Source organism: Spermophilus citellus (genome assembly GCF_964194105.1).
Source record: "Spermophilus citellus genome assembly, contig: SCAFFOLD_36, whole genome shotgun sequence".
In the NCBI taxonomy this organism is placed as follows: domain Eukaryota; kingdom Metazoa; phylum Chordata; class Mammalia; order Rodentia; family Sciuridae; genus Spermophilus; species Spermophilus citellus.
Window position 1 is genome coordinate 2,439,328 of NW_027673039.1, and position 72,089 is coordinate 2,511,416.

A 72,089-nucleotide genomic window follows, 5' to 3' on the forward strand; every position below is an offset into this window, starting at 1 on the left:
GAAGCTACCCAGCACTACCAGAGAAACCTTCCCTGGGCCATACACCATGGGCCTCCACGCACAGGACTGGGGCTATGAGTTCATAAGACTTGCTCAGGTTAACCTCAGTGCACAGGGGTCAGACAGCAATGATGGAGCAACAGAAGTCAGCACCTATTCTCCTCTGACTACTTCACTGGTCTTGGAAATGTTTCCTGAGAAGAGATAGGATTTTCTATTTTCTCTTCCTGGCATGAGGCCAGGATAAATAGGGACTCAGAAAGCAAGACCAGAACAATTTAAAGATTAGAATCCTGGGGCTGGGGATGTGGCTCAAGAGGTAGCACGCTCGCCTGGCATGCGTGCGACCCAGGTTCCATCCTCAGCACCACATACCAACAAAGATGTTGTGTCCGCCGAGAATGAAAACATAAATATTAAAAAAATTCTCTCTCTCTCTCTCTCTCTCTCTCTCTCTCTCCCCTCTCTCACTCTCTCTTTAAAAAAAAAAAAGATTAGAATCCTGGGGCTAGGGTTGTATCTCAGTGGTAGAGTGCTTGCCTAGCATAGGTGAGGAACTAGGTTTGATCCTCAGAACCACATAAAAATAATTAATTAAATTAAGGTATTATGTCCCTCTACAACTAAAAATATTTTCTAAATATTAGAATCCTAAAACTTTGTATCAACATCAAAATAGACTCATAAGCATACATGTGGATTGTGAATTACATAGCTATAAATTTTGCTAATTGTGCTGACGTGTTTCATTCACTAGGGAGGCCATGGGCATCTGCCTCCTGGCACATAGTGTTACTCTAGGGGCTGTTCAGAGGATTTCTCCACAATACCTGCATCCTTTGATACATCAGGGAAGATAAAGGTGTGAGGGGCTCCACCTGGCATCAGGGAGAATCTTTCAGGCCATGGAGGCCTTGCACCAGAGCATGGCTTAGCCCACTGCATCACAAAGTGCCTTGTACTTGTCCCCATGCACCAAGTATCAGTCCATCTGGCCTGTGTGGTCCTTCTTCAGCCCAGGAGAAGAGGGTTAGTCATGGTTGGGTGAGGTGGGGTGTTCTGCAAAGACCCTTCCGCATAGGTGAAGAAAGATGGCAGGCACCATTGAAGGCTAGAGGCAAATGACCTGGAACTCCCTGTGGGGCCCAGGCATGACAATCCTGGGGGTCTTCAGGAATATGGCCTCAAAAGGGATGGAGAGCCCGAGGAGGAGGGAGGCCGACCCTAGATTTGCTTGCTTTCTCTACACATGGTACCATACCATGCAAGGAGACAAAAACATGTCATCTCTGAGTCCCAGTTGGTCATCTTAAAAATGCCAGGATTTTCAGTGCCATTTCTTAAACTTCAGGACAGTTAGAATTTACCAGTTTCAGACTACTGGGAATGTAGAAGCCTGAAAGCCAAACTCATTGCACTTGTCTCAATTCTTACCCACCTCTGCCTGGCAGAGACACCAAGACACAGCCTGCAGGCTGTTACCATTTAATTTGCTGGAAGCAGATATTGAAAGAAATAATACTCATTCACTTTTCCTATATCCAAGTCAATTAGAAGTGAAGCCTAAATAAAATTCAGGTAAACAACAAACCAGAAACACATGTGAGTGTGCACACACATGTGTCCATGCCTACCTTTGCCCTACAGCAGATAGCCAAAACCTACCCTGAAGCAGAGACCAAGGACCAGATGCCTGCCTTTGTCCTGCCTGCTGTGAGGGCTGGGAGGGTGAGGAGTGGTGCCTTCCACTTGCCTGCTCTTGCAGGGACTTGCATCTCACCTGTGCAGTGATCCCCTTGGGAAACACCCACAGACACCGATGGCCCTGCCTGGAGAGGCTCTGCACAAATTCTATCCTGTGCAGTTTTGCGAGCCTCCGGACCAGGTATGCACAGTGCCAGTCCTTCCCTGTCTGGGTTCAGAACTGCTCTATGCATCACATTTGGTACTGCTCTCCCTCAGTCAGCTCTGAGAGTGCAAGGAGAAAACTGGTCAGTGACTGGGGACTGAGGGCCTTCTTCTGGGGCACTCAGTATAAAAACACCCAGAAGAGGGGAACATGGTAAGGGCCAGCAAGATCCTTGACAGTTTCTGTCCTTCTGAACCTGTAGCTAACTTCTTCAAGGTAGAGAAGACCTGCCTGAGCCCTCTTGAAGCTCCTAGAGGAGGTCAGAAGCTCTGTCAGGACACTGGTGGGTTCGTGCAACCTCCTGCAGGTACTCGACCAACTCCAAAATGGCAGGTCTGTAGGAAATGACCTTCCTCCCTCTGGCAGTCCAGTTTATTCCTTGTGCAATAAGCACCGGTCTCCTCATGAATTGAATCCTAAGGAACAAAGAAAAAGAAAGAAAAGAATATTATTATTTGTAACAGGCAAGTCCCCAACTTTCTAAAATTGCCAGTGAGAGTTAAAGGGAAAATAAAGGCCATCATTGTAGATCTGATTATAAATTTTTTGAATCATAGTAAACAACTGGAAAAAAAAACAAATCTATAAGGAAAAAAATGTGTATAACCTTAACATTTTTGAAGAAAAATATGAAGACATTAAAAATAAAAAGGATTCATCATCTTGCCAGCTGGGAATGACCATTGCTAAGCGTGTGGTGTACTCATCCAGGCTGTGGTTTCTTCTGCTCTGCACTTACATGCACATGTCAACATAGTCAAACACTGTTTAACAATAGGGACTCCTGCAAGAATGAATCCTTAGGGAATTTCACTGTCATGCAAATATCAGACATGCAGTGATGGAAACATCACCAAGTGACTTGTGACTGTGTGTGTGACATATAAGGGCAAAGCAATGTCTTTGAAACTTCTTTCTTTTCCACATGGAAAAGAAGCATCTGTTAATTATACTGAATAAAGCTGCATTCTGTCAGTTTTCAGAAACTCTGCTACTGCCTAAACCATATGGTTCAGATGTTTTGCAAAATAAATCAATAAAGAGGCAGCCAGCTTACTTCTAGGCAATTGATGAAGAGCATGTAGAGTTTGGTCTTACCTCTAATGATGAACACCTTCTTCTCTAACAGGGACAAGTAGGCCTGGATGTATTCTTTCACAGCATGGAAGCTGTGAAAAGAGAAATATTATTCCTGGTGATGTCAGGATGGCAGAATCACCCTACCAAAAAAAAAAAAAAAGAACATCTATTAACCAATCATCTGCCCATATATTTCTCTGTGTGTATAAAGGTAAAATACAATATAAAGGTGTAATACAATATGTAGGTAATAGATTTAACACTTTTCATTAAAAGTATGTTTGCACAGTCTTGGATGAATATGAAATTCCATATTACAGAGAAGCTTTTCTCAAACATTTTGGTTTCAGGCCCAATTACAGGCTTAAAACTTACTGAGAGCTGCAGAGACTTTTTGTTTATTTGGTCAAACCTACACAAGCCAGAAAACAAAGACAAATGCTGAACAATTTCACTTAGGTGAGGTACCTGTGGCAGTCAGAGTGACAGACAGAATGTAGAGTGGGGGGTCTGCCAGGGCTGGGGAAGGGCTAGGGAGTCTGTGTTAGGTGACAAAGGTGAGGACACTCTGGAGCAGGATCTGGTGGTGGTGCAATACCTAGTGTTTGATGTCGACAACTGCACATTTAAAAGTGGTTACACAGTGCATTTTGTGTTATGTATATTTTAGCACATTTTAGAAAAAGAGCAGCAGTGGCCCAGTAGTGGGGTGCTGGTTAAGGACATTAGGGATAGCACAGAAGGGAAAACCAGTTCCCTGTGACCTGTGGAAAAATTGCATGACAGATAAGCCACAAGAATTGGCCTTCCTAGCATCTTTCTCTGTAGCTTCCCTACCTGCTTAACACCTCTGGTTGCCATCTCTAACCCTTCTGTCAGACCTGACAAGAAGACTTGAATATCCATCATGTACTGACTACTTTCATCTTTCCAATATCCAGGGAGTGTAGTCTAACTGGAGAAGGCAGCTCTGAAGTGGCAGCCTGCAGGAGGTAAGACTTGAGGCCCCTGGCAATCCCTGAAGTTGCACTTAAGCTCCCAACCACAGGAGGAGAGCAGCAAAGATCAATGTAGGGCAGCAACCTTTCAGGCATCGCATAGCCAATGAATGGCCCTGGGGATTCCCTGGAGCTGGAAGGGGCACACAGAACAGAGACCAGTGTACACCACAGGCTTCAAGCCTGAGAACTAACTGGCTAGCATCTGTGGCTGTGGTTACTTGCACAGGGATCGTATTAAAAGGAAATGAACCAGAAACTTGTGAAGTTTTTGAGGTCATTAGATTGAGGAAAAAGTCTCCCACTACCTACAAATATGCCCATGCCAGCTTGCAGAGCCAGAAAACCCATCTCTCAGCTAGCAAGCTTCTTGACCATTGGAGACCACACTGGACCTGGCTGAGTGGCCAGTGTATCCCCAGAGATCTGAGGGTCCTGGATGGGACAGGAAAGACTTAGAGAGAGCTTTGTCCAGGCCATATGGGAAGATGGTCCAGGATGCCTGTGGCCACAGGGACACACACACACTCCTTTCCACCATTTTTCTTTACTTTTCCTTAAAGAACCTCTGTAACAGCAGTTCACATCATGCTTTAAAGATAGCTTTACTGCTCTAAAGCAGGCCTGTTTTTTTCTCCTCCCTGATCTCCCTAATCTCTCCTTCCTAATTTTTGGGAAAATAGGATTCCCCTGAATTGCCTCTTTAAAAAACCCTGTGTTCCCCCTTAATAGGGAAATCACAGCCTCTGGGACAGAGACCCTTGTGTTTCTCCTTTGCTAGCAAAGCAAAAAAAAAAAAAAAAAAAAAAAAAAAAAAAAAAAAAAAAAAAAAAAAAAAAAAAAACCACTTCTTTTTCCTTTTTCTAAAATAACAACAACAAAATGCCTCTTAAGTTCCATGGCACATAAGCACATTCTGTGCAAGTTTTCCCACTGCCTTTCAACTAGATGCGGCCAAGGGACTTAGTTTAGGGCAATGAAATATGAGCAGGTGTGTGTGTGTGTGTGTGTGTGTGTGTGTGTGTGTGTGTGTGTGTGTTTTGGGGCTATATTCTTTTTTTTTTTTGTACTTGGAACTGAGCTCAGGGGCACTCAACCACTAAACCTAACCCCCAGCCCTACTTTGTATTTTATTTAGTGACAGGGTCTCACTGAGTTGCTCAGGGCTTTGCTGTTGTTGAGGCAGATTTTACATTTGCAATCCTTGTGCCTCAGCATCTCAAGCTCCTGGGATTACAGGCATGTGCCACCAGCCTGGGATGTGTTCTTAAAGGTATTGTGTGCAGGGGCTGAGGGGAGGCTCAATGGCAGAGTGCCAGCCTAGCATGTGTGAAGCCCTGGGGTCCATCCCTGGCACTGCCACCCCTTCTTTTGCTCCCTAGGCTGTGACAGCAGGGATAGACTTTGAAGACAAGTAGCTGGAAGGTGTGTGTTGAAGAGGACAGAAGGTCATTTGAGAAGAAATGTGGGTACCAGGCACCTGGGAGCTGTGATCAAGCCCTGGCCTGTATAGACCATCCTGCACAAGGCCTCTGATATTCTAGTCAAGTTTGGATACACTGGCATCTGGTGTCTCTGCTAATCTCTGTCTGGTGTGCCTGCCTGCATTTCAAAAGCTGCACACCTGTCTACAGCGGCCTTTCTCAGATACCCAGACAGTGGGCACTTTGAAGGATAATGATTTTCTACCCATGGGATGTGCTTATGTGATAGTCACCCTAGCCCAAGATCACAGGGTAAAATAGGTGGAAATGGTGTTGTGCTGAGTGGCTATTTTTGCTGGACAGCCTGGCCACAGAGATAGTGGCTTTCTCTGAGGGGACTAGTAGCACTGTCATCAGATTTATCTGGCGTTGAGGACAGAGGCTCAGTGTTTTTCTGTTCCTGTGGTCCCTTTATACTATGTATTTTGAAGTCCCCAGCTTCAATGGCACTCTCCTGCATCACTGCCATCCTGCCTAGGGTGAAGGTGATTTTACCTCTGAGGGCTAGGCTGCTGGCTTGTTCTAGATCATCCTGGGTGTAAGTGAAGCCCACTCCTCCAGCCCTTGAAAAGCATCCATAAGCAAGTTCCCTGCAGAAGTTCTGTTGTGTAGAGTCATTGCTATCCCTAAGTGGCATGCCCTGACTTAGCAATCAGGGAGGGCCAACTCTTAAACAACTGAGCTTATCCATGCTATGGCTGGCCAATTTGTCACATCCCCCTGTGTGACTCTGTGAAAGCCCAGCACTGACCTGCAGGTGAGGGTGGAGTGGGCTCCTGGTCTCTGTGTCCCAGTGCTTACCTTGTCTAGTGAGAAGATGTACTTGGTCATCAGCTGGCACAGCTCCAGAATCTGGCTCTTGGTCCCCAGGAACACGTGCTCCAGAAAGAATGCAATTGATAAAACCGAATTCCACTGGATTCTGTCAAAAGAGTGTGTCAGGGACTTAGCCTTGACAGAGGAGTCTGAGACAGGAGGAGGGCATGAAGAGTGCATGTGCAAGGCAGCATGGGAAGGTGAGGTGACAGAAGAAATTAACCACCAGCTCTGCCCTCAACACTCCTCCAGCTCTCCATGAAGGTAGGACTCAGGGTCTCACTTTGCTACCTCAGCATGCACTGCCACTGTGCCCACTCTGCCACTGTGCCCCACTCTCACAATCCTGCACAGAGCGAGTCCCTCTTGACTCTTATAGCCCAGCATGGGTTGGGACCCTCCTCAATCCTGAAGGCCTGCTTGCTCTGATCACCCCCATCCTTTCTAGTGGCTCCCTGCCAACTCAGTGATTCTCATGCTGCTGCCTGCCTTTCTGTGGCCCTGGGGCACCATGGTTTCGCTGCATTGGTTTTCCTCTTTCTCCCACATCTAATGAGATGGCTGGCACTTGACATGGTTCATCAAGTGCAGAGTGAGTGCACAAAGAGCCCCTGCCATGGCAGGAGAACCTGCTTGTCCTGCTGCCAGGGGTGCCACAACCCATAGTCCGTTGATGAGCACAAGCCGAGCATGCCAGGAAGAGCTAGGCTCTGGGTCTCACCTGACCTCTTCAATGACAACTCTGACTGTGATCCTGCTATCTTGCAAGTACCCATCTGAGCACACGAGCTCCAGCGGTATAGACATCTTCTTAACCAGCTTCAGCCAGGCCTGGGGACTTGGCTTCAGATTATCTCTTGTCAGCATTTCAGCACAGGCCATTGCAGCCAACACATCTAGTATCTGGGAAGGGGAGAGTGAACTCCAAATGTTCTCTGCCCTTCCACCCATCCTCTTCATTGGCTATGGCTCCCTTAGGCCAGAGGTCCTGGCAGAGGCATTGTGTCCTTGCATTCCAGGCTTGGAATACAAGTACACAATGTATAACCTGCTCCTTTGGGTCTTGGGATACAGGAAACACTAGCCAGCTGTTTCCAATATCTCTGGGCTATGCTGGCTCCCTTCCCCCTGAAGGGTCTCTCCTCTGGTGGCAGACCAGGGCCTGGGCCTCCCGAGGGGTTGTACCATCTCACAGCCAGCCATGTCATGCTTCTGTAAAGCTTCAGTGAGGCTCTGCAGAAACTGCGGTTGGATGGTCAAGATTCTGGAGAAGTTGTGCAGCTGGTCCTGAAATGCTGATAGGCCAGGTGCACCCATGGCAAGCAGAGCCCATCCTCAGGCCTCCCTGAGGCTGCTTCCAGCTCAGACACAGAACCACAGGGCCCTCTGCAAAAACTGGTGTTTCCAAGCGTTTTCAGTATGTATTTTTGAATCATAAAGAGATTTTTTCCTGTGGGAATTCAGAACTATTCAAAAACCACACACACAAAAATTACGAATTAAGGGCAGGGTGTGGGGCGCTCGGCCGCTGCCAGGCTCTGGATCCACGCGCCACAGCTGGCGCCTCCAGTCTGGGTTTTGGCACGACCCCTCCTCCCTCTGGCTCCCCGTGCTCTAGCCTTTTAATCATGCCCCTCTGTCTGTGTGTGAGTGCATGCAGGCTGGGCTGACAATGATTTCCTCAGTGATTACATATAAAGCGAGTCCCTGTGGGTTAGGGCCCCCTCTGGAGCCATCCTGATGGCTTTGGGGGCCTTTCTTCCATTTTCTATTATTATGTGGACTACCTGAGTGCCAGTGCAGTCCAAGACCTTGCAGGATGTCTTGCCGCCGCAAGCAAGTGAAACCAAGATCCCTCAAATACCCAAACTGTAAACTTGAAGACAAGGCTGAAGATAGAGACATAATAGATTGTAAGAAGAGGACAGAAGACCGGGAGGACAACTGTGACAGTTGCCTCCAGGTGTTTGAATCACTGAGCTATATCACAGAACACAAGATTAATCAATATCAGCTGACAGATGGAGTGGATGTTGAAGATGATCCCACATGCTCTTGGCTAGCTTCCTCACCTTCTAACAAGGACCAGACTTCCCCTAGTCATGGAAGAGGTTGCAATTTTAGAGAGGAAGAAGGTGCCCCTGGACTGCCATACCAATGTCAGTTCTGTGACAAGTCGTTTAGCCACCTCAGCTACTAAAGCACCATGAGCAGAGTCACTGCCTTTCAAATGCACCTACTGCAGTCTGCTGTTCAAACACAAGTGGAACCAAGATCTCCATATAAAGCTCCACACCGGGTACAAGAAGTACCACTGAAGTGAATGTGATGCTGCGTTCTCCAGGAGTGATCACTTGTAGATCCACTTAAAGACTCACACGTCCAACAAGCCATATAAATGTGCCATTTGCCACCATGGGTTCCTGTCCTCTAGCTCCTTACACGGACACATGCAGGTTCATGAGAGGAACAAGAACAGTTCCCAGTCTAGTTCCAGGATGCAGGACTGGAAGATGAAGGACACTCAGAAATGCAGTCAGTGTGAAGAAGACTTTGACTTCCCGGAAGACCTCCAGAACAACATTGCAGAGTGCCACCCCGAATGCTCCCCCAATGAGGATCAAGCTGCCCTGCAGTGCATCTACTGCCACAAGCTCTTTGTGAAGGAGACCTGTCTCATGAACCACATGGAGCAGGGGCACAGAGGGGACAAGAAAAACTCTTGCAGCATTTGTTCTGAGAGTTTCCACACAGTCGAGGAACTGTACAGCCACATGAACAGTCACCAGCAACTGGAGTCCTGCAATCACAGCAACAGCCTTTCCCTGGTCAAGGTGGGCTACATCTCCGTGTCCATCCCAACTCCAGATTCCAACCTCTCAGTGGACAGTTCAACCATGGTGGAGGCTGCCCCACCAATCCCAAAGAGTCGAGGGAGGAAGGGGGCTCCTCAGCAAACCCCTGACATGACCGGCCCCTCGAGTAAACAAGCAAAAGTTATCTACAGCTGTATTTACTGCCACAAGCAGTCATTCTTGAGTCTTGCAATTCTGCAGATTCACCTAAAGACTATTCATTTAGATAAGCCAGAACAGGCCCATATTTGTCAGTATTGCTTGGAGGTATTACCCTCACTTTATAACCTAAATTAACATGTTAAGCAAGTGCACAAAGCTCAGGACCCAGGCCTGATTGTTTCTGCAATGCCTGCCATAGTTTACCAGTGCAACTTCTGTTCTGAAGTTGTCAACGACCTCAAAACCCTTAAGAAACACATCCGATGTTCTCACAGATTTGCAAACCCTGCAGCTAAGGACAGTAATGCATTATTTTGTCCTCATTGATATATGGGATTTGTCACTGACTCTTCCCTTGAAGAGCATATAAGACAGGTGCATTGTGACCTCAGTGGCTCTCAGTTTGGATCCCCAGTGCTTGGGACCCAAAAGAACCATTAGTGGAAGTCTATTCCTGTATCTATTGTACAAATTCGCCAATATTCAACAGTGTTCTTAAGCTGTACAAGCATATCAAAGAGAATCATAAAAACATTCCCTTGGCCCTGAATTATATTCACAATGGGAAAGAATCCCGGGCCTTGAGCCCCCTATCTCCTGTGGCCATAAAGCAGACATCTCTTAAGATCATGCAGGCAGTAGGGGGAGCACCTGTGCATCCCGCCGGAGAATATATCTGTATTCAGTGTGGTGCTAAGTACACATCCCTAGACAGCTTTCAGACTCACTTAAAAACTCATCTCGACACTGTGCTGCTGAAACTGACCTGTCCTCAGTGCAACAAGGAATTCCCCAACCAAGAATCCTTGCTGAAGCCTGTGACCATTCACTTTATGATCACCTCAACCTACTACATCTGTGAGAGTTGCGACAAGCAGTTCACATCAGTGGATGACCTTCAGAAACACCTGTTGGACATGCACACTTTTGTCTTCTTCCGCTGCACCCTCTGCCAAGAAGTTTTTGACTCAAAAATCTCCATTCAGCTGCACTTGGCTGTGAAGCACAGTAATGAAAAGAAGGTCTACCAGTGCACGTCTTGCACCTGGAACTTCTGCAACGAGACTGACCTGCAGCTCCACATGAAACAAAACCACCTGGAATACCAAGGCAAATTGTACAAGTGCATCTTCTTTGGTGAGCCCTTTGGCACTGAGGTGGAGCTTCAGTGCCACATCACAACTCACAGTAAGAAGTACAACTGCAAGTTCTGCAGCAAAGCCTTCCATGCCATCATTCTGCTAGAGAAACATTTGCAAGAGAAGCACTGTGTGTCTGAAAGCAAGACACCCAACTACAGCAAAAATGGAGCCTCTGAGCAGGTGCAGAAAGAAGAAGTGGAGCTGCAGACCCTACTGACCAACAGCCAGGAGTCCCACAACAGTCACGATCTGAGTGAGAAAGATGTGGACAGCTCTGAGCCTATGTATGGGTGTGACATCTGTGGGGCGGTGTACACTATGGAAACTCTGCTGCAGAATCACCAGCTCCAGGACCACTATATCAGACCTGGAGAAAGTGCCATTGTGAAGAAGAAAGCCAAGCTCATTAAAGGGAATTACAAGTGCAACATGTGTTCTCGAACCTTCTTCTCTGAAAATGGCCTGCGTGAACATATGTAGACCCACCAAGGCATGGTCAAACACTACATGTGCCCTATTTGCAGAGAACGTTTTCCCTCCCTTTTAATTCTTACAGAACACAAAGTCACGCACAGTAAGAGCCTTGATACTGGAAACTGCAGGATATGCAAGATGCCTCTACAGAGTGAAGAGGAGTTCTTGGAGCATTGCCAAATGCACCCTGACCTGAAGAATTCTCTGATGGGATTTTGCTGCATAGTATGCATGAAGACTGTGACCTCCACCTTGGAACTCAAAATCCATGGGACATTCCACATGCAAAAGACAGGGAATGGGTCCACAGTCCATACCACCGTGCATGGCCAGCATGTCCAAAAACTGTACAAGTGTGCATCTTGCCTAAAAGAATTCTGTTCCAAGCAAGATCTGGTGAAACTTGACATCAACGTCCTGCCATATGGTCTGTGTGCTGGCTGCGTAAATCTCAGTAAGAGCAGTAGCCCAGGCATCAGCCTCCAGCCCAGCACAAATAGACCAGGTTTTGGCCAGAATGAGAATTTGAGTGCCATCGAGGGCAAAGGCAAGGCAGGAGAACTGAAGACACGCTGCTCCAGCTGCAATGTGAAGTTCGAGTCTGAAAGTGAACTCCAGAACCACATCCAAACCATGCACTGAGAGCTCATGCCAGATAGCAACAGCTCACAGTTGAAATCACCATAAGTGTCGCCCATGCCCAGAATCAGTCCCTCCCAGTCCGATGAGAAGAAGACCTATCAGTGCATCAAGTGTCAGATGGTTTTCTACAATGAATGGGAAATACAGGTTCATGTTGCAAATCACATGATTGATGAAGGACTGAACCACGAGTGCAAACTCTGCAGCCAGACCTTCAACTCTCCTGCCAAACTCCAGTGCCACCTGATAGAGCACAGCTTTGAAGGGATGGGAGGCACCTTCAAGTGTCCTGTCTGCTTTACACTATTTGTTCAAGCAAACAAGCTGCAGCAGCATATTTTCTCTGCCCATGGACAAGAAGACAAGGTCTATGACTGTACACAGTGTCCACAGAAGTTTTTCATCCAAACAGAGCTGCAGCTTAGTGTCATCCAGAAAATGCTTTGAGATGTCAGCCCAAGCCCATGCAAACTGTTAAATGTCAAATGAAAATGCATCAGTGTCTCTAATCACACGATGACCCAACACAGCAGTTAGTGAAAGTATAGTCTCTCAAGGAGAATTACTTTTGTGGCACAAAAAGGGAACTTGTTTTACTCTTTGCAAGAAACTTTCATTGTTAATGTAAATTATTCAGAACATTGTATTTTACCATAACACTTGTATTATCAAAACTGTTGGATGTTCATGTGTTTGAACTTTTGAGCACCTGATAGACTCCTTGTATATAAAGTGTTGCACATGTATTATGTCATCTGATACTAAAATGGTCTTATAAAGACAAGTGGACCTGGGCCCTATTCAGGAAAGATTAAAAAAAAGTGAACAAGATGGCTTAAGAGAAAGTATTTTTAAGAAAGACAGATTAAAAACAACTGTTACACATGGGACTATGGTTAGACTTCCTTTTATATACTCTTAAGCCTAGAATTTCTCTTTTGGTATATCAACAGTTAAAATCCAAGACTATTCTTTATTGCTGAAGATTCTTGCAAACCATGAAGAGATGTTCTCACAGAACAGAACCCCAAGCCGGATACGGCCCATATATATATTTGTAAGCCTTGCGATGTGACAGGTAGCATCACTATATATGCAATAGTTGTTATGTAGACTGTCAAAATAATTTTTTCCTGGATACATTTGAAGCTTTGAGTGTTCAAGATTTTCCTTAATGATTCACACAGCCAAATTCTTAAATCAGTTGAACTAACCTGTATGTTACTCTTATTAATGCTTACTCTGTGGTCTGAACATGGAGATTACTGGAATTGTTTTCCAAGAGGAAATAAATTCAGTTTACCATTAAAAAATTACAAATTAGACTTCATATCTCCCAACTGCTTTTCAGTAGAGCCTCTAGACATTTTCCTAGCCATTCCTTTCCTCAGAATCATTCTCAAATCAGGATCACTGTGTTCCTGATTTTTTCAATCAAGATTAGATTATGAATATTCCTTTATCACTCATTATCTGTGAAAATAGTTTTCAATGGTTGCAAACAACCATTTTAAAATAGTCATACTTTGTCCCTTCTTCATTTATTTGGACACTTAAATTGTTTCTATTTCTTTGTGATCAGAAACAAAGCTGGAAAGATTTTCTGTGAGCATCTTCCCAGCACTCACAGTATGGTCAGCAGCTATGGGGGCAGGCTCTTCAACCACCCTGCCATGTGACCACTGCTAAACACCTGCCAAGGAGGCCTATGAGCCTGCCCTTCCTTTTGCAAACTTGGTTTTGACAGATGAGCAGATAAAAGTGGTATCAGAAGACTGTTTACATTCTCTTGACTTCCTGGGGGCGCTGAGCATGTGAGCAAAATTTTCTAGATGCCCACACAATTATGCTCTATGTAGCTGGCTTATAATTTCTACCCACTTTTTCTTTAAGAGAGAGTGAGAGAGGAGAGAGAGAGAGAGAGAGAGAGAGAGAGAGAGAGAGAGAGAGAGAATTTTTAATATTTATTTTTTAGTTTTTGGTGGACACAACATCTTTGTTGGTATGTGGTGCTGAGGATCGAACCTGGGCCGCACGCATGCCAGGCGAGCACGCTACCACTTGAGCCACATCCCCAGCCCCTTCTACCCACTTTTAAACTCAGGGTAAATTCTGATCTTTTCTAAAAACACTCTCTAACCTTCCATTATGTGGGCTAGAGTATGTTCTCACACATTTGTCATCTTCTTTATCTGTGCTATGTTTGACTACTGGACAGCTGAGTTTCCATCTTGGGCTGGGCTGCAACTCTATTGACAATACTAGTCTACGGTGCCTGAGACTCTTGGTTTTCTCCCCAGATTCATAAACAAAAAGTATCAACCTTTCCACTGAATTTCATTTATTATTCTTAAGAGCTCAGTTACATATTTACCTTAATGTTGTCAAGAGAAAATCAACAATTTAGAGGGTGCTACAAGGAACATGGAGAGCTTCTCAAGATAGTAGAAATGTCCCATTCAAGGAGGCCTTGGGGAGTATAGAGGGTTGGCCCTGTGTTCTAAGTAGCTTGGAGGATGTTCTCAGCCTAGTGTCTTTTGTGGCCTCATTATGTTCCCCACAGCAGCACCAGCTCTTGGAACCTGAGTTCCCATATTTGTCCCCAGTCCATACTGTGGTCCAATTTCCACATTTGACCTTGAGTGGATACCTACTTTCAGCTCCTCCCAGGTGGACACTTTCATGGTAAAGAACATGAAATCCCTCAAGTAGCACTGAAACAACTCATGCTGCTGATCTCCAGGAAACTGGGCAAGAAAAATGCCCAGGGAAGTTTACTGGGAGATTAACACTAACATCTCTGACCATCCTGCATGGAGGAAGCCAGAGTGACTTGAGACCTGTGAAGCCACAGCTGAAAGAAGCTCACTTCTTTGGAAGGGGAGCCCCAGGCTAGTGCAGCACCCTAGGGTGACTCAGAGACAAAATGCCATTGGCTGCCTTATGGGAATAGAGAATGGTGGATGTATAGACTAGGGGACACAGAAAGGAAGACAGGATCAACATTCAATTTAGGTCACAAAAGCCACACTCACCCAAAAGGAAAAAAAAATTCTAAGGTAGCCTGAGTTTTGTGCTATACTTGTGCTATACTATATATATATATATATGGGTTTCCAGGAAATCAGGACTGAGTGGGCTGCTCTTTAGGGCTGGGATCAGAGACTACGCCAAGCAGAGAGATTTACCTACCAGCAGATGGGGAGTTGCTTCCTAGCTGCATATTTTGCTGAAAAAGCAGGGCCAGGAAGGGCATACCCCAGGTGAAGAAACATCCTCTCAGCAGGAAACACACTGCTTCACTTTGGTTTAGGACAAGTGGCAGAATGAAGACCCAGGAAAGTAAGTTTACTTTGAACATACTGGTTCTCTAAGGAAATGTTGATAAGATGATATCACATGTATGTGAAAGATGACTTCCAAAACACATCACTGCCACTAGCTTTTCTGGAATGACTATGTCTAAACCTCACCCCTAGCATATGATAGCAGAGCACACACTGTCTAGCTTGTGTGACTCAGGAGGGACCAACAGCTCAGTGTGGAAGAAGGGGACATTCTCTTTTCATTGCTAGCATTTGCTGAGAAAGTTTAAATGGAGTGTTTACTGGGTGTGAGCCTCAGGATGTGAATTGTCAACTTGGAGCAGATAGCAATCTCTGTCCCTGCTGGAATATGCTCCAGTCCCCAGCCTGCTGGACGGTGTGACACCAGAAATCACCTCATAGTCTCCCTTCATGGTGTAACATAAAGGCTTCTGACCTAGTGGATATTATCACTTCTTTATTGGAAATTTCAAAATGAAGGCAGGACATGGTTTGAGCTCATTCACAGCAAAGCGTAATATCTACATGTCCCAGAATTTACCAGGTGCTAGCTGCTGTCAGCCAACTGCTTGTCAGGCAGTGTCTTTGTGGGTAAAGGCTGCTTCACCAGGGCTGCATAAAGCCCATCTTGAGAAGGGCTCACCTTTTGTATCTGTGATGTACTGGGCATGGACCCAGAGCTCTTCCACATAGTCCCTGATTCTCCAGCTGAAGGGGACACTGTTGTAAGCACCCTCAGGAAGGCTCATATGGTTCTGCAGTGAGGTGAGGTGAACTGAAAATCAGTTCCTGATATGGTGCTCTGAACACCAGAGAACATGTGCTCAGAAGGCACTGTGGGCCAGGAGTGGCTCTGCAGCAGGGTGCTTGCCTGACATGTGTGAGGCCCTGGGTTCCATTACCTGCACCACATCAATGTTTTAAGCAGCGCAATTCACAATAGCTAAACTGTGGAAGCAACTTAAAAGCCCTTCAATAGATGAATGGATAAAGAAACTGTGGTATATATACACAAAAGAATATTACTCAGCATTAAAATAAAGTAAAATTATGGCATTTGTAGATGGATGGAGTTGGAGAATGTTATGATAAGTGAAGCAAGGTCATCCAAAAAAAAATCAAAGGCTGAAAGTTCTCTCTGATAAGTGGATGCTAATCCATAATGCAGGGGCATAGGATGGGTGGAGGAACTTTGGATTGGGCAAAGGAGAAGGAGGAGAGGGAAGGGGGCCTGGTAGTAGGAAAGATGGTGGAATGATGTACTTCATTACACTGGATAAATGTATGATTACATGAATGGTTTGACCCTACATTCTGTACAACCAGAGAAGTGGGAAAAAATGTGCTCCATTGTGTACAATGAATAGAAGAGTATTCTGTTGTCATGTATAACTTATTAGAACAAAGAGAAAAAGGACAAAGTCAAGGTGCTGAGGCTGCAGAGTCAGCTTCTGTCTGCCTTCCTGGCTAGGGCTCCTGTGTATAAGAACTGGAGGGCCCAAAGTCTTACACAAAACCAAGTCTCCAGTGCCTGCACCTGCCCCTTATTGGCCAATGTTCCAGAATTGAAGTCCCTGCAATCTGCACAGGAAGCCTAGGGAGGCCCCCCAGAACTGGGAACAGCATCAGGGAATCTGAGAATGCTTAAGGACATGTTCTCTCCAAAGGGCAATGTTCCTACTGAACATGGAGTCCAACCTGGCTTTCTTCACTATAACAGGTGCCCTGAGAGAAGGAAATGAAGAGAAAGGAGACAGAACAAAGACCTGCCAGGATGCCATGTCCCCTATGCAATAGAAGGAGGTGGACCAAACATTCCTTGGAAAGCAGAGAGTCTATGTTCTCAAGCACAGGAGAGGTAATAAGGGTGCTATGTGGATTTTCATTCATCTTATGTTATTCATCACAAGTGGAATGTTCAGCAACTTGGTGACATTTAAAATAAATATCGACAGGTCATGGGCCCAGGATGGTGAGTCTGGTCTGATCAGAAGCTCAATGTTGCCATCTCTATGGATGAGAGATATGATTCTGGCCAGCAGAGGGGTGACAGCACCTTTGACCTTCTTCCAAATGGTGTGCCTGTAGCAGAGGTGGGACAGGGGACAAAGGACAGTAGACAGTGGCTCAGCACCATAGCCAGTGCCCCCAAATCTTGAAACCTCTTTCCTCCATTGCAAAGAGCCTTCTAGCCTACAAGTCAGGGCTGTAAATTGAAGTTTCCATCACTTTTAATACAAGAGACTCGAGGAAAGACGCCAGGCGCCCAGCCAGATCGGAGGAGGAAAGACGCCAGGCGCCCAGCCAGACCGGAGGAGGAAAGACGCCAGGCGCCCAGCCAGACGGGAGGAGGAAGACAGCAGGTGCCCAGCCAGACCGGAGGAGGAAGTCCGGCCCTGCCCCAAGTGCTAGTCCAGAGGAAGCCCATCAACCCTTAAAACCCATCAAAGTGGGTGTGGCTACCAGCACAGGTACCCAGTTTCCAACTCCCCCACCCTTAGCTGCCATAACTCAAAATATTTCCCACAAACTTTTGGGGGTTGTAGCTATCAATGCAAAACGACAACTGTACAGACACCTGGTTTCTACCTCAGAGACTAGAGTAGAGAAGATACAGGTGGAAGCTCATTTTCTTTCACATTGGCTATACCCACCACCCTGAATACAGAGGCTCAAGCTAGGAATAGACAACACCACCTACTGGAAGCAAGGAAAACAGTGTTCTGAGAGACTTTTTTTTTCTCTTTCTCTCTTTTCTTCTCTCTCTTTCGTAACTTCAACATATGTGAAACCAAGAACTGTGCATGAACAACCGAATTACCAAAGTAACATAATATAGAGGAATTGCATATACCCCACCTTTCCCCTATTTTTTCTCTATTTCTATATTACTTTCCTTTTCCTTCTTTCTTATTTCTCTTTTCTTCCTTTTATTTTCTTTTCTTCATTCGTATTCCCTCTATCCCACTTTCAACCTCCTAACTTTTGCTATCTATACATAGGGTAACTATCTAAATACAGATAGGAGGTTGAGTCTATACATTCTTCCATAAATTACCAGTCTATTGGTTAGAATTCTCCAAAATTGCTAAGTTAGTTTAGCCTCATACCCTCACTCCTTTCCCTCTAAGTATAACATATTTCATCATTTGAAATTAAGTTTTCTATATGCCACCAGATATGGTATGCCTTTTATAAAACTAATGACTATATTCTTAAATAATAATTGAAACCAATATCTATAGACTTAGAATCTAACTATAAATGTATTAATAATGAAAACTTGTGCTTAGATGATGTACTGTTGTTATTGGGAACAGTTAACATTGTCTTTCTCCGCAAAAGAGGGATTTTGGTGCTATACAAGAACAATATAAATATATAAGGGGAAAATGATTAACACACAATTTAACAATGCTAGAAAAAAACATGAGCAGTATGAAAAGACAAGGAAAGAAAGGACCACAAACAATACAGGTCAATTCAACATTAGATGAGGTAATATCTGCAGCTGATGGAATATCAGATAAAGAGATCAAAATATACATGCGTCAGATGATCTGGAGTCTCAAGGAAGACATTATCCAGCAAATTCAGACAATGAAAGATCACTTTGACAATGAATTACATAAACAAATCCAAGAAGCAAAAGATCAACTCTCTAGGGAGATAGAGGATATAAAAAACAAACAAGAGATCCTGGAAATGCAGGAAACAAAAAAACAATTAAAAACTCAAATGAGAGTATTACCAGCAGAGTAGAACACTTAGAAGATAGAACTTCAGACATTGAAGACAAAGTTTTTCAACTTGAAAAGAACATAGACAGCTCAGCGAGAATGTTAAGAAATCATGAGCAGAATATCCAAGAATTATGGGATAATATAAAGAAACCAAACTTAAGAGTTATTGGGATACAAGAGGGTATAGAGGTACAAACCAAAGGAATGAGCAATCTATTCAATGAAATAATACTAGAAAACTTCCCAGACTTAAAGGATGAAAAAGAAATCCAAATACTAGAAGCCTACAGGACACCAAATGTAAAAAATCATAAGAGATCCACACCAAGACACATAATAATGAAGATGCCCAATATACAGAATAAGGAGAGAATCTTAAAAGCCATAAGAGAAAGGAAGCAGATTACATTTATGGGTAAACCAATCAAGATAACTGCTGATCTTTCAACACAGTCTCTGAAAGCTAGAAGATCCTGGAACAAAATATTTCAAATGCTTAAAGAAAAAGGGTTCTAACCAAGAATCATGTATCCAGCGAAATTAAGCTTCAGGATTGAAAATGAAATAAAATCTTCCACGATAAACAAAAGTTAAAAGACTTTGCAGCTAGAAAACCAGCTTTTCAAAACATCCTTGGCAAAACATTACAGGAAGAGGAAGTGAAAAATAACAATGAAAACCAACAGCGGGATGTAGTACAGTAAAGGAAAAATTAATCATAGAGGAAAAACAAAACTTGTTAAGTAACATACATAATCAAATATGGCTGAAAGTACAAACCATATCTCAATAGTTACCCTAAATATTAATGGCTTAAATGCACCAATCAAAAGATATAGGCTAGTAGAATGGATTTAAAAAATATCCAACAATATGATGCCAACACGAGACTCATCTGATAGGAAAAGACATACACAGACTTAAGGTTAAAGGTTTGGAAAAATCATACCACTCATATGGACCCCGGAAGCCAGCAGGGGTGTCCATACTTGTATCAAATAAAATAGACTTCATGCCAAAGTTAATCAAAAGGGATAAAAAAAGACACTACATACTGCTCAAGGGAACCATACACCAACAAGATGTGACGATCATTAATATATATGCCCCAAACCATGGTGCAGCTACGTTCATCAAACAAACTCTTCTCAAGTTCAATAGTCAAATAGACCACAACACAATAATCATGGGAGATTTTAACACACCTCTCTAACCACTGGACAGATCTTCCAAACAAAAGTTTAATAAAGAAACCATAGAGCTCAATAATACAATTAATAACTTAAGACTTAATTGATATACACAAAAAATACCACCCAACATCAAACGGATACACTTTCTTCTCAGCAGCACATAAATCCTTCTAAACAATAGACCATATATTATGTCACAGGGAAAATCTTAGTAATTACAAAGGAGTAGAGATACTACCATGCATTTTATCTGATCATAATGGAATGAAATTGGAAATCAATAATAAAATAAGAAAGAAAAAAAATCCTACATCACATGGTGATTAAACAATATGCTACTGAATGACAAAAGGGTTACAGAAGACATAAAGAGAAAATTAAAAAAAAATATTAGGGGTAAATGAAAACTCAGAAACAACATATCAATATCTCTGGGACACTATAAAAGCAGTACTAAGAGGAAAATTCATTTCATGGAGTTCATTCCTTAAAAGAAGAAAAAGCCAACAAATAAATGACCTCACACTACACCTCAAAGCCTTAGAAAAAGAAGAACAAATCAGCAGCAAATACAGTAGAAGACAGGAGATAATTAAAATCAGAGCTGAAATCAATGAAATCAAAACAAAAGAAAAAAATGAAAAAATTGACAAAACTAAAAGTTGGTTCTTTGAAAAGATAAATAAGATTGATAGACCACTAGCCATGCTAACAAAGTGTAGAAGAGAGAGAACCCAAATTACTAGCTATGGGATGAAAAAGGCAACATCACAACAGACAATTCAGAAATACAGAAGATAATTAGAAATTATTTTGAAAACCTATACTCTAATAAAATAGAAGATAGTGAAGGCATTGTTAAATTCCTTAAGACCAATGAGCTACCCAGATTGAGTCAGAATGATATAAACAACCAAAACAGACCAATATCAAGTGAGGAAATAGAAGAAGCCATCAAAAGACTACCAAGCAAGTAAAGCCCAGGACCGGAAGGATATACAGCAGAGTTTTATAAGAACTTTAAACAAGAACTAATACCACTACTCTACAATATATTTCAGGATATAGAAAAAGAGGGAGAACTTCAAATTCATTCTATGAGGCCAATATCACCCTGATTCCCAAACCAGATAAAGACAACTCAAAGAAAGAAAACTAAAGACCAATATCCCTAATGAATTTAGATGCAAAAATCCTCAATAAAATTCTGGCAAATCGGATACAATAACATGTCAAAATGATCGTGCACCATGACCAAGTGGGATTCATCCCTGGGATGCAAGGCTGGTTCAATATACGGACATCAATAAATGTAATTCACCACATCAATAGTCTTAAAGAAAAGAATCATATGATCATCTTGATAGATGCTGAAAAAGCATTCATCAAAATACAGCATGCCTTTATGTTCAAAACTCTAGAAAAATTAGGGATAACAGGAAATTACCTCAAAATGGTAAAAGTTATATACACTAAGCCTCAGGCCAGCATCATTCTAAATGGAGAAAAATTCAAGGCATTCCCTTTAAAATCTAGAACAAGACAGGGATGCCCTCTCTCACCACTTCTATTCAACATAGTTCTTGAAACACTAGCCAGAGCAGTTAGACAGATGAAAGAAATTAAAGGCATAAATATAGGAAAAGAAGAATTTAAATTAGCACTATTTGCCAATGACATGATCCTATATCTAGCACACCCAAAAAATTCAACTAAGAAACTTCTAGAACTAGTAAATGAATTCAGCAAAGTGTGAGGATATAAAATCAATACCAATAAATCAAAGGCATTCCTGTATATCAGTGACAAATTCTCTGAAATGGAAATGAGGACAACTACTCCATTCACAATATCCTCAAAAAAAATACCTGGGAATCAACTTAACAAAAGAGGTGAAAGAGCTATACAATGAAAACTACAGAACCCCGAAGAAAGAAATAGAAAAAGACCTTAGAAGAGGGAAGGATTTACCTTGTTCATGGATTGGTAGAATTAATATTATTAAGATGGCCATACTACCCAAAGCACTTTACAGATTCAATACAATTTCCATCAAAATCCCAATGACATTCCTTACAGAAAAAGAAAAATCAATCATGAAATTCATCTGGAAAAACAAGAGACCCAGAATAGCTAAAGTAATTCTATGCAGGAAGAGTGAAATTGGTGGTATCACGATTACAGATTTTAAACTATACTATAGAGCAATAGTAACAAAAACAGCATGGTACAGGCATCAAAACAGGCTGATAGACCAATGGTACAAAATAGAGGACACAGAGAAAAATCCACAAAATTAGAATTACTTTATATTAGACAAAGATGCTAAAACCATTCAATGGAGAAAGGATAGCATCTTCAACAAATGGTGCTGGGAGAACTGGAAATCCATATGCAACAAAATGAAATTGAATCCCTTTCTCTCACCATGCACAAAAGTAAACTCAAAATGGATCAAGGAGTTAGGAATCAGACCAGAGACTCTGCATCTAATTGAAGATAAAGTTGATCATAATCTTCATCACGTGGGTGCAGGCACCAAATTTCTTAATAAGACACCTATAGCACAAGAGTTAAAACCAAGAATCAACAATGGGATGAATTCAAACTAAAAAGTTTTTTCTCAGTAAGAGAAATAATATGTGAGGTGAATAGGGAGCCTAAATCCTGGGAACAAATTTTTACCCCTCAAACATCAGATGGATCTCTTATCTCTGGAATATACAAAGAACTCAAAAAGTTAAACAATTAAAAATCAAATAACCCATTCTGTTCAAGTCCTTGGCCCATTCAAATGGGCCAAGGACTTGAACAGAAACTTCTCAGAAGAGGATATACAATCAATTAACAAATACATGAAAAAATACTCACCATCTCTAGCAATCAGAGAAATGCAAATTAAACTACTCTAAGATACCATCTCACTTCAATAAGAATGGCAGCCATTATGAAGTCCAACAATGATAAGTGCTGGCGAGGATGCAGGATGCAGGGAAAAAGTTACACTCATACATTGTTGGTGGGACTGCAAATTGGTGCAGCCAATTTGGAAAGCAATATGGAGATTCCTTGGAAAGCTGGGAATGGAACCACCATTTGACCCAGCTATTCCCCTTCTCGGAATATACCCAAAAGTCCTAAGAAGAGCATACTACAGGGACATAGCCACATCAATGTTTATAGCAGCACAATTCACAATAGCTAGAATATGTAACCAACCTAGATGCCCTTCAATAGATTAATGGATTAAAAAATGTGGCATTTATACACAATGGAATATTACTCAGCACTAAAAAATAATAAAATTATGGCATTTGCAGGCAAATGGATGGCATTAGAGAAGATTATGCTAAGTGAAGTTAGCCAATCCCTAAAAAACAAATGCCAAATATATTCTCTGATATAAGGGGGGTGACTCAAAATGGGAGAGGGAGGGAGAGCATGAGAAGAAGACTACCACTATATAGGGAAGAGAGGTGGGAGGGAAAAAGTGGGAGAAGGGGAGTTACCCAGAAGATGGAAGGATAACCTCATTGTTATACAGAATACATATATGATGTAGTAATGAGAAAAAGAAAAAAAAGTCTGTCACATTCGATTGGATAGAGAGAAAGGATGGGAGAGGAGGGGAGGAGTAAGGAGGAGAGGAAGGGCAGCAGAATAGAATAGACAATATAATTGATGTATGTACATCCCATGTTGTATTATATATCAAAATGCATTCTACTATCATTTATGACTAAAAAAATAAATAAAAATTTAAAAAAAGAATTAAAGTAGAGGGGACTGGCACTTCCAGGTGGGAGACCCCTCCCACCTGGGTGTCAGGAGAGATTTTATACCACCAAAGCCAAGGTAGAGGTGACTTGCCAGCTCATGCAGAAGAAAACTCCCACCTGTGTGTAGTGGGGCACTTTTATACTGCCTTAGCCAGGGTAGGGAAGACTCACCACTGCAGGTGGGAGACCACTCCCACCTCCTGGGTGTCTGAGAGACACTGTATATCTCCACAGCCAAGGTGGAGGTGACTCATTTCTCCAGAAAGGATACCCCTCCCACCTGGGTGCAGGGGAAATCCTTTACCACAGCATCCATGGTACAGGGAATTCTCCCATCCATGGGAGACACTCATCTATCCTGGGTGTCAGGGAAAGCTTGTATACCACTACAGCCAGGGTGGAGGAGATTTGTCCTTTCAGGCGGGAGACCCCTCCCATCTTGGTATGGTAGGTGAATTCCTATTTCACAGCACCAGAATAGAGGGGACTTGCCCCTCAAAGCTGGAGACTCCTCCCACATGGGTGTCAGATGGAGCTCATATATGCCAGCAGCCAGGATAGAGGCAACTCGCACCTCCAGGCAAGAGACACCTCCCAACTGGGAGTGGGGGTAATTCCTATACTGCTTTAGCCAGGTTAGAATGGACTAGCCCCTCCAGGTAAATGACCCATCCCAGGTGCATATCTGGTGAGCTCATATACCCCAACAGCCAGGGTAGAGGCAACTCGCACCTCCAGGTGAGAGACCCCTACCACTTGGGGATGGGGGTAACTCATATAATGCCTTAGCCTGGGTAGAGAGGACTGAACCCTCCAGTCTTGTGACCCCATAACCTGGGTGTCAGGGGGGGGGGGGCTCCTATACCACCAGAGCCAGGGGAGAAGGGACTCGACCCTCCAGGTGGAATATCCCTTCCACTGGTTGTCAAGGGAATTCATATACTCCCACAAGCAGGGTAGAGGGGACTTGCCACTGGAGGCTGGAGACCCCTCCAACCTGGGTGTAGGGGGGACCTAATATACCACTGCAGCCAGGGTAGACGGGACTCGCCCCTTCAGGCAGGAGACCCCTCCCATCTGGATATAGGGGGGAGCTCCTATTCCACAGCAGCCAGAATAGAGGGGACTTGCCCTTGCAAGCAGGAGACCCCTCAAACCTGATGTCTGGGAGAGCTGGTAAAACCCCACACACAAGGTAGAGGGTACTTTCCCCTTCTGGCGGGAGTCCCCTCTCACCTTGGTGTTGTGGGTGCTCCTATACACCCATAGCTGGTGTAGAGTACTCTCCCTTCCAGGCAGGAGACCCCATAACATTGGTGTCAGGGGGAGCTCCTATGCCGCCAGTGCCAGGAGACAGGGGATTCAATACTCCAGGCGGAAAATTCCGTCCACCCGGTTGCCAGGGGTGTTCATATATTGCCAGACGCAGGGTAGAGGGGACTTGCCACTCCAGGTTTGAGACCCATTTCATCTGTGTGTGGGAGGGTACTCTTATACCACTGCAGCCTAGGTAGAGGGGAATCGTAACTCTAGGCCAGATACCCTCCCACCTGGTTGTCAGGGGGAGATCCTTCACTGCCACAGCCAGATTAGAGGGGACTTTCCCCTTCAGGCAAGAGACTCATCCAACCTGGGTGTCAGGGAAAGCCAGTACACCACTGCAGCCAGGTCTCCCCTTCAGGCCGGAGACCTCTCCCATCTTGGTATAGAGGGGAGATAGTATACCACAGCAGCCAGAATAGAGAGGACTTGCCCCTCCATGCAGGAGACCCCAATCACCTGGGTGTCTGGGAGAGCTTGTACACCACCTCACCAGGATAGAGGGGAGTCACCCCTCTAGGTGAGAGACTGCTCCAACCTGGGTCTCAGGGGAGCTGGTGTACCCCAGGAGCCAGGTTAGAGGCGACTTGCTCCTCCAGGTGAGATACACCTCTCACCTGGGAATGGTGTTAACTCCTATATCGCCTTAGCCAGGATGGAGGTGACTCACCCCTCCAGGCAGATGACCTCTCTCACAGGGGTGTCTGCCATGGAGGGGTTTGTATACAGCTGCAGCTGGGGTAGCAGAGACTCCCTTCTGCAGGTGGGAGACCTCTCCCTCCTGGGGGGTAGGAGGGGGCTTCTTATACCCCTGCAACCAGGGTTGAGGCGACTTGCCCCTTCATGAAGAAGACCCTTCCACTTAGGTGTGGCGGGGAGGAGCTCCTATACTGCTGCAGTTGGCGGTAATAGAGACTCGCCCCTCCAGGTTGGAGACCCCTCCCACCTGGGTTTAACAGGGATCTTGTATATCACTTTAGCCAGGGTAGAGGAGACTCACCCAACCAGATGAGAGACCCCTCCAACCTGGCTGTTGGCGGGAGATCATATACCACCACAGCCAGGGTAGAAAGTACTTGCCTCTCCGGGTGGGAGAACCCTCCCACAAGGGTGTCAGTGTGAGCTCATATACCACCAAATCCAGGATAGAGAGGACTTGACCCTCCATGCGGGAGATCCCTCCACCCTGGGTGTCTGTGGGAGCTTTTATACCTCTGCAGACAGGGTAGAGGGCACTCGCCACTTCAATCGGGAGACCCATTCCACCTGGGTGTCCATGGGAGCTTGACTACTGCAGCAGACAGGGTATAGGGGACTCACCCTTACAGGCAGGAGAACCCTCAAACCTGAATGTTGGCAGTGCTCCTATAATGCAACAGTCACGCTAGAGGAAACATACCCCTGCAGGCGGAAAGCCCCTCCCTGCTGGGTTCACTGGGACCTATTACATAACAAGAGCTAAAGTAGAGGGGTGTTGCCCTTCCAGGCTGGATACCCCTCCCACCTGTGTGTCGGTGGACCTTATATACCACCAAAGCCAGGGTAGAGGTGACTTGCCCGTGCATGCAGAAGACCACTTCCACCTGTGCGTATGGGTTCTCTTGTATACCGCTTTAGCCAGGGTAGAGAAAAATTGACCCTCCAGGGGGAAGACCACTCCCATCTTTGTGTCTGGGAGAGCACTTATGCCGCCACTGCCAGGGTATGGGGGACTCATTGCTCCAGGTGGGAGATCCCTCCCACCTGGCTGTCAAAGGGAGCTCTTATATCCCTGAAGCCAGTGTAGAGGGAACACACCCCTCCAGTAGGGAGAACCCATATCCTGGTTTTCATGGGGAGCTCCTATACCACCAGAGCCCGGAGAGAGGGGACTCGACCCTCCAGGTGGAAGATCCCTTCCACATGATTGTCAGGGCTGTACATATACTGCCATAGGCAGGGTAGAGGGGACTCCCATTGAGGCGGGAGGCCCCTCCCACCTTGATGTAGAGGGGATCTCCTTTAACACTGCAGCCAGGGTAGAATGGACTCGCCTATACAGGCTGGATACCCACCCACCTGGAAGTCAGGTGTAGATCCCTTACCGCAGCAGCCAGGGTAGAGTAGACTCACCCATTCAGGCTAGAGACCCATCAGACCTGGGTGTCAAGGAAAGCTAATAAACCACTGCAGCCAGAGTAGAGGGGATTCACACCTGCAGGAGGGAGACTTCTCCTATCTGGGTATGGGTGGGTAGCTCCTATAACACAGAATCCAGAATAGAGTAGACTCACCCCTCCAAGCAGGAGACCCCTCCCACCTGCATGTCTGGAAGAGCTGGTACACACCCTCAGGTATAGGGAAGTCACCCCTGTAAGTGGGAGACCCATCCCACCTGAGTGCAGGGGGGAGCTCCTTTACCACTGCAGCCAGGGTAGACAGGACTAGCCCCTCCAGGCAGAAGACTCCTCCCACCTGTGTGTCAGGTGGATCTCATATACCCCAGCAGCCAGGGTAGAGGCAACTAGAACGTCCACGTGAGAAACAACTCCCACCTTAGTCAGAGTAGAGAGGACTCGCCCCTCCAGATGGAAGAACCCTCATATCTGGGTGTCAGGTTGAACTCACATAACCCAGCAGCCAGGGTAAAGGTGACTCACACCTCCAGGCAAGAAACATCTCCCACCTGGGAATGGGGGTAACTCCTATCCTGCCTTAGCCAGAGTAGAGAGGACTTGCACCTCCAGGTTGAAGACCTCTCCCACATGGGTGTCTGCAGAAGGGGGGTTCATATACAGCTTTGGCTGTGGTAGCAGCAACTCGCCTCTCCTGGGGGTAGGAGGGGGATCTTATACCACTGAAGCCAGAGTTGAGTGGACTCACCCCTTCATGCGGGAGACCCTCCCTCCTGGGTGTTCTGGGGAACTTGTATACCACCTTTGCCAGGGTAGAGGAGACTTGCCCATCCAGGTGGGAGACCCGCTAACCCTGCTGTCAACAGGAGCTCATATACCTCCACAGCCAAGGAAAAAACCACTTGCCCCTTCTGGCGGGAGACCCCTCCATCCAGGGTGTCAGGGGATGCTTATATGGCCACAGACAGGATAGAGGGGAATAGCCCCTCCACGCAGGAGATCCCTCCCACCTGGGTGTCATGGGGAGCTTTTATACCACTGCAGCCATATTAGAGGGTACGTTCCATATCAGGCAGCAGAACCATCTCACCTGGGTGTCATGGTAGATTCTATACCACTGCTGTCAGTGTAGAGGAAATTCTATCCTCCAGAACGGAGACCTTTTCCACCTGGGCAGCTCAAATACCATTGCATCAAGGTAGAGGGGACTATAGCCTACTCGCCAGAGACTACTTCCAATTGGGTGGCAGGGGAGAAACTATATTACAGCAGCCAGGGTAGAGGGGACTCGCCCCAGCAGGTGAGAGACCCCTTTCACCTGGGTCTTGGGGTAAGCTCCTATACTTCCACAGCTAGGGTAGAGGGAACATGCCCCTGCAGCTGGAAGACCCCTCCCACATGGGTGCACTGGGAGCTCTTGTGTGGCAACAGCTAAATTAGAGTTTACTCGCACTTCCATGCAGAATACGCCTTCCACCTGGGGGTCTTGGAGAGCTTGTACACAGCCACAGCTAGGGTAGAGGGGACTCATTGCTCCTGGTCGGAGACCCCTAATTCCTGGGTGTCTGGGAACCTTGTATACCCCTGTGCCAATGTTGACAGGACTCCCCATTCCAGTCAGGAGACCCTATAACTTGTTTTTTTTGGGGGGGGGCTCCTATGCTGCCAGAGCCAGAGGAGAGGTGACTAGACTCTCCAAATGGAAAATCTCTTCCACCTGGTTGTCACGGGAGTTCATATACTGCCATAACAGGGTAGAGGGGACTTGCCTTTTGAGGGGCTAGATCCCTCCCACCTGGGTGTAGGGGGAACCTCCTATAGCACTGCAGCCAGGGTACAGGGGAATCACCACTGGAAGCAGGAGACCTCTCCCGACTGGATGTAGGGGGAACCTCCTATACCACTGCAGCCAGAGTAGAGGGGACTCACCTCTCCAAGATGGAGACCCTCCCACCTTTGGATCAGGGGGAGATCCTTTACTTCCTCATCCAGGGTGGAGGGGACTTGAAACTCCAGGCGAGAGACCCATCCAAACTGTGTGTCACGGAAAGCTCATAAACCACTGCAGCCAGGTAAATGGGACTCACCACTTCAGGCGGGAGAACCCTAATATCTGAGTATGGGGGGGCTATTGTGTAACAGCTGCCAGAATAGAGGGGGCTCGCCCCTCCAAGGAGGAGACCCCTCCCAAGTGGGTGTCTGTGAAAGCTGGTAAACCCTCCCAGCCAGGAAAGAGAGAAGTCACCCCTCTAGGTGGGAGACCCCTCAATCCTGGGAGTCAGGGGAAACTCCTCAACCTCTGCAGCCAGGGTAGAGTGGATTCTACCCTCCAAGCGGAAGAGCCCTTCCACCTGGGTGTCAGGTGTAGCTCATATACCCCAGCATCCAGTATAGACGCAACTCACATCTCCAGGCAAGAGATACCACCCACCTGGTAATGGGAGTAACTTCTATACTGCCTTAGCCAGGATAGAGGGGACTCACCCATCCAGTTAGGAGACACTTCCCACATGGGTGTCTAGTGAGGGAGGGTCCATATACAGCTAGAGCTGGGGTAACATCGACCCATGCTTCCATGAGGGAGACCCCTCCCTACTGAGGGTAGAAGGTGGCTCCTATACCCCTACAGCCAGGGTTGAGGGGACTCACCCCTTCAGGTGAGAGACCACCCCACCTGGGTGTCACGGGGAGCTTGTATACCAACTTAGCTAGGATAGAAGAGACTCTCCCATCCAGGCGAGATACCCCTCCAACCTGGCTTACAGCGGGAGCTCTTATACACCATAGCCATGGAAGAAATGTACTTACCCTTCCTGGTAGGAGACCCCTCCAACCAGGGTGTCAGTTGGAGCTCATATACTCCCACAGTTACGATAGAGGAGACTCGCCCCTCTAGGCAGGAGACCCCTCTCACCTGGGTGTCAGGAGTACCTATTATACCACTGTAGCCATGGAAGAGGGTACTTTCCCCTTCAAGTTTGGAGAACCCTCCCACCTCAGTTTTGGGAAAGATTTTATACTGCCACATGTGGGGTAGAGGGAACTCTACCCACCAGACCGGAGTCTTCTTCCACCTGGTTGTCCTGCGGAGCTCTTATACAGCTGCAGCAGGGTACAGGTTACTCTAGCCCCTTGGCCGGAGACTCCTTTAAGTTGGGTATCAGAGGAGGTCCTATACCAGAGCAGCAAAGATAGAGGGGACTAGCACCTCTAGGTGGGAGACCTCTCCCACCTGGGTGTCAGTGGGAGTTCATATACCACTGCCACCATGGTAGAGTGGACTTGCCCTTCCAATCGGGAGACCCATCCCATCTGGGTGTCTGGGTCAGCTCCTATACATCCGTACACAGGGTAGTGGGGAATCACCCCTCCAATCGAGAGAACTCTCCCTCCTGGGTGTCTGGGAGAACTTGATTACTGCAGCAGCCAGGGTAGAGAGAATTCACCTCAACTTGCGAGAGACCCCTCCCACCTGGGTCTCAGGGGGATCTCCTATTCTGACACAGCCAGGGCAGAGGGAACATGGCCCTGCCGTGGAAGACCCCTCCCACCTGGGTTAACTGGGAACTCTTGTATAATAAGAGCTAAAATAGAGGGGACCCACCCTTCCAGGTGGGATACTCCTCCCACCTGGTGTAGGGAAAGCTTGTATATTGCCAAAGTCAGGGTGGAGGGGAATTGCCTGTCCATGAAGAAGACCACTCCCCCCTGTGTGTAGGGGGAAACTTGTATACCACCTTAGCCAGGGTAGAGAAGACTTGCCCTTCCAGGTGGGAGATCCCTCCCACCTGTGTGTCTGAGAGAGTTTTATACTGCCACAGCCAGGGTAGAGGGGACTCATTGTTCCAGGTGGGAAATCACTCCCACCTGGGTGTTGGGAGGAGCTCATATACCCCCGCAACCAGTGTAGAGGTGACTCGCAGCTCCAGTCAGGAGACCCAATAACCTGGGTGTCGTGCGGAGCTCCTATACCACCAGAGCCAGGGGAGAGACACTCGACCCTCCAGGTGGAAGATCCCATTCACCTGTTTGTAAGGGGAATTCATATACTGCCACAGGCAGGGTAGAGGGTCTCATCACTTGAGATGGGAGACCCCTCCCACCTGGGTGTAGTGGGGAGCTCCTATACCACTACAGCCAGGGTCAAGGGGATTTGCCTCTCCAGGCTGGAGACATTACCACCTGGGTGTCAGGGGGAGATACTTTACCGCCACAGCCAGGGTTGAGGGGACTTGCCCCTCCAGGTGAGAGACTCATCCAACTTGGGTGTCAGGCAAAGCTAGTAAACCAGTGCAGCCAGGGTAGAGGGGACTTGCACCTTCAGGTGGGAGACCCACCCACGTGGGTTGGGGGGGTCTCGTATACCATTACAGCCAGGGTTGTGGGGACTCCTCCCTCCAGGAAGGATACCCCTCTCATCTGGGTATGAGGGGGAGCTGCTATATCATTACAGCCAGGATAGAGTGGACTTGACGTTCCAGTGGAAGTCCCCTACCACCTGGGTGTCAGGGGGAGTTCCTATACCACTTTAGTCAGGGTAGAGGGGACTTGCCCCTTCAGGCAGGAGATCCCTTCCATCTGGGTGTCAGGGGTAGCTCATATACTGCCCCAGAATGGGTAGAGGGGACTTGTCCGTAAAGGTGGGAGACACCCCCCACATGGATGTTATGGGGAGGAGGGGGCTCATATAGAGCTGCAGGCAGGTTGCAGGGACTTGAAAGCCCTAGCAGAACACCACTTTCATCTGGTGTGTGGGGTAGTGCCTATCTTGCAGCAGCCATGATAGAGGGCACCCGCCCCTCCAGGCAAGAGTCCCCTCCCACCTGATGATCAGGAAGAGCTCATATACTGCCCCAGGCAGGAGAGATGGAACTCGCCCCTCTAAGCAGGAGACCCCCTCCTACCTGGGTGTCAGGGAAAGATAGTATACCACTGGAGCCAGGGAAAAGGGTACTCCCCCTTTCAGGCATAAGACCCCTCCCATCTGCTAATGGGAGTGGCTCATATACCACAACAGCCAGGGTAGAGGGGACTTGCCCATCCATGCGGGTGACCCCTCCAACCTGGGTGTCTGGGGGGAGCTTCTAAACTGCCTTAGACAGAATGGAGGGTACTCTCTCCTCCAGGTGGGAGACCCCTCCCATCTGGCTATGTGTGGGGCAGAGTTCATGTATCACTACACCCTGGATAGAAGGGATTAATCCAACTAGACGAGAGACCCCTCAACCCTCATTGTCAGGGGAGCTCATATACTGACGCAGACAGAATAGAGGGGATTCACTACAAAGGACGGGAGACCCCTTTCAACTTGGTGTAGGGGGGAGCTCCTGTACTACCAAAGCCAAGGTAGAGGGTACTCGTCCTTCCAAGTTGGAGACCCCTACCACCTGGGTGCCAAGGGGAGTTTATAATACTGACCCATCCAGGAGAAAGGCGACTTGGCCCTGCTTGTGGGAGACCCATCCCACCTGTGTGTCACAGGGAGCTTATATACCATCTTAACCAGGGTAAAGGTGACTCGCAACTCCAGGTGGGAAACCCCTCCCCCCTGGGAGTCTGGGAGCTTGTATACTGCATTAGCCAGAGTGGAGGGTATGTTAGCATGTTATCGTGCAGGCAGGAGACCTGCCCCTTGTTATGGGGGGGAACTCATATACCACTGCAGCCAGGAGAGAAAGGACTTGCCCTGCTAGGTGGGAGATGCATAAACACTGGTTGTCAGGGGATATCATATACTGGTAGAGGCAGGGAAGAGGGGACATGATATTTCAGGCCAGAGACCCCTCCTACCTTTGTGTGTGAGTTTAGGAGCACTTAAACCACTACAGCTAGAGTAGTGGGGGCTCCCCCCTCCAGTCAGGAAACCCCTCCTACCTGGTTGTCATGTGGGAGTTTGTATACCACCTTAGAAAGGGTTGAGACTACTCACCACTCCAGGTGAGAGACCACTCCCACCAGGGTGTCAGAGGGGAGTGCCTATACCATCAATCCCAGGGTATAGGATATATGCCACACCAGTTGGGAGATCCATCCCACCTGGCAGTTAAAGGGTGCTCTTCTATAGCTGCAGCCAGGGTACAGGGGACTCGCCCTCCAGGCTGCAGATGCCTTCCACCTGGGTGTTGGAGGGATCTAGTATACCTCTGCAGCCAGGGTAGAGGAAACTTAACCCTCCAGGCTGGAGACCCCTCCAACCTGTGTGTCCAGAGGAATTTGAATATTGCTGCAGACAGGGTATACAGGACTCGCCCTTCCAGTCAAGAGACCCCTCTAACCTGGGTGTCAGGAGAAGCTCCTATAACAACTCATCCAGAATGGAGGGTACTTGACTCCATGCTGGAGACCCCTCTGACCTGGGTGTCTGGGGGACCTTATACACTGCCAAATCCAGGATAGATGGGACTCACCACTCTAGATGGGAAACCCCTACCACCTGGGTGTCAGGGGGAGCTTCGATACTGCTGCTGCCAGGCTTCAAGGTACAGGCATTGAAGGGGACTCAGGTGACTGGCAGGGCTCTGTTTCCCATAGGGAGCATACAGGGTGCAGAGACCAGCCAATTCCACTCCTCTGCCCCAGGTGAGTAGATCCTCACTGAGGGACCTGGACAACTGAGGGGAAAGAGGGTATTGTGAGGGGATACCTAGTGTTAGGAGATTTGGGGGGTCAGTGGGCTGCAAGACCCATTTGAGGAGCCTAGGCTATAGTGAATAGGCCTAGCTGAGGGTCTGGTCATTGCCAGGATACCATAGCACCAGTGGAACAGAGGGGAGGCACAGGACGGAGTCTATTAAAAGAGGTCTGAAACCAACGGAAGGGAAAGGTTCCTCCAGAAGGACAGTCAGGGGTTCAAACAAGGAGCCATGCCCAGTAATGGAGAGCCAAGTGCTATCACCTGGGCCTGGGTGAATGAAAAGAAACATGGAGGGGTAGCAGTGGGAGGGGAGAAAGTAGAGTGGGTGGCACAGGGGAATAAGGGCTCAAGGCCCGGGTGCACTGAAGGGTGTCAGGGGTCAGGAGCAGGGCCTGGGCTGAGGGAGGCAAAAGGGCCCAAGCAAGGGGCAGGGCTCTGTTTTCCCAAAGGAAGCTCCCAGGGCCAAGAGGCCAGGTCAAGTCACCTGGTCCAGGTGAGTATCCTGGGAAAGGGATCAGGAAAGCGGGCATGGCAGAGACAGAAATGACAGGAGGGCTGTAGGAGGGCACAAGCTGAAGGGCCACAGAACGGGTGTGGGTGGGGTGGGGCCCAGGACCCCAGCAAGGATCCCAGGCAAGGAACGTAGAGGAGGGTGCTGCCAGCCGATAGCAGGGAATGCCGGGACAGGAAGGAGGGGCTGCACTAAGGTACTGAGGTACAGGAAAGCGAAGGGGAGCAGGAAGCGGCCCCAGCAAGGGGCCCTCAGAAAATGCCCAGTAAAGCAGTAAGCAAAATGGCCACCAGAGGCTCAAAAGAGGAGCCAGGCCTAGGAACAGAGAGCCAAGGGCCAGGGCTTGGGCAGGGGACACAGGATAGTTGACAAGATTTGGGAGGGAAGGTAGGGGATCCAGCAGGGAGTAGTCAGGCTCTAGGCCCAGGGCCACCTCCAGGTGTCATGGTTTTTGGTGGAGGACCAAGCACCCAGGGTTATCAAGGAGCCCGGGTGAAGGGCAGAGTTCTGTTTCCCGTAAGGCGCCCTGGCTCATATTTGAATCCAGGGCCAGGGATGTGACAAAGGAGGCCAGACAAGGGAAGGGGGCCAAGAGGAGAGCGAAGGGAGGGCTCAACGGAGGGTCATGGTGGGTGCACTATAGGGTGAGATCCATGACCCAAGAAAAGCCCTCAGACAAGGGACCCACCCAACTGATTGTGATGAGGGACACCAGGAGCAGGAGACCTGCAAGTGCCAGGAAAAAGCACAAAGGGAATGGAGGTAGGGGCTGCATGAAGACTAGGAGACAGAGGGAAGTGCAAGGGGCACCTAGAGGAGCCGTCTGTGGGACCTAAGCAAGTGGCTCCCAGGTCAGTCCCAACACATAGAGACTCGATGCTCTGCCAAGGTACATGAAGAACACCATCAGGGGCTCAGGAGAGTGTCCAGGCCTGGAGACTGGAGCACAAAGTGTCAGGGTTAGGGAGGGCTGAGTTTGGGTATGGGTAGCATGAAGGCCAGAGGGCAGGGGAGGGAAGGGAGGAGATTGATCATGGCTGGCTGGAGAAAGTCTCATGTTAACTGCCAGGCCTCAAGGTATAGGTGGTGAATGGGATTTAGGTGACTGGAAGGGCTGTGTTTCTCATAGCAGGCATATAGGGTGCAGAGACCAGCCAATTCTGCTACTCTGCCCCAGGTGAGTAAATCCTCAGAGAGGCACATAGATCAATGGGGGGCAAAAGAGGGTACTGTGAGGGTATACCTAGTGTTAGGAGGTTTGGGAGGGTCGGAGGGCTGCAGGACCCTTTGAGGAGCCTAGGCTAGAGTGAATAGGGGTAGTTGAGGGTAGAGACAGTGCCAGGATACCACAGCATGATGGGAACAGAGGGGAGGCACAGGAGAAGGCTGGAAAAAGGGGCTTAAAACAAAGGGATAGAAACTGTGTCCTTGAGAAGCCTGGCCAGGGACTCAAGCAAGAAGCTGGGCCAAGTAATGGAAAGCCCAGTGCTTGCACCTGTGCTTGGGTAAATGATAAAACAAATGGATAGGGAGGGTAGAAGGGGAGAAATGGGAGGGGCTGAAACAGGGAGAGGAGGGTTCAAGCCCCAGGTCCACAGCAGGGTGTCAGGGTTCAGGAGTAGGGCCCAGGCTGAGGGAGGCAAAAGTGCCCAGGCAAGGGTCGAGGCTACATTTTCCCAAAGGTCAAATCCTCTGGCTGCTAGGGGCTTAAGACAGGAGTGGGGCCCAGTAATAGAGAGTGAAATTCTAGCACCTGGGCCTGGGTGAATGTAAAGAAACATGGATAGGGAGGGGAGGGAGGAGAGAAAGTGGAGCGGCTGGCATTAGAAGAGGAGGGCTCAAGGCCCAGGTCCACTACAGGGTGTCCAGGTTCAGGAGCAGGGCCCAGGCTGGGGGAGGCTAAAGCACCCAGGCAAGGGGAAGAGTTACATTTTCCCAAAGGTCATATCCTCTGGCCCAGATAAGCATACTGGAAAAGGGATCAGGAAAGCGGGCATGGCAGAGACAGAAAGGACAGGAGGGCTGAAGGAAGGCTGAAGGGACACAGGATGGGTGTGGTATGGGTGGATGCCAGGACCCCAGCAAAGAGTCTAGGCAAGGGACCTAGAGGAGGGCCCAGGCCAGGGAGAGCAGAGAACGCTGGGCCAGGAAGCCGGGTCTGCTCTAGGGTATTGCAGTACTTGGAAACAAGGGGATCAGGGAAGCAGACCCAGCAAGGGACACTCAGACAAGAAAAGCAGTGAGCAAGAACAGCCACCAGAGGCTCAATCGAGGAGGCAAGCCAGGGAACTGAGAGCCAAGGGCCAGGGCTTGGGCAGGGGCTCAGGACAGTGAAGAAGATGTGGGAGGGAAGGCAGGGGATCCAGCAGGGTGTAGTCAGGCTCCAGGCCCAGGGCCATTTGCAGGTTTTAGGCTTCCTGGTGCTGGACCAAGCATGCAGGGAGAGCAAGGGGCCATTGGGAAAGGCAGGGCATTATTTCCCATAATGCGCCAAGGATCAGATGAGAACTTAAGGCCAGGGTCCTGGCAAAGGAGGTCTGGAAAAAGATGGGGCCAAGAAGGAGGGTGATGGGAAGGCATGGCTTGGGGTCAGAGTGGGTGTGTGGAATGGCGAGAGCCAGGACCCAAGTCAGGTACCCAGGCAAGTGACCCACTCAATCAATGGTGATGAGGGACCCAAAGACCGGAGACCCACTAGCACCAGAAAAAAGGACAAGGGGAAGAGGAGAAATGGCCTCCAATAAGGACTAGGAGAAGCCAAGCGGCACCTCGGGAAATCAGCTGGTGAGCCCAAGCAAGTGGCCCTCAGGTCAGACCTATTATGAAGAGACTACATGCTACGTCAAGGGCCATGAGGAATGCGTTCAGGGGCTCAGGTGATTGCCCAGGCCCAGGGACTGGAGTGTAAAAGTTCCGGGTTTGGGAGGGCTGGGTTGCAGTAGGGGCAGCATGCAAGGTTAGAGGGCAGGGGAGGGAAGGGAGGGGATCGCTCAGGGCTGGGTTGGAGCTAGTCCATGTTAACTGCCAGGCCTCAAAGTTGAGGGAGTGAAGGGGACTCAGGGGAGTGGCAGGGCTGTGTTTCCCATAGGGAGCATTCAGGGTGCAAAGCCCAGCCAATTCCACTTCTTTGCCCCAGGTGAGTAATCCTCAGAGAGGGACCTGTACCAAAGGAGGGGCCAAAGAGGGTACTGTTTGAGGATACCTGGTTAGTGGATGTGGTGGGGGTGAGGCTCCCAGGACCCATTGAGGACCCGAGGGCCAAAGGAGGGCACAATCTGAAGGGCTGCACATCGGGTGTGAGTGTGTTGGGGGCCAGGATCCCAGAAAAGAGCCCTGGCAAGGAACCTAGATGAAGGCCCAGTCCAGGGAAGAGCAGGGAATGCTGGCCCGGGAAGGTGGGCCTGCACAAGGGTACTGTAGTACAGGGAAGCCAAGGGGAGCAGGGAAGTGGCCACAGAAAAGTTCCTGAAGTACTGGGGAAGGAATTAAAGGAATGCCAAAGGAGGGCACTGTGAATGGATACTTTTTGTCCAGAATTGGGGGTTCGGTGGAGAGGCAGGACCCATTCTTGTATCCCAGCCTAGGGAGAAGCAGTGGGAGGGGAGAGTCCCTGCAATGCCAGGATAGCACAGTACTGTTGTAGGGTCAAATGAGGCAAGGCAACAAATATAAAAGGAAACAGTTTTATTTGGCTGCAGCCAGTCTCAGAGGACATAGCTTTTGCTGTAATCAATCCCCTGAACCCCAATTTCAGGAAGTTTCAGAATATTATACCCAGCATGTAAGAGGAGGGGCTAAGGAATTCACAGAATGCAGAAGTTCACATAAAAGCAGCCTTTTCTGTCACTGTTTTCAGCAAGTTAACTCTTCAAGGACAACACCTGAGTAGGAAGAACTTCTTTTTCCCATTTTTTCTCTCCCTGCCAGTTGTTACCATGGAGCCCAGTTGGTAACATATCTTAAAACATTTAGACATCTCTGTGAGGCCCAGCTCAAGGCCAGAGGCCTTGTTTGCACATTTCTACAAACTACTGTACAGTATAAGTTTGTTAGAAACTAGTAAAGAGGTGCTCAGCACCTGGAGTGCTGGTATCTTCTCGGCAGTGGCCATGTAAAATATGGCAACAGTAAAATAGGAAGTTTATCTACATTGAACTCTTTTGCAGAGCCTCATTTGCTGACAGTCTTAAAATCAGCCATGGTGAAGTTTTCTTAAGAATCCCAAGTAAGACTATTCTGTGGATAAAGGGGGTGTCACTTAAATTCCCCGTTTTTACAATGCTGACCATAAATTAGTCCTTATGAGTATCATTATGATTATATTGATTATATTATGATTATATTGGCTTAAGGCCTTATATAATGTCAAAACCTTAGTTGTCATCTTTTGAAAAGCAACTTTCATAGTGGACCCATAAGTTTTAATGCACAGTGGAGCTAAATATGGGAGCAATAAACAGGTTAATAGCAGAATAGACATTAGAGCAGTTAAGCATTTAAATCTACCAAGGGTTGACAACCATCTCCCAAAAGCATGTTAGGGACCCAAAGTTTAAAGCCCTTCTAGGTATGTATTAGCATATGTGCTAGTTATCTTGTGTTGTGACTATATTCTTAACCATTTGTCTATTGTCATCCCTTTGGATGCAACAATCTGAGCTGTTGAACTCTCCACATATTTCTCTTTCCTCAGCCAGTAGATAATCTAATGCCAAGGGGTTTTGATAGGTAGCCACTCACGTCAGCACTGTTTTGTGGCTAGGAGGTCTAAGGCTGTGGCAGGCTGATTAATAATAATTTCTAGTACAGCTTCTAAGTGAATAATTCTGTTTAACATGTAAATAGGAGTTCTATATGAAGTACACACCCAGTCCGCAGCTGCAGGCTTGAGTCTGGTATAGTCAAACAAGGGACCTATTTCTGAAAACTTGACTGCAGTTGGGATGGATAAAATGACAGGGAAAGGGCCCTTCCAAAGAAGTTTATGTGTTTGAATATTCCATTCTTTGACCAGAATCAATCTCCAGGCTTGAAGGAGTGTGCACCTGTGGTTAAAATAAGTGGCAATCTTTCTCTAATCCATTGGTTTAGAACCTGTAAAGTTTTCCCTAAGGCCTGAAGCTGTCATCTCAGGATGAATTTTCCTATCTCTCTTAAGTCTCCAAAAGGTCCCCTAATAAGATAACTCTTCAAGGACAACACCTGAGTAGGGAGAACTTCTTTTTCCCATTTTTTCTCTCCCTGCCAGTTGTTACCATGGAGCCCAGTTGGTAACATATCTTAAAACATTTAGACATCTCTGTGAGGCCCAGCTCAAGGCCAGAGGCCTTGTTTTCACATTTCTAAAAACTACTGTACAGGATAAGTTTGTTAAAAACTAGTAAAGGGGTGCCTTTACTAGTACATTATCTTTACATATACATTATCTTATAAAAAGAGAATCCAGTCCTCCTAGTGGGAGTGGATCTAATCCTTAATAGTGTAGTAAAAAGAAACTCATCACAGTGGAAGTGGGTTTCATGAAACAGCTTACCCAACTCGGGCTTAAAGTCATGCTCATCCTTTGAACTTTACCAGAACTCCACAGCCTATAGGCGATATGTAAATTCCATGTGATGTTTAAATCCTTGGTCAGTAATCATATCACCTCTGCCCAAAAGCTGGCCCAGTGTCTGAGCCAATAGTTATTGGGATAAACAATCTGGAATCATTTCCCAGAGAAGCATCCTGGTTATCTCATTAGCTTTTTCAGGGCAGGTGGGAAAGGCTTCCACCAAGTCAGAGTAGGAACATACAAAAACCAAAAGTTACTTATAGCCCCATGAGCTTGGTAGTTCAGTGAAGTCTACTTGCAAGTCTTCAAAAGGTACTCCGCCTATAGTTTGGATTTCTGGTGGGAGCTTGGCCCCTGACAAGGATTGTTGTGAGTACAAACCTCACATTGTTTTCAGAATATCCAGGTTATATTTCTGAGCCTCGGGACATAAGAATGTTGACTCAGAACTGTCTAACATGCTGTATGTCCAATGTGTTCTTCTGTAGAACTGTTTGATAAAGGCTGGGGCAAGAATCTTTGGGATGGCTATGCCAGTGATCACAATATCTCCATCATACTCCTGGGGAAAAATTTTTCTTTTTCAGTCTTAAACCAGTTATGTTCATGTTAGGAGTATATTGGCTCAAACTCTGTTAAATATTTGGCCAGGCAGAAGGGCAGCCTTTAGACCTGGGACTGGATTTTTTTCATTCCTTGCAGACAGCTAACCTGGCCTCTCTGTCAGCTTTATGGTCCTCCTGAGAAACCACATTGTTTCACTTTCCAAGACCTTGGCAATATATAATCACAGCTTTCCTGGGAGTCCACAGTGCATCCAAAAGTTTAAGAATTTCTTGCCTGTACATCATGCATTTTTTTTCCTCCTGAGTTAATGAGCCCCTTTTCCTTACATAAGGCCCTATGAACATGAAGGGTAATAAGCACATATTTTGAGTCTATGTAAGTATCCACACAGACTCCTGCTGTCAACTGAGATGCTTGAGTCATAACAATAAGTTTTCCTTTTTGTGCTGAGATTCCTTGAGGCAGAGATTCTGCCTTGACAATGTAGTCCCGAGTGACCACTGCATATCAACCAAAACATATACCATCTTTTATAAAACTTCTTCCTTCTGTGAAGTACTGCACATCAGGGTCCCTGAGGACTCTTCTGCCAGGTGTGGTCTGCTGGAGAACATTTCATCCATGACTTCAATAAAGTTGTGATCAGGTTGCCCAGGTCCAATGGGCAGCAAGTTTGCTGGGCTCAGAGTCTGGATGACTTCCTAATAGAATCATGTGTTTTCACATAACATGCCCTAGTATTGACCATTTGTCAACCAATGTTGTCCTTTGTATTCTACCAATGTCAACACTGAAGGAGGAACCCTGAAAACCAATTTTTGTCCCATAGCCAGTTTATCAGCTTCCAACACCAGAAGGTCTGTGGCTGCAAGTGCCTGTAAACAAGGTAGCCAGTCCTGGGCTACAGATCCCAGCTCTTTGGACAGATGTCCGTGTCAAGACTCCTACAGCCATTCCACACTGATCATGGTTGTAAAGAAAGTAAAGATTTGTGATGTTAGGAAGCCCTAGTCCAGATGCACTGGGAGTGCTTGTTTAATGTCCTCAAAGGTTTTTTGCTTAGTTGGCATACATATTAGAGAATCCCATTCTTCTTCCTTTGTGGCTTCACAGAGGGATTTGCTATAACTGAAAGTTGGGGATCCATTTTGGCTGAATCTTGTAGCACCCCAAAATTCTCTAGTCTCATGGCAGGTTGAAAGGAATGCCACATTGATGTTCATAGCAGCACAATTCACAATAGCTAGACTGTGGAACCAACACAGATGCCCTTCAATAGATGAATGGATAAAAAAATGTGGCATTTATACACCATGGAGTATTACGCAGCACTAAAAAATGACAAAATCATGGAATTTGCAGGGAAATGGATGGCACTAGAGCAGATTATGCTTAGTGAAGCTAGCCAATCCCTAAAAAACAAATACCAAATGTCTTCTTTGATATAATGAGAGCAACTATGAACAGAACAGGGAGGAAGAGTAGGAAGAAAAGATTAACATTAAACAGAGACATGAGATGGGAGGGAAAGGGAGAGAAAAGGGAAATTGCATGGAAATGAAGGGAGACCCTCATTGCTATACAAAATTACATATAAGAGGTTGTGAGGGGAATGGAAAAATAAACAAAGAGAGAAATGAATTACCGTAGATGGGGTAGAGAGAGAAGATGGGAGGGAAGGGGAGTGGGGATAGTAGAGGATAGGAACGGTATCAGAATACAACAGTTACTAATAGGGCATTATGTAAAATTGTGGATGTGTAACCGACGTGATTCTGCAAGCTGCATTTGGGGTAAAAATTGGGAGTTTATAACCCACTTGAATCTAATGTATGAAATATGATATGTCAAGAGCTTTGTAATATTGTGAACAACCAATAAAAAAAATGAAAGGAATGGAATTGAGCAGATTTCCTGTTTCTTTTGAGGCCTAGTGGCCATTGTCTGTTCTGTTGCTGAGTCAAATGGCAACCAAAGTATTTGAAATTTTTCTTATAGATATGGGCTTTTAAGTCAGAGTCCAGTACTATTCCAAAGATGGTTTCCTCAAGCCTCTGAAAAACTCTTATTTAGGGAAGAAGAGTGTACATAGATCCTCTGGCCCTTTAAGATGCAGAGATTTTTTGGTATCTTCCAGTGTAGAAACTTGGCTGCTGGGATTCTTTAACTCTCAAATCTCATGTAAATCTTAGCAGAGATTGATGACCTGGGACATCATTTATATAAAAGGCACCTATGTCAATCTCAGTGTGGGCCATCTGCCAAGTTGAGGGCAGGTTCCTGCAGGTCCTGGTGTGGCAGACACATTGTGCTCACCTAGGTGTTGCTATTTCTCTGCATGGCTTTCTCCTCTTGACAGGTGAGAGCCTGCTCTAATTGTATATATTAGCTGCCCCACTTGTGTTCTTGTTTGCTATGCCTTGGTACATGGGGCTCTGTGTCCCTTCCTGATGGTGGCTCACAACGTGTTGCTTGGAGCCAGGGTGACATGTCCTTTTGGAGTGTGCACCCTATGGCCCCCTATTGGGTATTAACATGAATATATTTCTGGTTCATTTTGGGGTTTGTAAAGGCTGAGCACTCCTGAGTAACTGGGTCCCATGCATCAGATATAGTTGTGTGTGTTTATTGGACCCCTACCATATTTGTCAATCATCAACTTCTGAACAAGTGGGAAGAAACTGAAAGGAGGGTTTGGGGCCAAAGGCTGGGGGAAAACATTAATTCCTTCTCTGTTCAAGGCTTAGAATTTGAGCATGGAAGTGGGTGCATTCTCACTGGGGCTACTGGAGCCTTCCCCTTTTGTCTGGCCATGCTTTTTTTTTTTTCCTTATAAACAATTGGGCCATTGGCTTTGTCTAGTGAGACCCCCCCCCCTTTGAGTGACGTCTGGGTTTGTGGTGAGGGAAGCTGTAAGGAGACCCATCCTCCTCTTTATGTTTTTGGTCTGCCTGTCTTTGAGCCTCTGGGTCTCCATTGAGGAAAATTTTTGTGGTCATATTTGTCAGCTCTCTGGCACATTTCTCAATAAAGCCAGTTTGTAATTTTTGGCAAATGTCACTCTGAGCCAGTTCCACAAAGACTGCATTGGGCACCTGTTGCTTGAGCGTCTGCATCTCTTCTATGACAAACTTGCATTGTGACAGCTATGTTTGTATGGTGCCCCTCCTCTCCCAGGAACCTCTGAGCAAGGAGAGGGGCAGCAGCAACAGTGGCCTGGACACTCAGCTCTGAGTCAGTTGGGCACACCTCTTTTGATCATTACTGCTAGTTTCATAAGGCACAGGGGTCTTAGGCAGACATGGGGTCTAGAGAAATGTTCAGGCTATCACAGGTGCAAGAGGGGAGATCCTGGAGCAGTGGGAGTCTTTGCTCAGCTCTGTTTGTCTGCAGATGCCTTCTGGCTTAGGCTAGGGCTTAGGGCTGGCGCTGATTTCATCTAACTCTTGGGCAAAGTTTTTTTTTTCTTATTTTTTTTCCTCTTAGAATTCCTATGATGGCTCCTTGATACCTCTTTATTTTTAGCCCTTCTTCTTTGTCGTGGCCCAATCCTAGGTCTGGATAATGGACACCATCAGATCAGTCATGGCCCAGGGTTTCTCCATGTAGGAGGAAGTATGATTTTTCCAGCGTATGAGTGCAATGATAGTGAAAGGCTGGCACATAAAAGTGCCTTGTCTCCCTTAGGTGTTTCCCTCTGGGCAATATGGTCAGGTCCTTTAGTCCCTTGCAGGAGCATCTGGAGTGTTCTTATCTGGGTTGTGGCTGTGGTCTTGGGGCAAATCTCCCACCTTAGTCTTGGGAGGTGAAAGAATCTTTTGTTCTAGGAAGCCTTTGACTCTGAGGACACCAAAAAGGAAGAAATAGCCAGTATTGGGGGCCATCATTTGTTGCTTCTAAGGATTATGGGGCTGAGGGGACAGTTTGCTGTCCCAGTGGTCTTGGCAATGTTGGGTGAAGTTGCATATAAGGTAGTGGGTCCTCTTCTGGCTTATGAGGAAAACTGTTTCCCTTCCTGATTTTCCTCCATCAGGTATTCTGGTTAGTTGCTTTCCACTGGGTCTTAGAGACCATTAGGCTCCTGGCTAACATCAGCTTGTACTGTCCATCTATAAAGGCTCTCAACCAAGAGGGGTCTTTCTGTACTATCACTTCACAGCAATCAATATAAGAGAAATAGTTCAGGGACTCCAACAACCATCAAAAAGACCTGAGCAATACTCTCTCATCTAAAGAGCCTTTTGGTGGCTAGCCCACATCTTGAGTGGGCTATTCTAATTCAGAGGGTATGCTACCTTTGTGGAGTGAGTTTCACCCCACAGTTACCAGGAAAATCTTCCTAAATGTTTCTACAAAAACATTTCAGAAGGTGCAGTTTTCTTTGTGTGCCCCCCCCATGTTCTGTCCTTCGCACATTTAGGACAAGGTTCACTTTGTCCATCTCATGCTATTCCCCTTGCGGGAACTTAGGGCCCTCTTAGCCTTGTGGATTGGCATCAGCCTCGGACCTGGAGCTTTCACCTAGACATTGGTTGGTGCATTTTCTCCATAGACTGTATGAGGTGCCATGGAACATCAGATCAGGACTCCACACTCGCTTTGGCCATGGGGTTCAGTAGGAAACCTTCCCTTTGTCCATCTCATTCACATACTTTTCCCACAGATATTGTCAGAAAAAAAATTTATACTGCCCAAATTCCAACATTTCCAAACCAAACAAAAAGGACATTACAGTTTCCCCTCTGTGAAGACAAGGGCCAGGGAAGGGCTGAGGGATCAGTACATTGGACATGGCAGGGGAGGGAAGGCAGGAGATATGGCAGTGAGGAGGCAGGCGCTATGCCCAGGGCCACTGCCAGGACTCAGGTTTTCAAGAGTAGGACCAAGGACCCCAGGAGAACCAGAGGCCCAGGCTAGGGACAGCGTTCTCTCTCCCATGAGGTGGCTTGCATAGACAGAGGCCTGGCAAGGGATGGGGGCCATTAGGAGGATTATGGGAGAGCAGGGTGGGGGGTCACAGTTGGTACGGAGAGAGGCAAGAGCCAGGACCCAAGCCAGGATCCCAGGTAAGGGACCAATCCCACTAACAATACATTATAAATCCAGTAAGCAGGAGGCCAGCACTCTAGGGGAAATTGCAAGTGGAAGGAGTGGAAGGGTTGGTGCAAGGAGGTGGAAACAGATAGCAGTGGACTGCACTAAGGGGCACAAGCAAGGGACCCCAGGTAATTTCCAATGTGAAGTCACACCTTGCAATGCCACACAACATGAGGAACATGGTCTGGAGCCAGGTCCAGAAACTGAAGCTCAAAATGAAAAGGTTAGAGAGGGCTGGGTTGGGGTAGGGGCATCATGCAAGGCTATATAGTAGAGGACAGAAGGGAGATGATTGTGCAGGGCAAGGTCAACAGAAGGCCCATGTCCATTGTAATGTGTCAAGGTTTGGAAAGCAAAGGGGGCACAGGTGAGGGGCAGGGCTGGGTTTCTTACAGGGAGCCTTTAGGGCCCAGAGGCCAGCCAATTTCACTCCTCTGCTCCAGGTGAGAAGAACCTCACAGAGATATCAGGATCAAAGGAGGACCATAGAGGGCACTGTGAGGGGATACCTTGTGTCTGGAAATGGGGGTGGGGTTGGTGGGTAGCCAGAATCCCTTCAAGGATCCCAGGCTAGAGAGAAACAGTGAGAGGGGAGGGTCCGTGCAGTGCCAGGATACCTCAGTACAAGGGGAACAGAGGGGTGGCCCAGGAGGGGGCTGGAAAAATGGACCTGAAATCACAGGGCAGGTGCAGGATCTTCTAGAAAGGCACCCAGGGGTTCAAATACGGGATGAGCACAAGGAATGGAGAGCCAAGTGGCAGGACCTAGACTAGTGTCTCATGGAAATGGATAGTGCTGGGGTGGGGAGGCAGAATAAAAATGGGATCAGGTGGTGCAGGGAGAGGACAGCTCACAGATCAGGTCCACAGTTGGGTGTCAGCGTGGGAGTAGGACCCGGGCAATAGGAGGCCTAAGGACCCAGGCAAGGAACAGGGCTACATTTTCCCAAGGGGAGCTGGAACGGCCAAAAGGTCAGGTCAAGTCCCTGGCCCTGGTGTGCATTCTAGTAAAGGTATCAGGAAAATGTGCGAGGAAGGGACACTGACAACAGGAAGTCCAAAGAAGTCCACAGCAGAATAGGCCAGAGAATGTGTGTTGTTGAGTTGGGGGCCAGGAACCCAGCAAGGTGACCAGGTGACAACATATATGTGGTCCCATGTCAGGGCGGGGCTGGGAAGGGCAGGACCGGGAAGGTGGGAATCACTAGGGTTCTGCAAGGAAGGAAGCCAAGGGAAACAGAAAATCAGCCTAAGTGAGGAGTGCAATGTCAAAGCCCAGGGACGCTGGGAGCAAGAAGAGGCACAAGGGGCTCCAGGGAGGAGCCAGGCCAGGGGATTGAGAGCCGAGGACCAAGGCTGGTGCTGGGGGCTCAGGACTGTATACAGGGCTGGGGAGGAATGGCAGGAGATCTGAGAGGCAACAGGCAGGCTCGAGACCCAGGACCTCTGCCAGATGTCCAAATTCCATGTTCAGGACCAAGAGCAAAAGCAGAGCAAGGGGCCCAGGCAAGGGGCAGGGCTCAGTTCCCATAAGGTGCCCTGGCCCAGAGGAGAATCAATGGACATTGAACAGGCAAAGGGTGCCTGGAAAGGGACGGGACCCAGGAAGTGGGCAACGGAGGGCATGGCATGGGGTTGCAGTGGGTGCAGAGAGGGCCAAGTGCCAGCACCCAAGCAAGGAGTCCAGGCAAATTTCTCACCCTCAGACCAAAAATGAGGGACCCAAAGAGCAGGAGGCTCCTGGGTGCACCCACGTAAAACACAAGAGGATTCATAAAGGGGTGACAGGAGAAGGAGGAGTCAGCTGGAAGCACAGGGCAAACCAAGAGAAGCACCTAGGGGGCCCAAATCAGAATGACACCAGGCAAAGCCACATGATGCCATGCAACTCAGGCATTTGGTCATGTGCTCAGTTGAAGGTTCAGAATCAGGGAGGGCTGGGTTGGGGTTGTGGCAGCATTGAAGGCCATAGGGAAGGTGAGGGAAGGGAGAGAATGGCACACAGAATGTCTAGCACAAAGCACAATTCCACTGCCAGGTGTCAAGTTTCTGGCAGTGAGGGGAATCAGCAAGTGGCAGGGCTGTGTTTCCATAGGAAGATTTCAGGAAGTAGAGGCCAGTCATCTGTCCTGGGTGAGTACATCCTCAGAGAGGGACCAGAAGAAAAGGAGGGGCAAAGGAGGGGACTGTAAGGACATGTTTTTCATCTGGATGTTATGGGGGTGGCTAGGGACCAAGGACCTAATCAATGAGTCCAGTCTAGGCAGAACCAGTGGAGAGAAGGGTTCAAGAAGTGTCAGAATACCACAACACAAGAAAAAACAAAGGGAGGATTAACAGGGCCTGAGTAAGGGGCCTGAAATCAAGGTATATGAACAAGGTCCTCAAGCAGGGCAGCCAGGGTCTCAAGCAAGGAGCCAGGCCTAGGAACAGAGAGCCAAGTGCAAGGGCCATGGCCTGGGCAGCCTGAAATTGGACAGGGCTGGTGAGGGGACAGATGCAAAGGAGGGAGCTGGTGGCATAAAGGAGGTAGGATCAAAATCCAGGACCACTGCAGGGTATCAGTGTCCAGGAGCAGGGCCCGGACTGAGGGAGGACAAATAGCCTATGCAAGGGGAAGGGCGACTTTTAAAAAAATGGAGCCTACAGAGCCAAGAGGCCAGGTCCAGTCTCCTGGCCTGGGTGAGTATCCTGCAAAGGGATCAGGAAAAGGGGCCTGGCAGTGAAAGGGCCTACAGGAGGGTTAAAGAAGGGCACAGCCTGAAGGGCCAAAGGAACAGTGTGGGTTGAAATTTGGACCAGAATACAAGCAAGGATCCCAGGTTAGGGACATATAGGAGTGTCCAGGCCAGGGGATAACAGGGAAGGGCAGGGCCTGTAAGGCGCGGCTGCACTAGGGTACTCCAGTACAGGAACTCTAAGGGGAGCAGGGAAGCAGCCCTAGAAAGGGGCCTGCACACCAAGCACAGGGAAACACTGATCAAGAAGGACCACCAGAGTCTCAAGTAAGGAGCCAGGGAAGGGAATGAAGAGCCAAGGGCTAGGGAAGGGGTCTTAGGTAAGTGGACAAGCCTGGGTAGGGAAGGCTGGGGATCCAACAGGGCAGAGGCAGGCTCCAAGCCCAGGGCTACTGCCAGCTTTCGGGGTTCTGGGGATAGAACCAAGGACCCAAGGAGAGCAAATGGCCCAGGCGAGTGGCAGGGCTCTGTTTCCTATAAGGTGCACTGGCACAGATGAGAATCCAGGGCCAGGGACTGGGCAAAGGTGGCTGGGAAGGGAAGGAGGCCAAGAGCAGGACGACAGGAGGGCTCCACCTGAGGTCACAGTGGGTGTGAAGAGGAGCAAGATCCAGGAACCAAGCAAGGAGTACATGCAAGGGACCCACTCGACCCAAGATAAGGAGAGACCCAAGAAGTAGGGGATTGTCCAAGGGGAAAGCAGTGAAGTGGAGGAAGGGGCAATGGGAGGATTAGGAGACAGTGGGAGGGTGGGCGGCACAAGGGGAACTTAGGGGAGCGAAGTAGGGGGCACAAGAATGCGGCCCCCACGTCTGACACAACAAGAAGAGACACCAGGTGAAGCCACGTAACACTGTGGCACATGATGAATGAACACAGTCGGGCCCAGGCTAGAAGCCAGGGCCGAAGACTGGAGCACAACGGGTCAGGGTTCTGGTATGCTGGGTTGGGGTAGGCACAGCATGCAAGGGGAAAGGACAGAGGATGAAGGGAGGGGATCTAGCAGGGCAAGGTCTGCACAAGGCCCACATCCACCTGGTGGGTGGAGCTCGTATACCCCTGTAGCCAGAGTATTGGGTACTTGCCCTTCCAGGGAGGAGACTTCTCCCACCTGGGTATAAGGGGGAGCTCTTATACCACAGCAGCCATGGTAGAGGGTACTTTCTCCTTCAGGGGGGAGACCCCTCTCACCTGGGTATCAGGCAGAGCTCATATATGGCAACAGCCAGGAAATACTGGACTCCTCCTTCCAGGCTGGTGACCCCTCCTATCTGGGTGTCATGGAAGCTCCAATACTGCTACAGGTGTTGTAGAGTGAAATCTAACCTCTAGATGGGAGACCCCTTCCTCCTGGGTGTCCTGGTGAGCTCTTGTACTGCTACAGCAAGGTAGAGATGACTCTAACCTCCTGGAAGGAGACTCCTCCCAATGGAGTATCAAGGGAGTTCCTATAATGAGGCAGCCAGTAAAGAGGGGACTCCCACATATAGGCCAGAGACCCCCTCCTATCTGCCAGTCAGGGGGAGTTTCTCTACCACTGCACAAGGGTAGAGAAGACTTGCCCTTCCAAGCGGTGACCCCTCCCACTTGGGAATCTGGGTGAGCTCCTATACCTCCACAGCCAGAGCAGATGAGACTCACCCCTTCAGTCTGGAGACCACTCCCACCTAGGTGTCCAGGGGAGCTTGATTACTGTAGCAGCCAGGGAAGAAGGGAATCACCCCTACAGGCAGGAGACCCCTCCCACCTGGTTGTTTGTGGGGAGCTCCTATACTGCCACAGCAGGTTTGAGGGAACACAACCCTCCACGTGGAAGTCCTTCCCACCTTGTGTACTGGTACCTCTTATATGGCAGGAGCTAAAGTACAGGGGACTTGCCCATCCAGGTGGGATACCCCTCCTACATGGGTGTCAGGTTGAGCTCATATACCCCAGCAGCCAGGTTAGAGGTGACTTGCACAGCAGGCAAGAGACCCCTCCCACCTGGGAATGGGAAACCCCTATACCACCTTAGCCAGGTTAGAGGGGACTTGCCCCTCCAGGCGGAACACCCCTCCCACCTGGGTGTCAGGTGGAGCTCATACACCCCAGCAGCCAGGGTATAGTTTCCTCGCACCTCCAGGTGACAGACACCTTCCACCTGATAATGTGGGTAACTCCTATATCACCTTAGCTAACGTAGAGGGGACTCACCCCTCTAGGAGGAAGACCCATCCCACATGAGTTTCTGGTGGTGTGGGTTTCCTATACAACTGCAGATGTGATAGCAGCAACTTGCCCCTCCGGGAGGGAGACCACTCCCTTCTGGGGGTAAGAAGGGACTCTTATAACCTCTCAGCCAGGGTTGAGGGGACTCGTCCCTGCAGGCAAGAGATCCTCCCACCTGATTGTTGGGGGGCAGCTCGTATACTGCTGCAGGCAGGATAGTGGGGATTTGCCCCTCCATGCAGGAGACTCATCCTACCTGGGTGTCTGGGAGAGCTTGTGTACCACCACAGCCAGGGTAGAGGGGACTCATTGCTCCAGGCAGGACACCTCTCCCACCTGAGTGTAGGGGGGAGCTCCTATACCACTGCAGCCAGGGCAGAGGGGACTCTCCTATCCAGGCTGGAGACCCTCCCACCAGGGTGTCATGGGTAGATCCTTTACTGTCGCATCCAGGGTAGAAGGGGCTCGCCATCCAGGTGAGAGCCCCATCCAAAATTGGTGGCAGAGAAAGCTAGTATACTACTGCAGCCAGCATAGAGAGGACTCGCCATTCAGGCCAGAGACCCTGCCCATCTGGGTATGTTGGGGGGAATCTCTTATATCACAGCAGCGAGAATACATGGGACAAGCCCCTCCAGGCAAGAGACCCCTCTCACCTGGGTTTCGTGGGTAGATGGTACACACTCTCATCCAGTGTAGAGGGGACTCATTGCTCCAGGCAGAGGACCCTTCCCATCTGGGTGGTAGGGGAGCTGCTATATCACTGCTGTCAGGGATAGGTGACTCGCTCCTCCATGGGGGAAACCCCTCTCACCTGTGTGTCCAGAGGAACTCAAATACTGCAGCAGACAGAGTATATGGGACTCACCCTTACAGTCATGAGACTCCTCTAACCTGGGTTCAGGAGGAGCTCCTATACCACCTCACTCACAATACAGGGTACTGGCCCCTCCATGCTGGAGACCCCTCCCACCTGGGTGTCTGGGGGAGCTTATACACAGCCAATGCCAGGGTAGAGCAGACTCACCACTCTAGGTGGGAGATCCCTCCCACCTGGGTGACAGGGGGAGCTCCTATACTGCTGCTGCCAGGGTAGAGTGGACTCGTTCCTCCAGTGGGAAGACCCCTCCCACGTGGATCTCTTTTGGAGCTTATATGGAGCTTGAGCCATGGTAGAGGGGACATGCCCCATCAGGCAAGGGACACCTCCCACCTGGGTGTCCAGGTAGCTCATAACCCAACAGCCATGGTAGAGTCAAGTCACCCATCCAGGCAGCAGACCCCTCCCACCTGGGAATCAGAGGGTACTAGTGTACCACTGCAGCTAGGGTAGTGGGGACTCTCCCTTCCAGGCGGGAGACCCCTCCCACCTAGGTTTCCTGGGGTGGGGGCGCCTATACAGCTCCAGCCATGGTAGCAGGGATTCGCCCCTCCATGGGAGAGACCCCTCCCTCTTGGGTTCGGGGGAGCTCCTATACCTTTGCAGCCTGGGTAGAGGGGAATTGCCCCTACAGGGGGGAGACCCCTCCAACCAGGGTGTTGGGGGAAGCTGCTATACTACCAGAGACAGGGTAGAGGGGTTCGCCACTGCAGGTGGGAACCTCTTCCACCTGGGTGTCAAGGGGAGATTGTATACCACCACAACCAGGGTAGAGGGGACTTGCCCCTCCATGTGGGAGACTCTTCCCACTGGAAGAGTTCCTATACCGCTGCAGCCACCATAGAGGGGACTTGCCTGTCCAGGAAGGAGAGCCCTCCCAGCTGCAGTGTTGGTGGAAGTTTGAATTTGGCCAAACCAGGGTAGAGAGGACTTGCCCCTCCAGTCAAGATACCCCTCCAACCTGGGTGTCCTGTGGAGCTCATATACCACCATAGCCAGGATATAGGGGACTTGCCCCTCCAGTCAGGAAACCCCTCCCACATGGGTGTCCAGTGAGAGCTTGTACACCACTGCAGCCAAAGTAGAGTGGACTTGCCTCTCCAGGCTGGAGACCCTTCCCACCTGGGTGTCAGAGGGAGCTCTTATACTGACAAAGCCATGGTAGAGGGGATTGATTCTCCCATCTAGGCGGGAGACCCCTTCCACCTGGGTGTCCTGAGGAGCTCCTACACTGTGCCGCAGTCTGGCTGAGCACAAATCACGAGCCACTGAAGCAGGAACAAACTATTTCTGAACTCCAACAAAAACTTCACACACGCTCTCGGGGAATTATTCTGAATCCACGGGGCTCCTCCAGGAACCAGCCACTGGAAATATCTCCTCCGGAAAATCCCTCCTCCTGCACTTCCCCAACCAATGGGAACTCTCGGGGAATCTCCGGGAATCCCCACGAGAACTCCAAAGTAGCGCGAGAACTCAAAAGTAGCGGCCGAGGCGGAGAGTAATGCCTCGCCTGTCAACCAAAACTGTTGGCAAAAATGCCAACATACCGACTTGGCTGTGCCTCTCAGCAATACTGCTGAAGCCAAGCTATTGGGGACTCACCTTTCCAGGCAGGAGACCCATTCCAACTGAGTGTCGGGGTAGTTCTTATATCTACAAAGCCAGGGTATAGGGGACTAGCATATATCCCAGCAGCCATTATAGAGGCAACTCGCCTCTCCAGGCGGGAGACTGCTCCCACCTGCGTGTGTGTGTGTGTGTGGGGACTCCTATACTGCTGCAGCCAGGGTAGCAGGGACTCCCGCCTCCAGTGGAGACACCCCTCCCTCCTGGGTGTTGGGGGAGCTCCTGTACCTCAGCAGCCAGGGTAGAGGGGGTCTTGTCCCTTCAGTCAGGAGACCCCTCCCACCTGGTTGACAAGGCGAGCTCCAATACCGCAGCAGCCAGGATAGAGAAAAATCACCAGCTCCAATACTGCAGCAGCCAGGATAGAGAAAAATCACCCCAATAGGTGAGAGACCCCTCCCAGCAGGGTGTCTGGGGGAGCTCCTATAGTGCAACAGCCAGAATAGAGGGGTTTGCCCCCGAAGGGCCGAATACCCCTCCCACCTGGGTGTCCAGGGAGCCCTCATAGGGCAATAACTAAAGTAGAGGGGATTCCTCCTTCCAGGTTGGAGATCCCCTCCCACCTGGGTATCAGGGGAAGCTCCAATACTGCTGCAGCCAGGGTAGAGAGGACTCGCCCCTTCAATCAAGAGAACCCTCTAACCTGGGTGTGGGGGAAGCTCCTATACCTTGTAGCCAGGGTAGAGGGGATTCGCCCATGAAGGTGAGACTCCTCCCACCTGTGCTTTAGGGAGTTGCAAGCTTGTATACAGCCTTAGTTAAGGTAGAGGGGACTTGCCTTCCATGCAGGAAACTGCTCCCACCTGGGTGTCAGGAGGAGCTCGTATACTTCCACAGCCAGGGTAGAGGGGTTCACCTCTTTAGGCAGGAGACTCCTCCAACCTGGGTGCTCCTGGTGCTTTTATAGAGCACCAGCCAGGGTAGAGGGGACTTGCGACTCCAGTGGGAGACCCCTCACACCTTATTGTAGGGGTGGGGCTTCCATACCACCTTAGCCAGGGTAGAGGTGACTTGTACCTTCAGGTGAAAGACCCCTCCTACCAGGGTATCTATCTGGGAGAGCATTACAAAGCAGCAGCCAGGGTAGAGGGAACTCTCCTCTCCAGCCGGGACACCCCTCCCACTGGACAGTTAGCCATAGCTATGGAAGAGTGGCTTCACCCCTCCAAGCAGGAGACCTCTCCCACCTAGGTGTAGGATGAGGGGGCTAATATCCCGCCAAAGCCATTGTTAGAAGGGAATCACCCCTCCATGAGGAACACCTCTCAGACTTGGCTGTCAGGGGGTAGCTTCTCCACCCCCAAACCCAGGGTAGAGGGGACTCGCCCCACTAGGGGGGAAACGCCTCCCAACTGGGTGTTGGGGGAGCTCATATACCATTGCAGTCAGGGTAGAGTGGACTCGCCCGTCCAAGCGGGAGACCCCTCCCACCTGAGTGTCTGGGGGAACTCCTATACTGCAGCAACCATGGTAAAGGTGCTCACCCCTCCAGGCAAGAGACATCTCCCACCTGGGTATGGGGGGTCTCATATACCACTACTTCCAGGGTAGAGTGGACTCGCCCCTGCAGTAGGGAGACCCCTCCCACCTGAGTGTCTGGGGAGAGCTCTTACACTGCTGAAACCAAGATAAAGTGGACTCACCCCTCCAGGCGGGAGACCCCTCCCACCTGGGTATAAAGGGGAGCTTGAATACCACCTTAGCCAGGGTAGAGCAGGCTTGCCCCTCCAGACGTGAGATCTCTCCAGCCAGGTTGTCAGGGAAAGCTCCTATACCAAAGCAGCCAGGGTACCAGGGACTCGCCCATCCAGGCGGAGACACCTCCCACCTTTGTGGAAGCTCATAAAATGAACAAGCCACGGGAGGGGGGATTCGCCCCTCAAGCCTAGAGACCCGCCCCTCAAGGCAAGAGACCCCTCCCACCCCTCCAATAATGTTGCAGCAGGGTAGATAAAATTCTAGCCACCTGTTGTGAGACTCCTCCCATTTGGGTGTCAAGGGAACTCCTATACCACCAAAGCCAGGGTATACGGGACTTGCTCTTCAAGGCAGGAGAAATACCTTTCATGGGGAGCTCTTCTACCGTTACGCAAGGGTGGAGGGGACATGTGCATCCAGAAGTTAGATCCTTCCCATATAGGTGTCGGTTGGGGGTTCTGGTAAACCTCAGCAGCCAGGGTAGACGGGACTCACTCCTCCAGGCCAGAGTCTCTCCCACTTGGGTGTTTTGGGAAACTCCTTTATTGCCACAGCCAGTGTAGAGGGAACTCATGCCTCCAGGTGGGTGACCCTCCCACCTGGCTGTCAGGGAAAGCTAGTATACCACTTCACCAGGTAAAAGTGGACTTGCCCCTTCATTCAGGGGACCCCTCCCACCTGCATATCAGAGGGAGCTTGTAGACCGCCTTAGCTAGGGTAGAAGTGAATTTGCACCTCCAGTCGGGAGATCCCTCCCTCATTGGTATCCAGGAACTTGTATACTGCATTAGACAGTGTGGAAGGTACTAACTCCTCCAGGAAGGAGTCTCCTCCAATCTTGTTATGAGGGGAATCTCGTGTACTACTGCAGCCAGGAAAGAGGGGACATGCTCCACTAGGTGGGAGACCCCTAAACCCGGTTGTCAAGGGAGCTCTTATACTGCAGAGGCAGGAAAAAGGGGACTTGCTACTCCAGGAGGGAGAACCCTCCCACCTATATGTATGTGGGGGAGGTCAAATACCACAACAGCCAGGGTAGTGGGAACTCACCCTTCCAGAAAGGAAACCCCTCTCACCTGGGTGTCGTTGGGAGCTTGCATACCACCTTAGCCAAGATATAGAAGCCTCCGCATTCCAAGCAGGAGACCCCTCCCACCAGGGTGTCAGTGGGGATCTCCTATAACTTGGAAGACAGGGTATAGGGTATATGCCACCCCAATCGGGAGATCCATCCCACCTTGGTGTTAAAGTGAGCTCTAATAAAGATTCAGCCAGGGTACAGGGACTCACCCCTCCAAGCTGGAGACACCTCCCACCTGTGTGTCAGGGTGGGGGAGCTCCTATACCACTGCAGCCAGGGTAGTAGGGACTGGAACCTCCAGAGAGGAAACCCCTCCCACCTGCGGGGAGCTTGTATACCACCTTAACCAGGGTAGAGAAGACTCACCCCTCCAAGCAGGAGACACCTCCCTCCAGGGTGTCAGGGAGAGCTCTTATACCACAGCAGCCAGGGTAGAGAGGAATCGCCTCTCCAGGTGGAAGAACACTCCCAACTTGGTGTCCGGTTGGTGGGGGGAGAGGCTCCTATATAGCCCTTGCCAGGGTCGAGGGGGCCTGTCCCTCCAGGAAGGAGACCCCTCCCACCTTGGTGTTTCAGGGAGCTTGTATACCAAGTTAGCCAGGGTAGAAGGAACTGGAGGTGTGAATCCCCTCTACCCTGGCTGTGGTGATATATAAGCTCCCCCCAAACCCAGGTGGGTGGGGTCTCCCTCCTGGAGTGGTGAGTCAACTCTACCCTGGCTGTGGCTGTTTCAAGGGTCTCCCACCTGTAGGGGCAAGTGCTCTCTATCCTGGCTGCAACAATGTAGGATCTCCCCCCAAAACCCAGGGGGGAGGGGTCAACCACATAGAGGAGGCAATCCCTCTACCCTGGCTACTGGGCTATAGGTGCTTCCCCAAAACCCAGGTGGGAGTTGTCTTCTATCTGGAAGGGTGAGTTCCCTCTCTCCTGGCCGTGGCTGTATATGGGGAGAAAGGGGAGTAAAGGGGAATGGGTGTTGCAGGAAGAGGAGGGATCTTGGTCCAGATTTACTGCAGGGTGTCAGAATTGAGGAGCAGGACCTAGGCTGAATGAGGCCAAAGCCCCCAGGCAAAGGACACTGCTAACATTTGCAAAGGAATCAGCTGGGCCAAACATCCCAGTTCCGTCCTCTAGCTCTGGTGAGCATTCTGGGAAAGGGATCTGGAAAAGGAGTCTAGCAGGGACAAGGACAACAGTAGGGACAAAGAAGGGCACAGCGTGAAGTGCTTGAAGAAGGGTGTTTGTGGCGTGCGGGTCAGGACCACAGAAAGGAGCCCAGGCTAGGGACCTAGAGGAGAGCCCATGCTATGGGAAAGCAGGTAAGGGTGGGGTCAGGCATGCAGGGGCTGCACTAGGGTTGTGAGATGCAGGGAAGACAAAGTTAGCAGGAAAGTGGCCCCAGCAGGCCCACAGTTCAAGCACAGGGAAGCACTGAACAAAAGGACCACCAGAGGCTCAAGAGAGGAGCCAGTCCAGGGAATGGAGAGTGAAGGGCCAGCGCTGGGGCAGGGGGCTAAGGACAGTGGACAGGGCTGGGGAGTGAAGGCAGGGAATCCAGCAGGGAGGTGGCAGGTTCGAGGCCCAGCACCACTTCCAGGTGTCAGGGTTCCTGGTGCTGCCCCAAGGGCCTATGGAGAGCAAGTAGCCCTAATGAGGGTCAGGGTTCTATTCCCCATAAGGCGCCCTGGCCCCAGATGAAGAACAAAAGCCAGGAACCAGGCCAAAGGGCCTGGCAACAGACAGGGGCCAGGAGGAATTCGATGTGAGGGCACAGTATGGGGTCGCGGTGGGTGCAGAGAAGGGCAAGTACCAGGACCTAATCAAGGAGCCGAGTTAAGTGACCAACCCCACCAAAATGTATTAGGGACTCAATGAGCAGGAGGTCCCTGCTTCAAGAAAAACACTAGGGGAAGGAGATGTAGGATCGGCGCTAGGATGAGGAGACCGAGGGCTGCAAAAGGGCACACAGGGGAGTGAACTTGGGGGCTGAAACTAGGGGCACCCAGGTCAGAAACAACAGGAAGAGACACCACAAAAAGCAACGCAACCTGAGTAATGCAATAAGGAACTCAGGCAGGCAGCCAGGCAAGGGGATTGTAGGGCAAAGAGCCAGGTTAAGGAAGGGCTGGATGGCTTAGTGGAAGCTTTCAAGTTTAGAGGGCAGGGGAGGGATGAGAGGGGATCGCCAGGAAAAGGCCATCACTAGGCCTAAGTCCTCTGCCAGTTGTCAAGTTTGGGTGGCAAAGGAAGTCCAGGGATGAGAAGGGCTATGTTGCCCATAGAGATCCTTCAGGGCCCAGAGGTCACCCAATTTCACTCCTCTGCTCCAGGTGAGTAGATCCTCAGAGAGAGACCAGAATCAAAGGAGGGCAATGTGAGGGATACCTTTGGTCTGGGATTGGGGGGGGTGTCAGTGGGGATCCAACAACCATTGGAGGAGATCAGGCTAGGGGGAAGCAGGGAGAGGGCAGAGTCCTGGCAATGACAAAATACCACAGTACAAGGGGAACAGAGGTGAGGAGCAAGAGGGGGGCCAAGCATGGGGCCTGAAATCAAGTGACAGGGACAGGGTTCTCAAGAAGGACGACTGGGGGCTCCAGCAAGAAATCAGGCCCAAGAATGGGGAGCCAAGTGCCAGGACCTGGTCCTGGGTCCTATGAAAACCGACAGGGCTGGGGAGGGGATAAAGGGGAGCAAGGGTAGTGGGTGGCGCAGGGAGAGGAGGGCTAAAGGCTCAGGTTCACTGCTGGGTGTCAGGATTGAGGAGCAAGGCCTGGGCAGAAAGAGTCCAAAGTGCCAGGCAAGGGGCACAACTACATTTTCCCTAAGGGAGCCCACAGGGCCTAACACCCAATTTCAGTCCCTTGGACCTGGTGAGCATCCTGGGAAAGGGATCTTGGAAAGAGGCCCAGCAAGGACAGGGACAACAGGAGAGATGAACAAGTTTACAGCATGAAAGGCCAGAGGAATGGTGTTGATGGGGTGAAGGCCAAGACACCAAAAAGGATCCCAGGCTAGGCAGCAACAGGAGAGCCCAGGCCAGGAAAATGCAGGTAAGTGCAGGGCTGGGCAGGCTGGTGATATTAGGGTTCTGAGGTTCAAGGAAGTCAAGTGGAGTAGGATACTGGCTCCAGTGAAGCCTGTCGTCCATGCCCAGGGAAGCATGGAACAAGAAGGGCCCCCAGAGTCTCAAGCGAAGAAGCTGGCCAGAGAACAGAGAGCCAAGGGCCAGGCCTTGGGCAGTGGGCTCAGTATAGTGGACAAGATTTAGGAAAGAAGGCAGGGATCCAGCAGGGGCAGTCAGGCTCCAGGCCCAGGGCCACCTCCAGGTTTCAGGGTTCCTGGTGCAGGACCAAGCACTCAGGGAAAGAAAGGGGCCCAGGCGAGGGGCAGTGCATTGTTTTCCATAGGCACCCTGGATCAGATGAGAATCTACAGCCAGGGTCCTGGCAAAGGAGGCCAGAAAAAGGAAGGGGTCCAGAAGTAGGGCGACAGGAGGGAATGACAGGTGGTCAGGGTCGTGTGCATACGGGCGAGACCCAGGACCCAAGCTAGGAGCCTAAGTAAGGGACCCACCTGATCAATGGTGATGGGTGACCCAAGGAGCAGGAGACCTATGAATGCCAGAAAAAAGCAAGAGGCCAAGTGGCAGAAGGGGCTGTGTGTGGACAAGGAGAAGCCAAGCGGCACATAGGGGAGCCCACAGGTGAGCCAAGCAAGGGGCCCCTAGGTCAGACCTAACATGAAGAGACTCCTTGCTATGTCAAGGGCCATGGGAAACATGGTCAGGGGCTCATGGAACGGGCAGGCCCAGAGACCGAGCACACAGCATCAGGGTTAGGGAGTGCTGGGATGCAGTAGTGGCAGCATACAAGGCCAGAGGGCATGGAAAAGAAGGGAGGGGATCGCTCAGGGCTGGATTGGAGCAAGTCCATGTTAACTGCCAGACTTCAACGTTCAGGCAGTGAAGAGGACTCAGGGGAGTGGCAGGGCTGTTTCCCATAGGGGGCATTCAGGGCACTGAGTCGAGCCAATTCCGCTTATTTGTCCCAGGTGAGTAGATCCTCAATGAGGGACCTGGACCAAAGGAGAGGCCAAAGAGGGTACTGTGAGAGAATATCTGGTATGTGGAAGTGGTGGGCAGGTCAGACTGCCAGGACCCATTGGAGCAGCATAGGCTAGGGAGAAGCAGGAGGAGAGGAAGTTCTGTGCAGTGCCAGGATACCACAGCATGAGGGGATCAGAGCGAAGGTGAGGAGGGGCCAGCAAGAGGGGCCTGAAACCAAGGGACAGGTAAAGGGGTCCTGAAAATGGGTAGCTAGGGTCTCAAGCAATGTGCTGGATCCTGTAATGGAGAGCCAAATGCTAGCACCTGGGCCTGGGTGAATGAAAAGAAACATGGAGGGGGAAGAGCGAGAGGGGCCAAAGTTGACTGGGTAGCACAGAAGGAGAAGGGCCCAAGGCAGTTCCACTGCAGGGTGTCAGGGGTAAGGAGCAGGGCCCAGGGTGAGGGAGGCCAAAGGCTCCAGGCACAGGGCAGGGCTACCTTTTCCAAAGGGAGCCCCCAGGGCCAAGAGAACTGGTCAAGTCTCCTGGCCCCGGGGGTGAGCATCCTGGAAAGGGGATCAGGAAAGCGGGCATGGCAGAGACAGAAAGGACAGGAGGGCACAGACTGAAGGGCCGCAGGAAGAGGGTGGGTGGTGTGGGGCCCACGACCTCATCAAGGAGCCGAGGCAGGGGAACTATAGGAGGGCCCAGGCCAGGGGAGAGCAGGGAATGCTGGCACTGGAAGGTGGGCCTGCACTAGGGTTCTGTAGTACAGGGAAGCCAAGGAGAGCAGGGAAGCGGCCCCAGTGAAGGGCCTTTAGACAATGCCAAGAAAAGCAGTGAACAAGAAGGGCCACCAGAGGCTCAAGGCAGGAGTAAGGCCACGGAACTGAGAGCCAATTGCCAGGGCTTAAGCAGGGGTATCAGGACAGTGAACAAGATTTGGAAGGGAAGGAAGGGGATACAGCAGTGGGTAGTCAAGCTCCAGGCCTACGGCCACCTCCAGTTTTCAGGGTTCCTGGTGCAGGACCAAGCACTCAGGGAGAAAATGGGGCCCAAGCAAGGGACAGGGCATTGTTTCCCATTAGGTGTGCTGGATCAGATAAGAATCTATGGCCAGTGTCCCAGCAAAGGAGTCCATGAACAGGAAAATGGCTGGAAGGAGGGTGAAGGGAGGACACAGCAGAGGGTCGGGGTGGGTGCCCACAGGAGCAAACACAGGACCCAAGCCAGTTGCCCAGCCAAGGGACCCACCCAATCAATAGTGATGTGGGACCCAAGGAGCAGATGAACAAGTGCCAGAAAAAAGCAACAGGTGAAGGGGAGGAAAGGGTTGCATGAGGACCAGGAAAAGACAAGGGGCACCTAGGGGAGACCACTGGTAGGCCCAAGCTAGTGGCCCCCAGTTCAGACACAACACAAAGAGACTGCTTTATTTGCCAAGGGCCATGAGGAACATAGTCAGGGGCTCAGGTGAATGCCCAGGCCCAGCGACTGGAGAGCAAAGGATCAGGATTACGGAGGGCTTGGTTACTGTAGGGGCAGCATGCAAGGCCAGAAGGCATGGAAGGGAAAGGAGGGGATAGCTCAGGGCTGGGTTGGATCAAGTCCATGTTAACTTGCAGGCCTCCAGGTTCACACAAGTGAACAGGCCTCAGGCAAGTGGCAAGGTTGTGTTTCCCATAGGGAGCATTCAAGGCCAGAGGAGAGAAAATTTTCTCCTCTGCCACAGGTAAGGAGATCCTCAGAGAGGGACCTGGACCAAAGGAGGGGCCGAAGAAGGTTCTGTGAGGCGAAACCTGGTATGTGGAAGTTGGGGGGGGGGTGTCTGGCTGCCAGGACCCATTCGAGCAGCATAGGCTAGGGAGAAGCAAGGGGAGCAGTAGGTCTGGGCAGTGCCAGTATACCACAGCCTGAGGGAATCAGAGGGGAGGCACAGGAACCAGCCAGTAAATGGGGATTGAAATCAAGGGACAGGGACTGGGTCCTTGAGACAGGCAGCCAGGGGCTCAAGAATGGAGCCTGGCCCATTAATGGAAAGCCAAGTGCTTGCACCTGGGCCTGGGTGAATGAAAAAGGACATGGTTGTCTGAGGGAGCTCTTATAACTCTGAAGCCTGTGTAGATTGGACTGGCTCCTCCAGGAAAGAGACCCCTCCCACTTTGCTGTGCAGGCTACATTGCATTCTGCCTTAGCCCATATAGAGGGGCCTCACCTGTACATTCATGAGATCCCTTCCACCTTGGTGCCCAGTTGCGGGGCAAAGTCACGTACAGCTACAGCCAGGATATCAGGGACTCTCTCCTCCAAGTAGGATATGACTTTCACCTGGGTGTCAGGGGGAGATCATATCTGGGTGTAGCCAGAGTAGCAGGGACTTGCTTCTCTAAGCACAAGACTCCTCACAGTTGCGTTTGTACAGCTGACCCTAACCCTAACCCTGTACAGCTGCAGCCAGGGTTTCAGGGACTCACCCCTCCAGGAGGGAAACCCCTTTCACCTGGGTGTCGGGGGAACTTGTATACCTCTGCAGGCAGGGTAGAGGGGACTCAGCCTCCAGGCAGGAGACATCTCCCAACTAGGTTTTTTTGGGAGCTAATACACTGCCCCAAACAGGGTAGAGGGGACTCATGCCTCCAGGCGGGAAATCCCTCCCACCTGATTGTTGCGGGGATCTTGTATACTGCTGCAGCGAGGCTAGAGGGGACTCACCTCTCCAGGCAAAGACCCTTCCAACCAGGGTGTCAAGGGGAGCTCATATACCAGTGCAGCCAGGTTAGAGGGCACTCTCCCTGCCAAGCTGGAAACCCCTACCACCTGGGTGCCTGGGCCGGGGCTCTTATACTGCCTATTCAGGGTAGCATGATCTTGCCACTCCAGGCGAGAGACCCCTCCCACCTGGGTGTTAGGGGAGCTCCTATAGCACTGCAGCCAGATTAGAGGAGCCTTGAATCTCCAGTCGGGAAACCCCCCCCCCCACCAAGGTGACTGGGGGAGCTCCTATACCTTCCAGCCAGGTTAGAGGGGACTTGCTCCTCTAGTTGGGAGACGCCTCCCATGTAAGTGTCCTTGGAGCTCTTATATGGCACCAGCCAAATTAGAGGTGACTGGCCCCTGTTAGTGGGAGACCCCTCCAACCTGGTTGTAAGAGTCTTGTATAACTTGTATGCCACCAAAGCCAGGATAGAGGGGACTCGCCCCTCCAGGCGGGATACCCCACCCAACTGAGTGTCTTGGGAAGCTTGTATACCTGCACAACAAGGGTAGAGGGCATTCCCTGCTCTAAGCGGGATACCCTTCCTACCAGGGTGTCAGGGATACTCTTATCCTGCCACAGCCCTGGTATAGGGGAATCACCTTTCCAGGCAAATACCCCTCCCACCTGGGTTTCAGGGGGAGTCTTATACTGCCACAGCCAGAGTAGAGAGGATGTGCCCCTCCAGGCAGGAGACCCCTTCCACCTGATTTTCATGGCTTTACTTATACTGCCATAGGCAGGGTAGAGGGGTCTCACACTTGAGATAGTAGACCCCTCCCACCTGGATGTCAGGAGGAGCACTTATACCCCCGCAGCCAGTGTAGAGGAGACTTGCCCCTCCATTCGGGTGACCAAATATCCTGGGTGTTTGGGAAGCTCCTATGTAGCCAGAGCCAAGGGAGTGGGGACTCGACCCTCCAGGTGGAAGATCCCTTTAACCAGATTGTCAGGGGAGTTCATATACTGGCATATCAGGGTAGAGGGGACTTGCAACTGGAGGCAGGAGAGGACTCCCACCTGAGTGGATGGGGGACCTCCTATACCACTGCATCCAGGGTAGAGGGGACTCGCATCTCCAGTCCATAGACTCTCCCACTGGGTTTCAGGGAAAGATCCTTTACCAGCGCAGCTAGGGTAGAGGGGACTCACTCCTCCAGGAGAGAGACACCTCTCTCCTGGGTGTCAGGGAAAGCAAGTAAACTACTGCAGCCAGGGTAGAGGGTACTCACCCCTTCAGGCGGAGACTCCTCTGATCTGCGTATGGGGGGGAGCTCATATAACACAGCATCCAGAATACAAGGGACTCACCCCACCAAGCAGAAGACCCCTCCCCACAGGTGTGGCGGGGAGCTCCTATATCTCCAAAGCAAGGGTGGAGGGGACATGCCCCTCCAGTCCGGAGACATCTAAAACCTGGATGTCAGTGGGAGCTCCTATACCACCACAGGAAATGTCCAGGGGAATCTACCCACATGGTGGGAGACTCCTCCCAAATGGGTGTCAGGAGAGCTCCTGTACTGCAGGAGCCAGGGTAGAGAGGATTCACCCCTTAAGGCGGAAGACCTCTTCAACCTGGGTGTTTCAGGGTAGAGGCGACTTGCCCCTGCAGACGAGAGACCTCTCCCACCATCAAGACAACTACCACTTGAGAATGGGGATAACTCTTATACCACCTTTTCCCGGGTAGAGGGGACTCGCCCCTCCAGGAGGGAGACCCCATAAGCTGGGTTTTGGGGAGCTCCTATACCACCAGAGCCAGGGGAGACGGGACTCGACCCTACAGGTGGAATATCCCATCCACCTGGTTGCAGGGGACTTCATATACTCCCACAAGCAGGGTAGAGTGGACTCTCCACTGGAGGCAGGAGACTCCTCCCACCTGGGTGTACAGGGAACCACCATACCACTGCAGCCAGGATAGAGGGGACTCGCCTCTCCAGGCTGGAGATGCTCCCACCTGGGTGTCAGGGGGAGATCCTTTACCGCCGCACCTAGTGTTGAGGGGTCTCGCCCCACCAGGTGAGAGACCCATCAAACTCGAGTGTCTAGCACAGCCAGGGTAGAGGGAATTCAACCCTCTAGGTGGGAGACCCCTCCCACCTGGGTGTCAGCAGGGTAGAGGGGACTCTAGCCTCCTGTCTGGAAACTTCTCCCAATTGGGTGTCAGGGGAGCTCCTATACTGCAGCAGAGAGAGTAGAGAGGATTCCCAGCTCTAGGTGGGAGAGCCCTCCCACCTGGGTGTCAGGGGGATTTCCAATACAGCTACAGCCAAGTAAGAGCTGACTTTCCCTTCCAGTAGCGGGACCCCTCCCAGCTCTGTGTCTGGGTGAGCTCCTATACCTCCGCAGCCCTGGTAATGGGGGCTCACCCCTCCAATCAGGAAACTGCTCCCTCCTGGGTTACCTGCAGAGCTTGATTACTTCATCAGCCAGTGTAGAGCGGACTCACCCTACAGGGGGGAGACCCATATCCCCTGGGTGTCGTGGGGAACCCCTATACTGCAATAGCCAGTACACCCCTGCAGGCGGCAGAACCCTCCAACCTGGGTGTACTGTGAGCTCTTATATGGCAAGAACTAAAGTAGAGGTGACTCAACTTCCAGGCGGGATACCCCTCCCACTTTTGTGTCTGGAAGGGCTTGTATACAGCCACAGACAGAGTAATGGGGACTCACTGCTCGAGGCGGGAGACCCCTAACACCTGGGTGTCTGCAGGAGCTCAGATACCCCACAGCCCTTTTAGAGGGGACTCTTCCCTAGAGGCAGAAGATCCCTTACACCTGGGTGTCAGGTGGATCTCATATACCCCAGCAGCCAGGGTAGAGGCAACTCACAAATATGTGCGACAGACACCTCCCACTTGGGAATGGAGGTAACTTCTATACCACCTTAGCCAGGGTAGAGGGGACACACCCCTTCAAGTGAAAGACCCATCCCACAGGGTGTCTGCCGGGGTGGGGGATCATATACAGCTGCAGCTGGGATAGCAGCTACTCGCCCTTCCAGGTAGGAGACCCCACCCTACTGATGGTAGGAGAGGGCTCTTATATCTCCACAGCCAGGGTGAGCAGAATCGCCCCTTTAGGAGGGAGACACTCCCACCTGGGTATCACAGGGAACTTGTTTACCACCTGGGCCAGGATAGAGGAGACTTGCCCATCCATGAGAGAGACCCCTCCAACCTGGCTTTCAGCAGGAACTTATATACCACCATAGCCAGGGTAAAAAGTACTTTCCCCTTCTGGTGGAGACCCCACCCACCAGGGTGTCAGGTTGTAAGGGGGTACTTATATATCATCACAGCCAAGATAGAGGGGACTCACCCCTCCATGCGGAGATGCCTCCACCTGGGTGTCTCAGGGAGTTTGTATACATTCGCAGCCAGGGTAGAGGGGACTCCCCCTTCCAAGCGGAAGACCCCTCCCACCTGAGTGTCAGGGAGAGTTCCTACACCCCTGCAGCCACGGTAGAGAGGACTTCCCCTTCCACTTGGGAGACTCATCACACCTAGATGTCTGCGTGAGCTCCTATAAGTCTACAGCCAGGATAGAGGGGATTACCCCCTCCAATCAGGAGACTACTCCCACCTGGGTGTCCTGGGGAGCTTGATTACTGCAGCAGCGAGGGTAGAGGGGACTTGCCCCTACAGGCAGGAGACCCCTCCCACCTGGGTGTCCAGGAGAGCTCCTATACTGCCACAGCCAGCGTAGAAGGAACACTCTCCTTCAGGCAGAAGCCCCCCATCACCTGGTTGTAATGGGAGCTCTTATATGGCAAGAGCTAAACTAAAGTAGACTCGCTACTCCAGTCGAGAGACCCCTTCCAACCTGTGTGTCAGGGGGAGCTTTTCTACTTCCAAAGCCAGGGTAGAGGGGAATTGCCCCTCCAGGTGTGAGACCTCTCCCGCATGGGATGTGGGGGGGGGGGAATCTAATAACGCCAAAGCCAGGGTAGAGGGGACTCCCACCTGGATTTCAGGGGGAGTTTTTATACCGCTGTAGCCTGGGTAGAGGGGACTCGCCCCTCCAGGAGGGAGACCCCTTTCACTTGGGTGTCCTGGGAATCTCCTGTACCACTGAAGATAGGGTAGGGGGGACTCGCACCACTAGGAGGGAGACCTCTCCCACCTGGGTGTCAGAGGGAGTTCCTATACCTCTGCAGCCAGGGTAGAGCAGACTTCTTAACCTTCCAGTTGGGAGACCCCTCCTATATGGGTGTCTGGGTGAGCTCCTATACCTCTGCAGCCAGGGTAGAAGGGACTCACCCCTCCAATCAGGAGACCCCTCACACATGGGTCTCCCTGGAGGCTTGATTACTGCAACAGCCAGGGTAGAGGGGACGTGCCCCTACAGGTGGGAGATCCCTCCCACCTGGGTTTCAGTGGGACCACTTCTACCCCTGCAGCCAGGGTGGAGCAGACCTGCCCTTCCAGTCGGGATACCCCTCCACATGGGTGTCTAGGTGAGCTCCTATAGCACTGCAGCCGGAGTAGAGGGGACTCCCCCTTCCAATCGGGAGACTCCTCCCACCTGGGTGTCAGGCGGAGCTCCTATACTGCCACCGCCAAGTTAGAGGAAACACACCCCTGCAGGCCGAAGCCCCCTGCCACGTGGTGTACTGGGAGCTCTTATGTAGCAATAGCTAAAGTAGAGGGGACTCGACCTTCCAGGACGGATACCCCTTCCACCTGGGTGGCGGGGGAGCTTGTATACTGCCAAAACCAGGATAGAGGGGACTCACCCATCCATGCAGAAGACGACTCCCACCTGTTTAGGGAGGCCCTGGAATAACGCCTTAGCAGTGTAGAAAAGACTTGCCCCTCCAAGCGGAGGACTCCTCCCACCTCGTTGTCTGGGGGAGCTTGTATACCTCCGCAGTCAGGGTAGAAGAGACTCATTGCTCCATCAGGAGACCCTTCCCACCTGTTGTCAGGGGATATCATATACCTCCACATCTAGGGTAGAGGGGACTTGCCCCTCCAGGCTGGAGACCCCTCCCACCTGGGACGTGGGGGAGATCCTTTATGCCATAGCCAGGATAGAGGGGACTCGCTGCTCCTGGCGGTATACTCCTCTCACCTGAGTTTCAGGGGGAGCTCCTATACCACTCCAGTAATGGTAGAGGGTACTCGCTTCTCCAAGATGGAGTCCTCTTCTACCGGGGTTTCTGGGGAGCACCTATATCGCTGAAGCCAGTCTAGATGGGACTCACACCACTAGGCAGGAGACCCCTTCCACCTGGATGTTAAGGGAGCTCTTTTACCACAGGAGCCATTGTAGAGGGGACTCACCCCTCAAGTCAGGAGACTTTATAACTTGTGTGTCACGGGGAGCTCCTATACTGCCATAGCCAGAGAAAGGGGACTCAACGCTCCAGGCTGAAGATCCTTTCCACCTGGTTGTCAGAGGAGTTCACATACTGCAAAAGCCAGGGTAGAGAGGACTCCCAACTCGAGGCAGGAGACCCCTCCCACCTGGTTGTAGGGGGGACTTCCTATACCACTGCAGCCAGTTAGAGGGGACTTGCCTCTCCAGGCGGGATACCCTCCCACCTAGGTGTCAGGGGGAGATGCTTTAATTCTGCAGCCAGGGTAGAGGGGATTCGCCCCTCCTGGCAAGAGACCCATCCATCCTGGGGGTCAGGGAAAGCTAGTGAACCATTGCAGCCAAGGTAGAGAGGACTCGCCCCTTCAGGAGGGATTCCCTTCCCATCTGGGAATGGGGGGGGTCTCCTATACCACAGCAGCCAATGTAGAAGGGATACGCCCCTCCAAGCAGGAGATCCCTCCAACCTAGGTTTCTGGGAGATCTGGTATACCCTCAGCCAGGGTAGAGGGGTCTAGCCCCTCCAGGTGAGAGACCTCTTCCACTTGAGTGTCTAGCGGAGGTCCTATACTGCTGAAGCCAGGGTAGAGGGGACATGCACCTCTAGGGGGGAGACCCCTCTCACCTGGGTGTCAGGGCGAGTTCCTATACTATTGCAGCCAGGCTAGAGAAGACTCGTTCTTCCAATTGGGAGACCCCTCCCACTTGGGTGTCTGGGTGACCTCCTATACCTCTGCAGCCAGGGTAGAGGGGAGTGGACCCTCCAATCTGGGATACCTTCCACCTGTGTGTCTGGAGGAGCTTGATTACTTCAGCAACCACGGTAGAGGGGACTCGCCCCTACAGGTGGGAGACCCTCCCCACCTGGATGTGTGTGGGGGCAGCTGATATAGTGCCACAGCCAGCATAGCAGGAATTCCGTGCTCCAAGCGGGAGACTCCTCCAAACTGGGTGGCTGGGGGAGCTTGTATACCTCAGCAGTCAGGGTAAAGGGGGCACACTATTCCAGTCTAGAGACCCTTCCTATCTGTGTGTCAGGAGGATCTTGTATACGACCGTAGCCAGGGTATAGCAGACTTGCCCATCCAGACGGGAGACCCTTCCCACCTGGATGTGTGGGGGGATCCTATACCACCACTGCCAGAGTAGAGGGGACTAGCCTTTCCAGGTGACAGACTCCTCCCACTTGTGTTTCAGAGGTAGCTCTTATACTGCTGCATCCAGGGTAGAGGGGACTCGCCCTCAACATGGAAGACCCCTCCCATCTCTGTGTTGGGGGGAGCTCATATACTGCCACAGGCTGGGTAGAGGGAACTCGACCCTCCAGAAGGGGGACCCCTTCCACCTGGATGTCCTGGGGAGCTCCTATACCACTGCAGTAGGTTAGAGGGGATTTTAGCCTCCTGGTGGGAGACTCTTCCCACCTGGGTGTCAGAGGGAGTTCCAGTCCAGAGACCCCTCGCACCTGAGTGTGTGGGTGAGCTCCTATACCTCTGCAGACAGGGTAGAGGGGACCTGCCCCTCCAGACGAGAGACTCATCCAACTTGGGTGTTAGGGAAAGCTAGTAAACACTGCAGCCAGGGTAGAGGGGGCTCACCCCTTCAGGTGAGAGACCCCTCCCATCTGGTATGGGGAGGAACTCCTATACCATAGCAGCCAGAATAGAGGGGATTTGCTCCTCCAAGCAGAAGGACCCTCCCACCTGTGTGTCTGCATGAGCTCCTACACCTCCGACGCCAGGCTAGAGGGAATTTTCCCCTCCAGGTGGAAGACCCCTCCCACTTGTATGTCGGGGGTAAGGTGATACCACTGCAGCCAGGGTAGAGTGGACTTGCCCATCCAGGCTGGAGACCCGTTCCAACTGGGTGTCAAGGAAATCTAGTGTACCAAGGCAGCCAGGGTAGAGAGGACTCGCCCCTTCAGGCAGAAGACCCTCCCATCTGAGTATGGGAAGGAGCTTCTATACTGCCACAGCCAGGGTAGAGTAGACTCTTTCCTCCTTTCGGGAGACCCCTCCCACCTGGGTGTCTGGGGTAGCTTGTACACCTCCTCAGCCAGGGTAGAGTGGACTCGCCCCTGCAGGCGAGATTCCCCTCCCAACTGGGTGTATGGTGAGCTCCATTACTGCTGCAGCAAGGTTATAGGGGAATCACCCTAAAAGCGAGAGACCCCTCCCTGGGTGTCTAAGGGAACTCATACACATCTGTAGCCAGGGTTGAGGGGACTTGCCCCTTCAGGCCTCAAACCCCTCTCACCTGGGTGACTGGGGGAATTCATACTTACACAGCCAGGGTAGAGGGGACTCGCCTCTCCAGGCTGGTTATCATAGCACTTGGGTGTCTGGGGTTGCTTATTATGGCTGCAGCCAGTGTACAGGGGATTAGACCCTCCAGGCAGGAGATGGCTCTAACCTGGGTGTTGGAGGGGAGCTCCTATTCTGCCTCAGCCAGGGTAGAGGTGACTTGCACTCCAGGCGGAAGACTCATCCAACCTGGGTGTCAGGGGGAGCTCTTACACTGCCACAGCCAAGGTAGAGGGAACTCGCTCCCTTAGGTGGTAGACCCATCTCACCTGGGTTTCAGAGGGAGCACTTATACTGAGTCAGACAGGATAGAGGGGACTCACCCCTCCAGTCGGTAGACTCCTCCCACCTGTGTGTCAGGGGAGCTGCTATACCACAGCATCCAGGGTAGACGGGAATTCACTCTCCAGGCGAGAGACAACTCCCACCTGGATGTGTAGGGAAGGCTTCTATACCAACCTAGCCAGGGTAGAGGGGACTACCTGAGTGTTAGGGGAGCTCATATATTGCCACAGCAATGGAAGAGGGGACTTGCCACTCCAGGGGGAGACCTCTGCCACCTGGGTGTCAGGAGAGGTCTCATACAGCCTCAGCCATAGTAGAGGGGATTCGTCCCTTTAACTTGGGGACCCCTCTCATATTGGTGTCTGGGAGAGCATGTATTCTGCTGCAGCAAGGATACAGGGGACTCGCCCCTCCAGGCTGGAGACACCATCCCACCTGTGTTTAGAGGAGACCTTCTCTATCCCCACTGCCAGGGTACAGGTTACTCGCTTTTTCAGGCAGGAGAACCCTCCCGCCAAGGTGTCAAGGAAAGGTAGTTTTCCATTGCAGCCAGGGTAGAGGGGACTTTCCCCCTTCAGGCGGGAGACTCTTCTCATCTCGTCATGGGGGGGGGAGCTCCTACACTGTAGCTGCCTCAGTAGAGGGGACTCACCCCTCTATGCTGGCACCCCTCCCACCTGGGCACCTTAGGGAGCTTGTACACTCTGCTTCCAAGGTAGAGGGGACTCGCCCCTCTAGGCGGGCAACCACCCCCCACATTGGTGTCAGGGCGAGCTTGTATTTCACCTTAGCCAGGGTAGAGGGGACTCGCTGTCCCAGGTGGGATAACCCTCCCACCTGTGTGTGTGTGTGGGCGGGACGTTCTTATACAACTGCAGCAGGGTAGCAGGGACTGGCCCCTAAATGCGGGTGAACACTTTCACCTGGGTGTCAGGGGGAGCTCATATCCCGCCACAGCCAGGGTAGACGGGACTCACCCCTGCATGGGGGAGAGCCCTCACACCTGGGTGTCCCAAGAACCTTTATAAAGCACCAGCCAAAGTAGAGGGGACTCGCCCCTCCAAGCGAGAGACCCCTCTCAACTGGGTGTCGGCGGAGCTTGTCTTCCTCTGAAGCCAAGAGAGAAGGGACTTGCACAGCCAGTCGGAAGACCCCTCCAACCTGTGTTTTGGAGAAGCTTTTTTTTTTTTTAACATTTGAATCTAATGGGGTATGATTTCTCATTTTTCTGATTGTACAGGTTGCAGAGTCACATTGGTCATACAGTCACCTATATACATCCAGCAATAATAATTTCTATTTTATTCTGCTGCCCTTCCTATCCCCCCTCCCCCCCATTACTTCTCTCTACCCAATCTAATGTGACACACTTTTTTTTTTCTCCTCACAACATCATGCATGTATTCTGTATAATGATTGGGTCTCCTTCCATCTTCCATGCAATTCCCCTTCTCCCTTCTTTTCCCTCCCACCTTTCTTCCCTATTTAGTGGTAATCTTCTTCCTATGCTCTTCCTCCCTGTCCCATTTTGAGTCACCCCCCTCTTATATCAGAGAAGACATCTGGCATTTGGTTTTAGGGATTGGCTAACTTCAATTAGCATATCTTGCTCTAATGCCATCCATTTCCCTACAAATGCCATGAACTTGTTATTTTTTAGTGCTAAGTAATATTCCATTGCATATAAATGCCACATTTTTTCATCCACTCATCTATTGAAGGGCATCTAGGTTGGTTC

General features: G+C 50.3%; 1 pseudogene across 1 annotated transcript; it reads left to right on the plus strand.

Annotated features, from left to right (window-relative positions):
* The first annotated feature begins 1,626 nt into the window (after positions 1 to 1,626).
* On the plus strand, positions 1,627 to 12,009 carry LOC308640213 (zinc finger protein 521-like; annotated as a pseudogene). The gene is made up of 3 exons: positions 1,627 to 1,728; positions 1,814 to 1,885; positions 7,906 to 12,009. The product of its transcript is annotated as a zinc finger protein 521-like (transcript).
* The last annotated feature ends 60,080 nt before the right edge of the window (positions 12,010 to 72,089 follow it).